At 49.8% G+C, this 69,898-nt stretch overlaps 3 protein-coding genes across 6 annotated transcripts; 2 read left to right on the top strand and 1 right to left on the bottom strand.

Annotated features, from left to right (window-relative positions):
• Positions 1 to 3,904: 3,904 nt before the first annotated feature.
• On the bottom strand, positions 3,905 to 6,862 carry MRPL11 (mitochondrial ribosomal protein L11). 2 transcript variants are annotated; one of them, XM_079707648.1, is made up of 5 exons: positions 6,695 to 6,862; positions 6,224 to 6,319; positions 5,621 to 5,714; positions 5,377 to 5,536; positions 3,905 to 4,185 (listed from the first exon to the last, which is right to left on the bottom strand). In XM_079707648.1, the coding sequence occupies exons 1-5, from the start codon at positions 6,815 to 6,817 to the stop codon at positions 4,080 to 4,082; spliced, it is 579 nt and encodes a 192-aa protein (XP_079563774.1). In that variant the 5' UTR covers positions 6,818 to 6,862; the 3' UTR covers positions 3,905 to 4,079. The 2 variants fall into 2 exon arrangements, with proteins under 2 accessions (XP_079563774.1, XP_079563775.1); XM_079707649.1 differs by lacking the exon at positions 5,377 to 5,536.
• A 17,659-nt stretch (positions 6,863 to 24,521) lies between these two features.
• PELI3 (pellino E3 ubiquitin protein ligase family member 3) lies at positions 24,522 to 32,070 on the top strand (the record flags this gene model as incomplete). 3 transcript variants are annotated; one of them, XM_079707471.1, is made up of 7 exons in its annotated part: positions 24,522 to 24,673; positions 25,215 to 25,286; positions 27,363 to 27,492; positions 28,088 to 28,189; positions 28,987 to 29,181; positions 29,501 to 29,689; positions 31,076 to 32,070. In XM_079707471.1, 7 exons carry the CDS (start codon positions 24,522 to 24,524, stop codon positions 31,643 to 31,645), a joined length of 1,410 nt encoding a protein of 469 aa, XP_079563597.1. In that variant the 3' UTR covers positions 31,646 to 32,070. The 3 variants fall into 3 exon arrangements, with proteins under 3 accessions (XP_079563597.1, XP_079563598.1, XP_079563599.1); XM_079707472.1 differs by lacking the exon at positions 25,215 to 25,286; XM_079707473.1 differs by lacking the exons at positions 25,215 to 25,286; positions 28,088 to 28,189.
• A 3,753-nt stretch (positions 32,071 to 35,823) lies between these two features.
• Positions 35,824 to 69,667, top strand: DPP3 (dipeptidyl peptidase 3). The gene is made up of 18 exons (XM_079708596.1): positions 35,824 to 35,858; positions 37,042 to 37,316; positions 45,667 to 45,756; positions 46,367 to 46,504; positions 47,086 to 47,160; positions 47,782 to 47,875; positions 51,573 to 51,703; positions 51,813 to 51,943; positions 52,018 to 52,076; positions 55,022 to 55,216; positions 55,435 to 55,547; positions 55,912 to 56,004; positions 57,481 to 57,543; positions 57,643 to 57,767; positions 57,890 to 58,010; positions 59,757 to 59,936; positions 66,631 to 66,793; positions 69,443 to 69,667. The coding sequence occupies exons 2-18, from the start codon at positions 37,047 to 37,049 to the stop codon at positions 69,613 to 69,615; spliced, it is 2,214 nt and encodes a 737-aa protein (XP_079564722.1). The 5' UTR covers positions 35,824 to 35,858; positions 37,042 to 37,046; the 3' UTR covers positions 69,616 to 69,667.
• The last annotated feature ends 231 nt before the right edge of the window (positions 69,668 to 69,898 follow it).

The raw sequence follows: 69,898 nt of genomic DNA, 5'->3' as shown, positions 1-69,898 counted from the left end.
AAAGCATGATCCATAAAAGAAAATAATTGATAAATTGGACTTTATTGAGATTGAAAACTTTTGCTCTGTGAAAAAGATCTTGTTAAGAGGATGAAAAAACAAGCTACACAATGGGAGAAAATATTTGCAGACCACATACCTGACAAAGAGCTCCTATCTAAAACTCTCAAAACACAGCAGTTAAAGAAAAACACAACAATTCATTAGAAAATGGACAAAAGGGAATTCCCTGGCGGTCCAGTGGTTAGGACTTGGCACTTTCACTGGGCCCACTGCCAAGGGCCCAGGTTCAACTCCTGGTTGGGGAACTAAGATCCCACAAGCCACATAGTACAGCCAAAAAAAAAAAAAAAAAGAAAGAAAAGAAAATGGACCCCAAAATGGAGACAATTCACCAAAGAATATAGATATATAGCAAATAAGCACATGAAAAGATTTTCAACAACCCTAGACATTATGGAAACACAAATTAAGACCACAACAAGATATCACAACCCACCTATTAAAACAACTAAAATACAACAACAACATCAAGTTCTGATGAGGCTGCAGAGAAACTGGGTCATTCATATATCGCTGGTGCAGTGTAAGTAATGTACAGTTACTCTGGAAAATAATTTTGCAGTTTCTTAAACAACTGAAAACACACTTACTATATGACCCAGCAATTGCACTCCTGGGCATTTATCCCAGAGGAATGAAAATTACATCTTTCAAGAATAACACCTTTATTTGTAATAGCCAAAAAGTGGAAACAACTAAATGCCCTTCAATAGATAAATGACTAAACAAATTGTGGTACATCCATACCTTGGAATACTATTCAGCAATAAAAAAGGAACAGACTATTAATACACACAACAACTTGGATGGGGACTTCCCTGGTGGCGTAGTGGTTGCGAGTCCGCCTGCCAATGCAGGGGACACGGGTTCGAGCCCTGGTCCAGGAAGATCCCACATGCCGTGGAGCAACTAAGCCCGCGCGTCACAACTACTGAGCCTGTGCTCTAAAGCCCACGAGCCACAACTACTGAAGCCCACGTGCCACAACTACTGAGGCCCGCCCGCCTAGAGTCCGTGCTCTGCAACAGGAGAGGCCACCACAATGAGAGGCCCATGCACCACAAGGAAGAGTAGCCCCCGCTTGCCACAGCTGGGGAGAGCCCACACGCAGCAGCGAGGACCCAACGCAGCCAAATATAAATAAATAAAATAGATAAATTTATTAAAAAAAAAACACTTGGATGGATCTCAAAGGCATTATACTGGGTGAGAAAAGAAAACAACCTCAAAAGGACATATACTGTATGAGTTCACTCATATAACATTCTAGAAATGAGGACAAAGACCTCCCTATAATAGAGGTAGAGAACAGAAAAGTGGTTGCCAGGGATTAGGATAGTAGGAGACAGGTGGGTGGGTGCAACTATAAAGGAGAGAAGGTAACCAAGATGGGAGCTGTGGGGATTAGGATGACCTAATCTTGGAAGTGACATGCCAGCACTTCTGTCAGTCTTGGTGACATAGACTAACCCCAGCACAATGTGGGGGAGTGTTAATTACTAGGAGGTAGGGTTTGAGAGCCATTTTGGAAGGTGGCTAGCACACCAACTAATTCTGTTACAAGAACATCTAAAACATAATAGGAAAAGGTGGAAAGGATGTAAAAAAAAAGATACATTGTGCTGACTCTAAACAAAGGAGAGATTGGTGTAGGTATATTTAATAGACACAATAGACTTTGATACAAAAAACATTACAAGCAAAGAGTAAATGGGAGATTAAAAGTATAGACAGTCTGTTTAGACAATTCTTTTAACTGTTACAGTGAAAGAAAACAGAGAAATGGGGCAGTGGCTAAAGGGAGATGCAAAGCAAGAGAATTGCTTGTCCTTGAATGATACTAGAGTATATGTGTGTGTGTGATTGTTGTTTTTGTTTTTTTGTTTTTGGGTTTTTTTTTGTTTGTTTGTTTTTGCTATTGAGTTGTATGAGTTCTTTATATACTATGGATATTAACTCCTTATCAGATATATGATTTATAAATCTTTTTCTCCTATTCTGTACATTGCCTTTTCATTTTGTTGATGGTTTCCTTTGCTGTGCAGCTTTTTAGTTTGATGTAGTCCCATTGTTTACTTTTGCTTTGTTGCCTTTGCTTTGGGGGTCAAATAAAAAAACTCACTGCCAAGACCAATGTCAAGGAGTCTGTTTTCTTCTAGGAGTTTTATGTTTTCAGGTCTTATGCTCAAGTCTTTAACCTATTTTGAGTTAATTTTTTTTTTTTTTTCTGGTACGCGGGCCTCTCACTGTTGTGGCCTCTCCCGTTGCGGAGCACAGGCTCCGGACGCGCAGGCTCAGCGGCCATGGCTCACGGGCACAGCCGCTCCGAGGCATGTGGGATCCTCCCGGACCGGGGCACGAACCTGTGTCCCCTGCATCGGCAGGCAGACTCTCAACCACTGCGCCACCAGGGAAGCCCTTGAGTTAATTTTTAAAGTTTCATTCTCTTGCATGTGGTTGTCCACTTTTCTCAACACCATTTATTGAAGGGTCTGTCCTTTCCCCATTGTATATTCTTGGCTCCTTTGTCATAAATTAACTGGCCATATATGCAGTTATTTCTTCAACCTTTTGAGATAAGCACTATTTTCTCTATCTTATAGATGATGGATCTAAAGCACAGAGTAGTTAAGTAACTTGCCCAAGACAACACAGCTAGGGAGAATGGAAATGAGTGTGGCCTCTGACTGATAACCAGCAAGAAATTGAGGCCCTCATGCAACTGCTCAGAAAGAATTAAATGCTGCCAACAACCACGTGAGTTTGAAAGTGGATCCTTCCCCAGTCAAGCCTCAGATGAGACCACAGCCCCAGATGACACCTTGATTGAAATTTTGGGAGACCCTGAAGCAGAGGACCAAATGATGTTCATCACGGGGTTGTGTGTATTTTTTTTTTAATGCAAACAACAAACCTACCCAACAGTTGAGGACTTGGTTAAATAATGGTCTACCCATAAGACAGAATACTAAGTAGCCATTAAAAATTGTTTTAGGAAGATGACTAATAATGAAAAAATGTTCTAAATAATTGCCAAGTTACAAGTAAAAGTAGAATACAACAGTATCTAGAGTATGACCCAAATTTGTTTTATTCTTAAAGTATTATATATAAACACAAAGAAAAAAAAACAAGTAGAAAAGATATATACCACAATATTGCCAGGAATCTCATCTAGGTGAGGGGATTACTTGAGGCTTTTCTTTTCTTGTAGGGTTTTTCCTATGCTTTCCAAATCTTCTCAGTGTAAAACCAAGTACCTAGCACATAACAGGTGCTTAGTAAATGTGAATCCCATTTTTCCCCCAACTCCTCCTCTCTTCTCTGAGAGGACAATAGTCCTTGATATTATGACTAATGGGAAAACAAAAGGCCAGGGCTTCCCAAGGACTTCTCCCACCATGGGCAGGTACCTACTGATGCTTTGCTTCTTCCATGGGTCTGTAGCCATAAACCCCACAATAATTCACATTGAGATACCACCTGACTCAGAGCCAGGGTCAGCTTAATAGAGGGGCCTGAAATAGCCCTTGGGATCCAGGGCACTCCATGTAGCAACCCTGCTTGGGGCTGTGACCTGAAGTCCCCAAAGAGTTCTGTTTCTGTTGAAATGGCAAGTCCCCAAGAGATAGGAGGCATTTCTGATGGAAGCAGAAACAACATCTGCTGCCTCTGTACACCCAAGTCCAGCAGCCATGCCCCCACCTACCTTGCCCTTTCTCTCACCCCTGGAAAATGGGAAAACACAGGATTTTCTGCTACCCCTGCCAATTCAGATCCTGGGCAGTCGCTCTGCTTGGATGAGGTCCCTTTCTCTGGGGTCCCAAGGCAGAAACTGAGAGTGGGTGACAAGAGATGTTTATTCACACTTGATCCTTTGCTATAACCACACGTGCAAAAATACATAATTTAAAGTCAGAAAAATATAATCAGGTTGATGTGACCTCCCTTCCTCCCCTCTGGCCCAGCCTTCCCAACTGGCTCCCTTCAAAATCCTGGAGGGTGGGGGACAGGGGTCACTTCTTGGCAGCTTCTGCCTGGGCTGCCAAATCTGCCTCTTTCTGAGCAGCCAGGAACAGGGCTCGCTCCTTCTGGAAAGCTGCCAGCTCTTCTGAACTGAGGCTGCAGGTACAGAAAAACAGATGGTAAGTGAAGGGCCAGTCACTGGTGGGGAGCTCACAGCACCATGTCACTGTCTCAGAACCCCTCTCCCCTCCTGGACGTCCCAGCCCCCATACCTTTGCTCATCTGTTTCCTCTGCCAGAATTGCCACCCCACTATCACCTCTGCCTTTTACTCCTTTCTTAAAGCCCTACTCATCTTTTGAGGACGAGTACAGCTACACCCTGGTCCAAATTAACCTGCCCTTCCTCTGCGCCCGAAAACGTTTTGTAAAATGAAGTCATCAGGTGGTGCATGCATATCTCTTTCAGAGCAAGGATCAGATTCACTCACTTCTGTACTCCCAATACAAGTAAAGATCTGAGCAAAGTAAAGTCTATCCCTGTTCCACGCTTAACCCCACTCCTCTTGGGAAACAACCAACCGTCAGCCTTTGCATGGGGTGTGACACCAGCAGGAAGAGGCCAGCGAAGGGTTGAGTGTTGCCCCTGCTGTCGTCTGGCCAGAGGCTCTCCCACCCTACATCTCACTTCAAGGAAACATTTTCTGAGGCCATCCGAAGCCCCATGAGGGGGGCCTGCTGCTGGCCTCAGGATCAAGTCTGAATTTGAGAACCAACTAGTCCCTGTTTGGCTCACGTCCTACTATGTCCCATTCTGCCTCTAGTATTATATACCCAGATCACACTGAACTTCTTTGCTCCATTCCTTCACCCTACATCCTTCACAGGGACTTTTCTACTTCTCGGAATGCTTGCCCCAGTCCTTGACCTCACTTCCCAGGGCTCTACTTAGATGTCAACTGCTCTGCAAAGCCTTCATTGACACACCGGGCAATCTACTCCCTGTTCTACAGATACGTGTAGTTCCTTTTATCAACACTGACCATCTGGCAGTATACTGCTCCATTTATGGATCTGCCTCCATCTCTGGACTCTGAGTTCCTTAGAAAGCAAGGTCAAGCATGGCTACCTCCTTCCTAGCTGCATCCAGTGTCCAGAACAATGCCTAACACATGATAGGTACTTAACAAGTATATTCCAAATGAATGAATAAGGCTCCCCACTCCCAAGAATCTAAGATCCATTAACTCAGAAGCTGACTCTCCCACTCAGTGGGCCCTCAGCTTTGTCCCAGAGTCAAGAACTTTCCAGGCCCTCCCCTCACACTGAGCTTCCCCCAGGAAACTCACTCCTTCACCACACGAATGCCCAGGGAACGGGCAGAACCAATGATGGAGCGGACAACAGAGGACAGGGGCACATCCTGCAGGGCGAAGGCGTCATCCTGAGCTTTGACACAGGCGATCTCATACACGTGCTTCAGTGTCACTAGGCCTGCCACCTCTTTCCCTGGGAGCAAGGAACAAATAGCCCTTCAGGTGTCACTGCTTCCTTCCAGAGCCCAGAAGCCCGGATGCCCACCCTGCCCCTTACCTGTGTGCCGGGCCCCCTTCTCAATCCCAGCAGCTGCCTTCAGGAAGTAGGAAACAGTGGGTTGGCCAATTTTGATTTCAAATGTCCTGTCAGGCTGAACGGAAAAAAGACACATGAGAATCTTTCTTCCCACCTCCCCCAACCCCTGCTGCCCCAGCCCAGGGAACTTCTAACTTCCTGTTCCCCCTTCCCTCAGCTCACCTTCTTTCCCCCCCCTTTTTTTTTTGGTTAGTTTCTGCTTTATAACAAAATGAATCAGTTATACATACACATGTGTTCCCATATCCCCCTTTCCCTTTAACTGACAACATAAACCACAAAAGAAACAAATCTGCAACAAACGTCCCTGTCACTTCTATTCCAGGTCCAACTCTGCTCTGGAAGCCCCAGCAAGTTGGAGGAACAAAGGAAAGATCTGCAATACGGCAGCGTGGGTTCAGGAAAGATATGGCCTGGTCTGCACTGTATAAATGGGGAAAGTGGGGCCGGGTAACAGGAAAACACTTGCCCCAAGTTATGAGCAGAGTAGCAACCCCAGGTGACCAGCTCCAGGGCCTGGGGAGAATGAGAAGAAAACTGGGGATCAGAGTCCCGACTTCTCACCTTCACAAAAATCTTCGTAGGCAGAGGAATGCCTTCTTTGATGTCCTTGGTCTTCTCGTTGAACTCCTTACAGAACTGGTTGATGGAAACGCCTCGCTGTGAGGGAGGCATAGGGGTCAGCGTGCGGAGGAAGGGACGGCTTCCTTTCCCCCGGAGGCTCCATCCATTCTCTCCTCCGTCTTCACTTCCCTAAGCTCCCATTCTCTTTCCTCTACCCAGATCCAACTACCATTTTATGTGCCAGATGATTCGTATGTTTCATGCCTCTCTATCTTTACAACAGCTCGTGGACGAAGAACAGAGAAAGCTGAACCTCGAAGAGGCTGTGTAACTAACCCAAGGACATACAACGTGTGGGCAGCAGAGCCGCGTTTTAAACCGAGACCGCCCTGGCCCAACCCGCACCCGCCACCCGCGTACTAGCCCCCACCCTCCGACGCCTCCCACGCCAGGTTCCTGCCGCGGCTGCACCTGACCCAGGACGGGGCCTAGTGGGGGCCCGGGCATGGCCTGGCCTGCCCGCACGATGGCCCGGATCACCCCGCCGGCCTCGGGCTTCCGGAGGGCCCGAGTGGCCCTGCTTAGCTTCGACATGAGGCGGAGTCCCCAGCCTTAGATCATCTCAGGTCCACAGCAAGAACTAAGGCTTCCGGCGCCGCCACCTTGGGTTAAAGGTCAACGGTCCTCACGTTAGGGTAAGGCAGATGAAGCCAACAAATAGCAGCGTTGATTCATCCTTCCGCTCTCCAATTAGTAAGGCAAGGAGGACGAGATGAAGCGGAAAAAACCTTTAACTTGCTACCTTAAGATTGAGGAAGGACCCGAATGTCTCAGATACACACGTTCCTCCTGGAGAGCACACAGGCAGTGCCTCAGACAGCTAAACTGGCAGGTAGCCCTTAATATCCGCACTGCATTGTGGGTATGGTAGTTTTGACCGCGTATGCGAATCCTACAGCTTGCTATGTCCTGGGGCGCCATCTGCTGGACATAGTGATAATCCCTGGGTTGGCAAATAGTTTAGCGCTCCTTTTCTGGAGTGGGGATCTCTTCACTTTCTGAGCCTGTATTCTTCACCTGTTGTTGAAAGGGAAGATGGTTGAGAGTACGGACCTTGGAAGTAAACTGCCGGGTTGCTTCTCTTGCTGGCTATGAACTTGATCAACTTATTTAATTTATGCTCAGTTTCCCCCTCTGTACAAAGAGGATTATAATAGGTAGTATCTACCCCTGGGATTGTTATGAGGCTTGAGTAAGCAAAGTGCTTTAGAACAATACCTGACACCTAGTCAGCACGTGCTCTTCACTGTACAATAAGGACAAAACATTGCAGGACTCTTGTGAGGCTTAAGAGGCCCAGAACGTAGTTGATACATCACCTGTGTCCAATAAAATCAGCCAGCATCTTATTATTATTGTTGTTATTATTATTATTTTTAGCATTTGCTACTTGCCAGGCACTGTGCTAAGGACATTATTATCTCATTTAATCCTCACAATGGCATGACGTATATTGTTTTATTATACCCCCTTTACAAATGAGAAATTGAGGCACAAAAAGAGGCCCTAAAACACCTACCCTGTATGTGACAGGGCTGGGAAAGAAATATGAGATTATCTGATTCTAGACCTTGTTCTGTTTACCACACATCTGTACTGCTGTAATCCCTGGTTAAATGATATAATCCATGTAAAATGATATGATCCATGTAAAACCACACTGTAAACTGTGAGACACATAAACTTTTTATTCTGCATTCGCATTGGACTCCCACTAAGTAAATGTGATCACTCTTGTCTCTGAAGTCTATCAAGTTCTTATAACGCTCAGCCTCATTAATTTTCTCAAGACTCTGGAACCAAGAAGGCTCTTTGGGGCTTCCCTGGTGGTGCAGTGGTTGAGAGGCTGCCTGCCGATGCAGGGGACGCGGGTTTGTGCCCCGGTCCTGGAGGATCCCACATGCCACGGAGCACCTGGGCCCGTGAGCCATGGCCACTGAGCCTGCGCGTCCGGAGGCTGTGTTCTGCAACGGGAGAGGCCACAACAGTGAGGGGCCAGCGTACCACAAAAAAAAAAAAAAAAAAAAAAAAAAGAAGGCTCTTTGATTTACTAGCTGTAAAACCTGGGGTACAGTAGTTAACTTCCCTGTGCTTCCGTTTCCTCACTAGTAAGATGGGGCTGAATATATACCTACCTCACAGGCAATTAGTTAATTCAGGTAAAGCACATAGAAGAGGGCCTGGCCCAGAGCAAGCCAAGCTGGGTAGTATTTATCTCTGGGTACCCCACATCACCCAACCTATATTTACAAATTTATTTACAAATAAAGAAATAAATCCTTCTTGAATGAAGGAATCAGGAAGCAAATGGGCATGACAGGTGCTCAGGGAGCAAAGAATGTGGCCCGGCACAAACTGGGCTCCATTGGGTGCAATTTCCACTTCCTGTCAATGAAAGGACAGTTTTGATTATTCCAGCTCTTACAGATTATAAGGAAGCAACTCCCTAGTCTGCGTGTGGATATGTGGGAGGCCAGACTGTTCAGTGGCGAAGATGAGCCCGGATGGGCGAGTGAGGACCCGATCTCACAGGCCTTGCCAGCCTGCTAAGGAGTGCGGGCTATACAGTAGGAAGCCACTGAAGAGTGTTAAGTACTTGCATCATATTTGCATTTTGAAAAGATGACCCTGGCTTGGATGTGTAGAGGGATTGGAGGAGAGCAGGGATTGGATGCAGAGAGACCAATTAGGTCAGGGCAGTAAGACGGTGCAGATATAATGGTAGCTTGGGACCAATCCAAGAGATACTTAGAATATAGAGTTTATTTTAGTCAACAAATGCCTGTGTAGTATGAAGTGTGTACATCTTTATGAAGAGTAGCTCATTTAAAAAAAAATAAATTTATTTATTTATTTTTGGCCGCGTTGGGTCTTCGTTGCTGCACGCGGTCTTTCTCTAGTTGCGGTGAACGGGGGCTGCTCTTCATTGCAGTGCGCGGGCTTCTCATTGCGGTGGCTTCTCTTGTTGTGGAACATGGGCTCTAGGTGCATGGGCTTCAGTAGTTGTGGCACACGGGCTCAGTAGTTGTGGCTCACGGGCTTAGTTGCTCTGCAGCATGTGGGATCTTCCCGGACCAGGGCTCGAACCTGTGTCCCCTGCATTGGCAGGCGGACTCAACCACCGTGCCACCAGCGAAGCCCCTCCCCTTTTCTTCTTGGCTCCCTCTGCCTGCCCCCACCTCAGGAAGGTGACTGTTATGGGATGAATTATCTCCCCCTGAAAGTAATATGTTGAAAGCCTAACCCCCACTACCTCAAAATGTGGCTGTATATGGAAATAGGGCCTTTAAAGGGGTGATTAAGTCAAAATGAGGCCTTAATCCAATCTGACTGATGTCCCTTAAGAAGAGGGAATTTGGACATGTAGAGAGACAGCAGGGATGCCTGTGCGGAGAAAAGACCATGTGAAGATGCAGGGAGAAGGGGGCCACCTGTAAGTCAAGGGGGGAGGCCTCAGGAGAAACCAGACCTGCTGACCCCTTGATCTTAAGCAGGGCTTATTTCAAACTAGGGTTGTGACCTATAAGTGGGTTATGAAATTGATTTAGTGAGTTCAACCAGCATTTTTAACAAAAAAGAACAAAACAGAAAATAGCAGAGTACATCACATGGAGTAAAGGTACGTATCATCTCATGGAACCTGTGTTTCCCTTGTGTGTGTGTTGGGCCACAATGAAAATGTATTTCTTTTTTTTTCTTTAATTTATTTATTTTAATTTATTTGTTTTTGGCTGCGCTGGGTCTTCGTAGCTGCACGGTCTTTCTCTAGCTGCAGTGAACGGGGGCTACTCTTCATTGCGGTGCGCAGTCTTCTCATTGCAGTGGCTTCTCTTGTTGCAGAGCATGTGCTCTAGGCACGCAGGCTTCAGTAGTTGTGGCACACAGGTTCAGCAGATGTGGCTCACAGGCTCTAGAGTGCAGGCTCGGTAGTTGTGGTACACAGGCTTAATTGCTCCGCGGCATGTGGGATCTTCCCGGACCAAGGCTCAAACCCGTGTCGCCTGCACTGGCGGGCAGATTCTTAACCACTGTGCCACCAGGGAAGCCCTTTTTTTTTTTTTTTTTAAAGTTAGTTGTAACACATTTTCTTTTTCTTGGCCTCGCTGTTCCCCTACCAGGGATCACACCCAGGCCCCGGCCAGTGGAAGCACAGAGTCCTAACCACTGGACCGTTAGAGAATTCCTGAAAATGTATTTCTTACATGCTCATGGCCAAAATATATAGAAAGTCATTGCAGTGGCCTGGGTGACCCTCAAAAATAATGTCGCACCTTGTTCGTGTTTCTGTTGCAAAATAAACTAAGGCATATTAAAATTTTTAAGAGTTTATTTGAGTATAATATCATTCAAATTGGGCAGCATCCAATCTAGCAGATAGAAGGGAGCTCAGAGGAGCAGTACAAAAGGAAGGACTTTATAGGCAGAAGGGAGCAGGAACAAGGAGGTTATAAGAGGCAAAAAAGTGGGTTGGTTATTGCAAGGTCACCTTCCTTTAGGGGATGGCAGGGATCTATCAGGGGTCTCACTAGTGCTGGTCAGGTGATTTCTGTTGACTGGTTTAAGATTCTGGGAGAGTGGATATTGTAATTAAGTCCGGTGATGTGAGACTTAGCATAAGTGACTCCACTTTGGGCCTGTTGTCTTGTTTTTCAAACAAGTCCAACGCCCAACCTAGCACCTGGCAGGTCTATGTGGTTAGGTCTTTGGGAAATACATGTGGGGCAAATGCAATGATCCTTGCATATATTACCTCCTCTACTTTGGTTCCAAGAAAGTAGGTTCTTGTCTCGTCACAGAAAGAATTCAGAGATGAGACACGGAGGCCAACAAAGCAAAGCGAGGATTTATTAAGCAATAGTACACTCTCAGGAGGGCGAGCAGGAGGCTCAGGTGAGCAGCTGCCCTGAGTTTCTTTGGCAAGCTGGTTATACGGGGTGTGAAAATCACTGGGCAGAATATTCATTGAGGGGGGAGGGGTTTTGGTTCATATTGCCTGAATTTCATCCCAGTTCCACCTTCCCAAGGGGAGGAGGGATTTTTACCCTTATTTGGTCTTGATTGGAAGTGTCATGGAGTCTTCATAGGTACTTCTTGGTGCAACACAGGTGTCATGGTGCGTGATGGGTACTTCTTATTTGCAAGGCTAATTTTATTGTAATGAGAGGATAGTGAGCAAAAGGTTACATTCAGATGCCGGAGATTCCTGCCTTTTACCACCTTTCTTTGTTGGCCTCTAGGACCCCTGGCATTCACAAGATGTATGGTTTCCTGGACCTGGCCTTTGCGCCCCTTTCTCTGTTCATATCTAGCTAACTGCCTGCTCGAATACTTCCATCTCTGTGACCCTAGTCTCAGCACCAAAATCTTTCACCTGGATGAGAACAGCCTCCAACAGGTGTCTGCTTCCACTTTGGCTCCTCTGCAGGGCCTCCTTCAGCAGCCAAAAGGGGTCTTTCTAAAGCTTGTCAGGTTTTGTCACCCCAAAGTCACCATGCCACTCACCTACTCCAGTGACTTCCCACTGGAACCCAATTGAAATCCTAATTCCTTATCTGCCCTATAAGGCCCTTCTCCTCCCTCCGTCCCTCATTCCACTCCAGCCACACCGGACCTCCCTGTTCTTTGTGATACTGTGATTTATGATGGGGAATATATACAATCGCCCCTCAGCATCCGCGGGGATTGGTTTCAGGCCCCCTCCACGCTACCTCACCCTCCGCTCCGCAGATACCAAAATCCAAGGATGTTCAAGTCTCTTATACAAAATGGCATAGTATGTGCATATAACGTACACACATCCTCCCATATACTTTAACTTATTTATAATACCTAATACAATGTAAATGCTATGTAAGTAGTTGTAAATACAATGTAAATGTTATGTAAATAGTTGCTGGTGCAAGGCTAATTTAAGTTTCGCTTTTTGGAACTTTTTGGAATTTCTAAAAAAAAATATTTTCAGTTCCAGATTCGATGAATCCGTAGATGTGGAATCCAGGTTAGTCTTTGTCCCTGTTCCTGGCACAGAGCTCCTAAAACCCTTGGAATTTCCTAAGTGATAAGAGCCATAAAGGTGAAAGGAGAGTCTTTTGTTATTCATAATAATCCCCTTTCAACAACTGGTGACTTTATGTTAATGAGGTGATTTTCTGAAAACCTCTAGGTAACCATAGGATGGAGACCGTTTGCCAGGTTTGGATTGGAACTTCAGACCCATCCCCCAACCTCTGACCTCTGGAGAGGGGAAAAGGGATAAAGAGTTGACTTAATCACTGATAGCCAATGATTTAATCAATCATGCCTACTTAATGAAGCCTCCATAAAAACCCAAAAAGACAGGGTTCTGAGTACTTCCTGTTGGCGAACGTGTGAAGCTGCTGGGAGGGTCTTGTCTCTGGAAACTCCATGGCCCATCCCCATACCTTGCCCTGTGCAATCTCTTCCTTCTGGCTGTTCATTTGTACCCTTTGAAATATTCTTTGTAATAAACTACAATCGTATAAGTAAATTGTTTTCCTGAGTTCTGTGAGCAGTTTTAGCAAATGATGGAACCCAAGGAGTAGGTTGTGGAAACTTTTTATTTTTATTTTTTAAAGGGTTTTTTTTTGAATTTTATTTTTTTATACAGCAGGTTCTTATTAGTCATCTATTTTATACATATTAGTGTATACACGTCAATCCCAATCTCCCAATTCATCACACCACCCCCCACCCCCCGCTGCTTTCCCGCCTTGGTGTCCATATGTTTATTCTCTACATCTGTGTCTCAATTTCTGCCCTGCGCACCAGTTCATCTGTACCATATTTCTAGGTTCCACATATATGCGTTAATATAAGATATCTGTTTTTCTCCTTCTGACTTACTTCACTCTGTATGACAGTCTCTAGATCCATCCACGTCTCTACAAATGACCCAATTTCATTCCTTTTTACGGCTGAGTAATATTCCATTGTGTATATGTACCACATCTTCTTTATCCATTCATCTGTCAATGGGCATTTAGGTTGCTTCCATGACCTGGCTATTGTAAATAGTGCTGCAATGAACATTGGGGTGCATGTATCTTTTTGAATTATGGTTTTCTCTGGGTATATGCCCAGCAGTGGGATTGCTGGGTCATATGGTAATTCTATGTTTAGTTTTTTTTTTTTTTTTTTTTTTGCGGTACAGGAGCCTCTCACTGTTGTGACCTCTCCCGTTGCGGAGCACAGGCTCTGGATGCGCAGGCTCAGCGGCCATGGCTCACGGGCCCAGCCGCTCCGCGGCATGTGGGATCTTCCTGGACCGGGGCACGAACCCGCATCCCCTGCAGGCGGACTCTCAACCACTGCACCACCAGGGAAGCCCTATGTTTAGTTTTTTAAGGAACCTCCATACTGTTCTCCATAGTGGCTGTATCAATTTCCATTCCCACCAACAGTGCAAGAGGGTTCCCTTTTCTCCACACCCTCTCCAGCATTTGTTGTTTGTGGATTTTCTGATGATGCCCATTCTAACTGGTGTGAGGTGATACCCCATTGTAGTTTTGATTTGCATTTCTCTAATGATTAGTGATGTTGAGCAGCTTTTCATGTGCTTCTTGGCCATCTGTATGTCTTCTTTGGAGAAATGTCTGCTTAGGTCTTCTGCCCATTTTTGGATTGCGTTGTTTATTTTTTTGTTTTTTAAAGTGAGGGTAGGACTTCCATGGTGGCACAGTGGTGAAGAATCTGCCTGCCAATGCAGGGGACATGGGTTTGATCCCTGGTCTGGGAAGATCTCACATGCCGCGGAGCAACTAAGCCACAACTACTGAGCCCATGTGCTGCAACTACTGAAGCCGGCATGCCTAGAGCCTGTGCTCCAGGAACAAGAGAAGCCACTGTAATGAGAAGCCCACGCACCACAACGAAGAGTACCCCCACTCACCCCAACTAGAGAAAGGCTGCACACAGCAACGAAGACCCAACGCAGCCAAAAATAAAAATAAATTTAAAAAAAATAATAAATAAATAATAAAGTGGGGAGCTTCCCTGGTGGTGCAGTGGTTGAGAGTCCGCCTGCCGATGCAGGGGACGCGGGTTCGTGCCCTGGTCCGGGAAGATCCCACATGCCGCGGAGCGGCTGGGCCCGTGAGCCATGGCCACTGAGCCTGCGTGTCCGGAGCCTGTACTCCGCAACGGGAGAGGCCACAACAGTGAGAGGCCCGCGTGCCGCAAAAAAAAAATAAAATAAAATAAAGTGGGGGCAGTCTTCCCTGGTGGCGCAATGGTTAAGAATCCTCCTGCCAATACAGGGGACATGGTTTGAGCCCTGGTCCGGGAAGATCCCACATGCCACGGAGCAACTAAGCCCATGTGCCACAACTACTGAGCCTGTGTTCTGGAGCCTGTGAGCCACAACTACTGAGCCCACGTGCCACAGCTGAAGCCTGCATGCCCATGCTCCACAACAAAGAGAAGCCACCGCAGTGAGAAGCCCGAGCACCACAATGAAGAGCAGCCCCCGCTTGCCACAACTAGAGAAAGCCCGCGCAGCAACAAAGGCCCAATGCAGCCAAAAATAAATAAATTTATTTTTAAAAAAGATAGATTAAATGTAGTCAAGTTAAAATGAAAAAAAATTAAAAAAAAAAAAACACTCTGCGCTCCCAGTGCAGGGGGCACGGGTTCGATCCCTGGTCAGGGAACTAAGACCCTGCATACTGCGTGGTGTGGCCAAAAAAAAACAAAACAGTGGGGGCACTCTTTTTGCCCTGGGGTCCTTAACTTGTGGGGTCTGACACTATCTTAAGATAGATAGAATGGAGTTAAATTGTAAGACACCCAGTATGTTTCTGCCAGGGGTTAGAATGGATTGAGTGTCAGTAAAGAAGAAACACAGGAGGAATTTTCCTTATACTCATCCTCAAACCCAGCAAGCCCATTCTGCCTCAGGGCTTCACACACACTATTACTTCTGCTTTGAAGGCTCCTCCCTAGACTGGGTCTTTATCCTTCTGACCTCAAGTCTAATGCTACCTCCTCAAAGAGGCCATCCCTAGCTGTCCTAGCCATTAAAATACTATTGAGGAGGAATATTTAGTAACATAGAAACACACATGATATTATGTTAAGTACTCAAAGCAAATACATATTGTGTATATAGGGTGTAATTACAATTGTGTGTGTTTGTGTGTGTGTGTACACACTTATAAGAAAGATTGGGGCTTCCCTGGTGGCAGGGTGGTTGAGAGTCCACCTGCCGATGCAGGGGACGCGGGTTCGTGCCCCAGTCCAGGAAGATCCCACATGCCGCGGAGCGGCTGGGCCCGTGAGCCATGACTGCTGAACCTGCGCGTCCGGAGCCTGTGCTCCGCAACGGGAGAGGCCACAACAGTGAGAGGCCCGCGTACCGCAAAAAAAAAAAAAAAAAAAAAAGAAAGAAAGACTGGAAGGGATATACACCCAAATGGTAACAGTGGTTATGGGTAATACATTTGAGAATGATTTTTTTCTTATTTCAATTTTTCTGTACATTAAAAATGCCCTACCTCAAATATGTAACACTTCTATCATCAGAAGCTCCCCATCACCCAGAAGGTAAAATTCTAGTTTTTTAGCTTGCCTCCTAAGGATTGCTAGACCTTAGGTTGAACCCACCTTCCTTTGCCCCTCCCCTTTGCACTTCACCACACCTAACTGCTTTTGGTAGTGGACACATTTAGGTACAATCCATGACCTGGATGTTCCCCCATTCTCTGAAAATGCACCTCCAATCCATGGGGTTGGACCCAGCAACTTTTTTTTTTTTCAGATCTTTTATAAATTTATTTATTTATTTATTTTTGGCTGTGTTGGGTCTTCGTTTCTGCGCGAGGGCTTTCTCCAGTTGTGGCAAGAGGGGGCCACTCTTCATCGTGGTGCGCGGGCCTCTCACTGTCACAGCCTCTCCCGTTGCAGAGCACAGGCTCCAGACGCGCAGGCTCAGTAGTTGTGGCTCACGGGCTCAGTTGCTCTGCGGCATGTGGGATCCTCCCAGACCAGGGCTCAAACCCGTGTCCCCTGCATTGGCAGGCAGATTCCTAACCACTGTGCCACCAGGGAAGCCCCCCAGCAACTATTTTTATATGACGTGATCCTGCCTATCTGTATTTGACTGGCCAGGAGTGAGCATCTCCCCCAAGCTGGGCCAGAGTTCCTCCCCTTGTAATTTTTCATCAAAAATTAGAAATTCTATTCTCAATGTGGACTAGCTTCTTGAAAGGAGAAGATATCAAAACTTGGGAGATGTGGAGCAGCCACTTCCTACCTCAGAACAAGTATGTTGGTCTGCAGGGAGGGAGGAGTGATGCCAACATACAGAGAGATAAAGAGACAAAAAGTGGGGAGAGACGATTCCTTTCAGGTTCCCGCTGTCTGTTGCCACTCCTCAGGAAGAAATGCATTCAGGTTTCTAAGGGTGTCTGTCAAGGTTCTTAATTTCAAGTACAGAAGCCAATTCTGGACAACCTAAGCAGGAAGAAAATTTATGAAGGAAACTCAGTAACTCACAGGATCTCCAGGCTGTTCAGGGAACTAGGCACAGTAGCTAGGCAAGTGGGAACACACCCAAAATCGTGACACAGAACTGGTCCTAAGAATACACCACTGCCCACGCTGGGCATAGCATCTTCACCACTGGCACCGCTGGCAGAGGGCTGCAGACTCTGCCGTTGGAACTACTTTTACTGCTACTTCTGAAATTGGACATAGCCACTGTCTCCTCCACATCTGCTTCTTTAGGAAATAGCCTCTGATTCAGTCTGAAGCAGATGCCTCTGCCTGGAAGAATCTAAGACATGTGTCTGCGCCCTAGATGCAAGGGATGCTGAGAAAGGGAATACCTGGCATTTTCAACCTTTATAGTTGGAACTAGTCTCTGTTTCATCAAGTTGGGTTCACACAGACACACACACACACGGGAAAAGGTTTCAGATTATGGACAGCCAAAAATATATCAAATGTCTATCACACTAGGATTCTGTAATATCTTGCTGCATCTAATTATGGAATCTCTCCTCTTTTTTTTCCTCCATATACAACCCATAAATAATACAGAAATTGGTGCCAGGAGTGGGGTTTGAAAGTAACAGTCATAAAAACTATGGAACTGGGCTTCCCTGGTGGTGCAGTTGTTGACAGTCCGCCTGCCGATGCATGGGACACGGGTTCGTGCCCCGGTCCGGGAAGATCCCATGTGACGCCAAGCGGCTGGGCCCGTGAGCCGTGGCCGCTGAGCCTGCACGTCCAGAGCCTGTGCTCCGCAATGGGAGAGGCCACAACAGTGAGAGGCCCACGTACCGCAAAAAAAAAAAACCCAAAAAAACCCCCAAAAAAACAACTATGAAACTGTCCAAATACAGTAGAGGCCGAGTTGTAAGTAGGGATAATTTTCATGACCTAGGATGGACGTGGCAGTTCTTGTATCCAGTGGCAAGGCAGTTAGTTCAATTATCCCCCAGTGTCTCTTGAGACTTAGGTCAGGTGCCCACCAAGGGTGAAGCTTTGGCATAGCAAAACCAGTTTTCCATGATTCTCCAACCCTACAGCAGAAAAAGGCTATCTCCGAGTCTCCATTCCAAATTCCCAAGAGACATAATGTGATTGGCCCAGCCTGGGTCACGTTGGCACCCCTACTCCCTTTAGCTGTGGCCAGGGAATGATATCACAAAGATAAACATGATTGCTGGGGATGCACCACTGGGGATTAGGGAGAAGTAGGTTCATTGGTGTGACCCAAAGCAAGTACTTAATAACACTGTTGATCAGTGGGTAAATAAATGAATAAATCAAGCTATGAACATTTGAAGCTCTAGGGGCCCTTCTTATCCCCTCCCATAGTTTTCCGTCTGTCTGTGCACCTGCTCTCACTGGCTTCCTCAGCTCCTCTTCACTCACTCTGGCCATGGCTATCACAGCCTCACCAGCCTCCTCTACATCTCGACTTTTCAGCTGGAACAACTCCCTACCCATTCAAATTGCAGAATGTGAGGGTTTGATTGAACCAACTCTTCTTTTTTCTTTCTTTTTTAAAATAAATTTATTTATTTTATTTTATTCATTTTTGGCTGTGTTGGGTCTTATTTGCTGTGCGCAGGTTTTTCTCTAGTTGCAGCGAGCGGGGGCTACTGTTCGTTATGGTGCGTGGGCCTCTCACTGTGGTGGCTTCTCTCGTTGTGGAGCACAGGCTCTGGGTGTGTGGGCTTCAGTAGTTGTGGCTCACGGGCTCTAGAGCGCAGGCTCAGTAGTTGTGGCGCATCGGCTCAGTTGCTCCGCGGCATGTGGAATCTTCCTGGATCAGGGCTCAAACCCGTGTTCCCTACAATGGCAGGCGGATTCTTAACCACTGCGCCACCAGGGACGCCCCCGAACCAACTCATCTTATTTTTAACATTTTTATTATAAAATACAATAAACAAACCAAAAGCTCATACAACATAAATGTACAGCTTAACAAACATTAAACGAGCACTCAGGTGAGTGCCACTCTGTCAAGACACCAAACAGCAACCTGGACAAGCACCCCAGACAGCACCCTGGAGCGCCCGCTGTTCTCCTTCCAGCCTGATTTTCATGGTGTTAACTTCCTTGCCTTTCTAATTAGTTTTACCACCAAAGTAAGCATCTTGAACTGACATAGCTTAGCTTGGACTATTTTTGAGATTTACATCAATATAATTATAGAGTATTACTGTATAATTAATATAACCAATATAATTATATAATTATAGAGTATGAATTCTGCTGTTTAGCTTCTTTTGCTCAATGTTATTATTATTTTTTTGCTTGTTTTGTTTTGTTCTATTTTGTTCTTTTTTAGTAAAAGCTATATTGAGATATAATTCACATATCATACAATTCACCAATTTAAAGTGTACAGCTTAGTGGTTTTGGGTATGTTCACGGATACATGTAACCATCACCACAGTCAATTTTGGAACATTTTCATTACCTCAAAGAGAGACTCATACACTTTAGCTATCAGCCCTCATTCCACCATCCCTCCCTGGCTAAATAAGCACGAATCCACTTTCTGTCTATAGATTTTCCTATTCTGATATTTCTTATAAATGAAATCATACAATATGCAGTGTTTTATGACTGACTTCTTTCACTTAGCATAATGTTTTCAAGGTTGTAGCATATATCAGTACTTTGTTCCTTTTTATGGCTGAATAATATTCCATTGTATAGATGTACTACATTTTGTTTATCCATTCAACAATTGATGAACACTTGGGTTGTCCACGTTTTTGCTATTATGAATAATGCTCCCATAAATATGTGTGTAAAAATTTTTGTGTGGGCATATGTTTTCATTTCTCTTGGGCCTATCCCTAGGAGTGGAATTGCTGGGTCACATGGTAACTATGTTTAACTGTCGGAAGCAATGCTGGACTATTCTCCCAAGTGGCTGCAGCATTTTACAATCCCACGATCAGTGTGTGAGGGTGCCGATTTCCCCACATCCTGACACCTGCTTGTTTTTTTTCCTAGTCTATGTGTCATCCTTTCCTGTTGGAAACTGAAGATTTTAGATAATATATTGTGGCACCTTGGAATTTGCCACCCCCAAGGGCTTACTATTGTTATTTGCTTGTTTAGTGACTGGGTAGATTATTTTAGTAAAGTCCATCCCCCTTTCCCACAGCCTGAGTTTGAAGCCTCTGTCCCTTGGTCCTCAGTCTGCATGCCCGCCCACAGTCACCTGGGATGACAGTGATTTGGGCAGAGCTCTCCTTGACTGACTCTTTCCCTGACCACACCCAGCTGTTAAACTCCACTCATTGCCAGCTGAGTTCTCTATTGTTTTCAACAATGTCCTAGAACATAAATTTTTCCACAAGCTGATCCAATCAAGTTTGGACTCTGAAGGAATAGGGTTTGGATCCCTAAATCTATCTGAGGGGTCTGTCTTTTCCCAGCCCCATGCTTCTATCTACAACAAGGCCTCAAAGGCACAGCTCAGCATCTTAGCTCTTCCTCATCCATTCCTCTGCAAATCTCTTAGCCCAGAAAGCGTTTGTTGTTGGTTGGTTTGTTTCTTTGTTTTCAACATCCTTTCTCAACTAGATGCACAAATACTCTTCCAATCTGTTTATGCCAGCCCCTATCTCTGGGCACTTGAACCCAAGAATTGAAGAAATACAGGCTGTATCTTGTTCCTTTCTTTGTCCCCTTTCTAAAAAGCAATAGGGTTGGGACTTCCCTGGTGGAGCAGTGGTTAAGAATCCGCCTGCCAATGCAGAGGACACGGGTTTGAGCCCTGGTTCGGGAAGATCCCACATGCCACGGAGCAACTAAGCTGGTGCGCCACAACTACTGAGCCTGTGCTCTAGAGCCCACGTACCACAACTACTGAGCCCGCATGCTGCAACTACTGAAGCCCGCACACCTAGAGCCCGTGCTTTGCAACAAGAGAAGCCACCACAATGAGAAGCCCGCACACCGCAGCAAAGAGTAGCCCCCGCTCGCCTAAGACCCAACGCAGCCAAAAAAAAGAAGCAATAGGGTCAAGATCTAGATTGAAGAGAGAAGGGAGGGGCTGAACAAAAAGGTTTTCAAAACAATACTGCACATTTTTATCCCAGTTCAGGAAGGTACTATTATTATTCCATTTTATAAATACAGGAAGTGACGCCTAGAGAGATTACGAAGCTGGAGTTCTTTTTTTTTTTTTTTTTTAACATTTATTTATTTATTTGGCTGCACCGGGTCTTAGTTGTGGCACGCAGGATCTTTTAGTTGCGGCATGTGGGATCTGGTTCCCTGACCAGGGATCAAACCCAGGCTCCCCTGCATTGGGAGTGCGGAGCCTTCACCACTGGACCACCAGGGAAGTCCCAAAGCTGGAGTTCTTAGGACAGAGCATGGGCCTTAGAGCCAGAAGCCAAGGCTGGGACTTGAGAATCTGTGTCTGTTGGTGGTGTTCCAACTCACCCTTCCTCTCCCTGACCTGGACAATGCTTCAATCAGGCTCATCACATGCTCCCAGAGGTCCCTCCTGGTCTGGCTGTACCCACTATGCAGCTCCAAGCCCAGTCCTCTACCACAGGCGAAATCTCTGCCTCCTGGGACAAAGCCTTGGAACCTCTTGTAGCCCTTCCTGCAGTCTGGTGTCAGGTCGTAGCACGGGGGCTCTGGTCAAACGTCAGTTCCATACTTTCCTGGCTGTGTGACCTGGCTGCCCACCCCCACCCCAGCCTCACTTTTCTCATCTGTAAACTGGGAATTCTAATAGTAATTCAGTACATGTTCACAGAGGGCCTGCTCTGGCAGAAAATGTGCTGGAAGCTGGGAGTGCAAAGGGGAGTAAGACTGTCACAGTGTCCCTGTGTCCTATTATGGCTGTGCATACCTGGCATGCAGGTGGGCATACTGTAGGCAGTCAGGTATGGAAGCTACCCTGTGGTACAGGATTTGTATGACCTGCTGCCGGCAGCTCAGCAGTCTAGCCTGCCCTGTGGTGGCCTCTCAGGGAGTTTCTCTTTGATTAATGACTGCTTTTGTCCTCAAAGGGTGTGCTGTCAGCTGCTTTCTTGTTTCATCTGGCTGCTGGGGCCCCAGAACAGTTGGCAAAGCAGTTGGTATCTTGGACTATTTTTAGGTGGCAGAGTTAGTGGGGTGTGTGGATGTGGTGAGGCCCAGGAGGAGTCTTGGAGACTGGCAGCTTCATAAGCAACAAGCTGGGGAGACAGAGGGGAAGTGTGCCCCCTCTCAGGAATGTGTGGGCAAAGTTTCACTTATCCTTCTTGATTGGGGCCAAAGGTGCCCTCCTCTGTGCAGCCTTCCTTGATTTCCTCAATAAAGCATGCACTCCAAAGATGCAAATTAAAGGTCCACCTTCTGGGCTTCCCCCAGCTCTTGGTTATAGTTCCAAACAGACCAAGAGATAATGAGCTCTAGGGATCTTATCTGATGCATCTCTGGGTCTCTCTGGCTCTGCACCTCTGAGTGCTGTCCAGCCTTCCCAAGTCGTAACAACAAGGTATAGAAGTTAGGAGTCCAGACTTTGGAGTCACATAGCTGAGTTCCACTCTTGGGCCCTTTCTAGGAAAGTAACCACGACCAAGTCAGGTTCCTAAATCTCTGTTTTCTCATCTGTAAAATGGGTGATTATAGTCTCCCAAGAATTAAAGGGCTTACTTTGTTCAAAGCACAGCACATAGCACCTGGCACAGACTGACAGACGAGATCTCTTGCAAGCCCAGGACCGGAGGGGACTGCAAACCCCCAAAGGTCTCCATCCCCTTTGCGGCATCTCAGGTAGTGTGTGCAAGCTGGCGGGAGAGAGGGAGGTGTTCCTAGACACCTGGGGGGCCCAGAGTCAGCCGGAGGTTGCACAGCGAGAAAGCAGCCGAGCTTGGTGGGGGAAGACAGGTCTGCTACTGGAGTCAAACGCGGCGGCTTTCCTCTCCTTCCTGCTGACGCACACCCCCTCCTCCGCCTCCTCTAGTATTTTCCTTCTCTCTCTCTCCTTCCCGCCCCTGCCTCTCTCCTCTAATTCCGCGGCTTCCCCATCTGGGAGGCGAGTTCTCGGGCAGGAGGTGGAGAGTCCCTGGCCTAAGGTGGGGAAAGGGGCCTCCAGCCCAGTGGGAAGGTCCTAGACCGCGGTGGGGGAGGGGGCGCCAGGGTCTCAAGGAGAACCCGGGAGTCCCCAGAAATGAGGGCGGGGTCAGGGGAGCCCGAACTGGGGGAGGGATCTCGTAGACTACCTGAGAGTCCCAGAGCTGGCGAAGTTGGGCGGGGGCGTTCCTAAAATAGAGTGGTGGGCGGGGCTTCCAAGGGCCCGAAGGCGGGGCCCTATAAGGGGCGTGGTCTCCTGAGAAAGGGCGGGGCTCCGCCGACTGGGGAAGAGCTTCGCCGCAAGGGGCGGAGTCTTGAGTGGGGCGGGGCTTCCACGGGGCGGGGCATAAGGACAGGGGGCGGAGCGTGGCTGTTGGCGCCCGTACCCCTCCCCCGGCTCCGGGTGTCTCCGTGACGAGGCAGCGCGGAGCCGCCGCGGACCGGGCCCATCCCGCCGCAGCAGCCCCAGGGCCGAGCAGGAGCGAGGCGCGGAGGGAGAGGCGCCGAGCGGGGGCCGGAGCGCGGCCAGGTGAGGCCGCCGGGGCGGAGGGGGCGGGGGCTTCGCCAGGCGGGCCCCAGCGGACGCTGGGGGCGTGTTTGAGTGTCTGGATGGCAGGGGTACTTGGTCTGAGGGCGGGCGCCTGTGGCTCTTTGCGCGATCGCGCCTGCTGTGGCGGGTCGAGGGTGGACTCTGCGCCCGTCCGGGCACTGCCCGCGGGGCGCAGGTTGTGCTGGACTGTGTGTGTGAGCGCGCGTGTTTGTGTGGAGGGGCCGCCGGGTGTGTATCTGCGTATGCGCTGGGCTGTCATTGTGCCTGCCCCGGGCGCGGGGCGCCGGCCTGCCCCGGCGCAGTCCCTCCTGCGCTGGGATATTTTCCAAACAGGCTTCCTGCGGGGACCGGCTCTGCTGCAGCCCGAGCGGGAGGGGGGAGCGCCGCCCCCACAGGCCTCCAGAGACCCGGGCGGCCCGGGGACTGCAGACTGACACCTGAGGGAGGGAGGGGGGTGCACCGGGGAGGGGTCCAGAGGCCTGGCCGCAGGGCGAGGACAAGATGGGGAGACTGGGGCAGATGGATGGGGAGGTAGAGGTGGCCAGACAGGCGGAGATAGGGAGGAGCGTGGGTAGAGAGATGGCGAAAAGGACAGCGGCGGGGACAGAGAGTCACTGAGAAAACAGACAGACAGACAGAGGCCTAGACCGGCAAAGGGGCAGAAAGATTAAGATGGACAGGTAGATTCCAAAAACCTGACAGAAGTGTTACTCAGGGGTCCCGGGGCTGAGAGCCAAACCTAGGAACGGAGTGAAGGATGAGCAGTAAGGGCCCCCAACTCCTGGGGTGACTTTCTTCCAAGCACGTCCCAGACTGAGGTCCTGGCCAAAAAGAAGCTTCTGGCCACCCCAGGTTGGTCCATCCCTCTGCCCCTGCCAAATATTCTGACCCTCTGTGCAGCCCCACCCTCTTGGTTCCATCCCATCCATCTACCTTCCCTGGTATCCCAGCAACCCTGTCAGTTTAGGGGAGGCAGAAGTGAAGTGGTTGCCATAGCAACAGAGTGGGTGAAAGGTCACTCTGTTGTTAGCCTAGGTGGCCTGCAGCAGGCTGGAGCTGGCATTGAGGGGGCTGGGATGGGAGGCTGCAAAGCTCTTTTTCTCCTCTCCCACTCTGCCCAGAATGGTGTTGGAAGGAAACCCTGAAGTGGGCTCCCCCCGAACCTCAGACCTCCAGCACCCGGAGAACCAGGGCTCTTGTGTCCTCTCTTCTCCCAGTGAAGATGCACAGCCAGGGGAGGAGCCCATCAAGTATGGTGAACTCATCGTTCTGGGGTGAGCCTCCCTGGTCCAGGTGGGGCGGGGCACCAGGCACCCCACAGAACAGCCAGACCAAGGGCCCCGGCTCTCCCCACTTAGGGCCTCCTGCTGTTTGTCCCTCCTCACCTTCCCAGCTGAGAGACAAAGTTGACCAAGCCCACCTCAATTCATAATTGTTATTTTATCTTTCCATTTCTCATAAATTACTGAGACAACTCTAACTGCCCACCCACATTTCTGAGCAGAAGAAAGTAACACCAGCTGCCTTTCATAAAGCACCTAGTGTGTGTAGTCTGAGGTGAAGAACTCTGGTTCTCCAGCAAAACTGCTTGGTTCAAATCCTGCCTCTGCAAGTTGCTTAACTTCCCTGTGCCTCTGTTTTCCCATTTTCCAATAGGGATGCTAATAATAATACCTCAGAGGGTTGTCGGAAGGAATGAATGAGGTGATTTCTGTAAAGCACGTAGGACAGTGCCTGGCACGCACCAAGTGTTCTGGGAGGCAGGCCTGTGCCGAGCCCTTTCATGGACATTATTTCATTTCAATCTTCACAAAGATGCTGTGAGGAAGGAGGTGAGGAAACCGAGGCTCAGAGAGGGGAAGTGACTGGCCCAAGGGCACACAGCTGGTAAGTGGCAGGGCTGGGATTTGGACCCAGGGCTTTTTACTCTAGGTCTAGTGAACTTTTGCTAAGCTACAGCTGACCCTCACGCTACAGATGAGGAAACTGAGGCCAGGAGAGAGGAAGAGACATGAGTTGGTGGCTGAGTAGAGCTCATCCCTTCCTGGTCTTCACCTAACCAGGATCTCTGCACCACCCACCTAGCTCTTGCCCCAGGCACAGATTCCTCTCCTTCCTCCCCCACCCCCCATCTGTACCTCCTTTTGGCCTCTCTCTCTACCCCAAAGAAAGTATATGATAAGCTATGTTATCATTGTGATGATTATTTAGAAATAATAATGGCTACTGTTTGTTGACATGTACATGCCATGTACTTTTTTTTTCAGTAATAATAATAATAATAGCTAACACTTACCACGGGCTTGCTATATATATGCCAAACTCTGTGCCAAGCATTTTTAAATGCTTTATCTCCTTTAGTTCTCGCAATGAACCTGTGAGGCAGGTCCTCATAAATTAGCCCCATTTTACAGAGGTCATATGATAAGCGGAAAAGCCAGGATTTAAGCCAGGCCAGTCTGAGCCCCCAGCCTGTGTCCTGAACTGTCCCACCCCCCATATGTGGGAAGAGCTTACAAGGGCAAAAGTGATGCCCCTCTCAGGGGTGCTTGCATTAGAAAAGCAGCTGCTTCGGAATTCCCTGGTGGTCTAGTGGTTAGGACTCCACACGTTCCAAAAAAAAAAAAGCAGCTGCTCGATGTCCCAAAGGAAGAGCTGGCATTGCAGCTGAGGGTGAGGCCACTGATGAGGGAGAGCTCAGACCTAAGGGGACAGGCCCTCTTGACTGCCATTTGTTCTCTGCAGGGCAGTGAAGCCCCACACTGGCTGGACATCAGAGCCACCTGGCGAGCACATTGGAAAATACCCATTGACAGGCCCATCCCAAACCTACAGAATCAGAATCTCCATGTGTGAGGCCGGGGAAGATTCTGATTCAAGTGGTCCTCAGCTGTATTTGCCAGCTATTCGTCCTTTTCACTTCCCGCCGCCAAACCTTCCATGGCTCCCCACTGCTTATGGAATAAAGTCCAGAATCCTCAGCCTGGTGTTCAGGGCCCTCCCACTAAGTTCATTTTCCCCTGCTGCACTTTAGCACCCAAATCACCACTCTCTGATCTCACCAAACCCTTCCAGCCTCAGGGCCTTTGCTCAGGGTGAGCCCTCCTACAGAAAGTCTTCTGCAGAAGAGGCTGGAGTCAGACAGACCCGAGTTCACATCTAGACTTTTCCCACTGACTAGCCTGGGACCTCAGGCAAGTCATTTTATCTCCCTGAGCCTCAATTTTCCTCATTCGTAAAATGAGAAGAAAGATACTTGCCTGGCAGGACGTTGTACACGTTCCATTAGGTAATTAATAATGTGAAGCACCAAGAACACGGGAGGCTCCGGTACATGGCAGCGATCAAGGTTATGACTCACTCCATCTTTGCCCTCCACAATCATTCCCTCCGGACAAGAGCTGGAAAGGAAGGTAGAAATTTAATGTGTGTGGCGATATGGAGGTAGTGGCATTGTGGGTCTGTTTTTTTCTTTCATTCTGGTTTCCGGTAGTACTTGTGATATAATTAATGACAGTTTGCTAAAGGTGAATCCTTTCTAGTTCTTCAAGGCCCAGTATGGGTGTCCCCTCTCTTAGAAACCTGATCCTGGGGCCAGAATTCCCTTCTCCTGTCTCTGGGCCTGGGGCGTACTTGGCTTCTGCCTGGATCATGGCAGGTGGCACACAGAACTGTGGTGTGTCACTATACCATGCCAGCACCTGGCACCTGGCCAGCCATGGTTCAGGAGTCCAGAAAACACTGGTTAATTGGATGCAAGGCCTTATGAGGATATTCTGACCCCCACCCCACTCCCCAAAGGCACCAATTTGATATAGTAGGGTCTTCTAGTTGTGGGTGGTTCTAGGGCTTGTTTATTAAGGTAGGATCTGCCCAGAAGCTGGCAGTTCCTCCTAGTCTCTCAGGGGCTCACTTTCTCTCTCTCTCCCTGCAACCCTTTCTTCTTAACCCTCACATCCACAGCTACAATGGGTGTCTGGCAAGTGGGGACAAGGGCCGCCGCCGAAGCCGCCTGGCACTGAGCCGCCGGCCACACGCCAACGGAGTGAAGCCGGACGTCATGCACCACATCTCCACACCGCTTGTGTCCAAGGCAAGCAGCTTGTTCAGCGGTCCTGGTTGCTGGTCTTCCCAGTCCTACCTGCCCACAGCCCCGCTGGAGCAGGGGAGCCCACTGTGTCTTCACTCACTGCCCCAGAGACATGGTGCTGGTGGGAGATCCCTTGCCATGTGTTACAGTCTGCAAAGTGTTTCCTTGACCACCAGACCCCATCCATTGGATGGAAGTGGTCAGCATCATTTTTAGAGGCGGCCAAGGCTCGGAGAGGGGATGTGACAGTCACACAGCAATGACGAAGGAAAGGCCTTTGGCTGCAGAGGGTTTGGGTTAGAATTCGGGCTCTTCTGTTTCCAGCTGTTAGACCTTAGGCCAGTTTCTCCTCCTCTTGGAGCTGCAGTTCCCTCAACTGTAAAACGGGAATGATAACCATGCCTCCTTCGGGTGGCTTTAGGGATCCAATAAGGTAACCTGTGTAAAGTGCCAGCTGCACAATACACCCTCTGCAAAGGGTGGAACCGCCCCTTCCCTAGGAGTGGCCACTGGACCTTGGGCTCCAGCTTCTGGCTTAGAGGCTCATCCTTCTCCTGGCCACATGCCCGGGAAAATGACTTCCCCTTTCTGTCACCAGGCACTGAGCAACCGTGGCCAGCACAGCATCTCGTACACACTGTCCCGGAGCCACTCGGTCATAGTCGAGTACACACATGACAGTGACACAGACATGTTCCAGGTATGCTCGGGCGCCTCCACAAGCCTTGGCCACTGGACCACCAGGCCTGGACGCTCAGCTCTGCAGGTGTTCCAGGGGGTGGCTCGTGGCCACGGGGCAGGTACTTTGAGTCCTCAGTGCAGTGGACCACTCTTCAGATGAGGAAGCGGGACACCCCAGTGAGGGTTGTTGACTTCCCAGTCACACAGGAAGTCAGTGGCTGGATCAAGATTCAGACCCAAGCCTGGACTCCCACCTGCGGGAGGCATACAGTTTAGGAGTTCAGAGTGTGTTGTGAGAGTCGCACTGCCTGGCTTCTGCTCCCAGCTCTGTCAGTTAGTAGCTGGATGACTTTGGGCAAGAGTCGCTTAACCTCTCTGGGCCTTGGTTTCCTCATCTGTAAAGTGGGGCCCATTATAGTCCCACCCCAGGGCATCGTTGGGAAGATTAACTGAGATATTGCACGCGAAATGCTTAACATGATATATAGTAAATATTTACCCAAAATTCACTATTTTCTACTAACATTTGAACATTCCCAGACTATGGGTGTCAGTTACCCTTTCACTGTTCTATCCGCAAATCAGCTAGTTTTTAATTGAGTGGGGTGCTTCCAGGAACTGGGGGAGAGACAGAGAAGGAGAAACACAGACACCAGTGATTGGATGTGGAGACCCCCAGGGAGCTGGGATGGTGCTGTCCCCTCCTTGTTTGGTGACCCTGCACACAGAGCAGCTGCTGGGGACCCTGGGATGGGAAGCCCGCAGGATTGACCTGTGCACACAGCATTCCTGTGCCTGCCCTCCCCTCCCTCACAGATTGGCCGCTCCACGGAGAACATGATCGACTTTGTGGTAACAGACACGTCCCCTGGAGGAGGGGCTGCCGAGGGCCCCTCTGCCCAGAGCACCATCTCCCGCTATGCCTGCCGCATCCTCTGTGACCGCCGGCCGCCCTATACCGCCCGCATCTATGCCGCTGGCTTCGATGCCTCCAGCAACATCTTCCTGGGAGTGAGTGAGCCCCCCCGGGGCAGGGACCAGCACTACATCTGAGAGTGAGCCGAGGGGTAGGCTGGGGAGGGGCAGCATCCTGGGGTGATGGACCAGCCTGCAGTGACCATAACCATGACCTATGCAGGGATTAGCAAGCCCACTTAACAAATGAGCGCAGCGAGGCTCAGAGAGGTCAGGTGACGCCCAAGGTCATGCAGCGCCAATTCTAGTCCTCTCCGGGCCACCTCTGAGCTCGAGGGTAGAGGGGCAGCACTCCTGGCTCGCAGCCTGCTGGGGGCCACTCGGGGATGTGATCTGATCCCACGTGTGGTCCCAGGAGCGGGCAGCCAAATGGCGGACCCCTGACGGCCTGATGGACGGCTTAACCACCAACGGGGTCCTGGTGATGCACCCAGCAGGCGGCTTCTCTGAGGACTCGGCCCCGGGTGTCTGGCGGGAGATCTCGGTCTGTGGGAATGTATATACTCTGAGGGACAGCCGCTCGGCACAGCAGCGGGGGAAGCTGGTAGGTGGCCTGTCCACCCTCCTCCCCATCCCCGCATCCTTCCTGGGTCCTCCCAATCTCCCCTTCCCCCTTCCCAAGCCAGGACAGATGATCTCCAGTCCTGCTGCACAAGGGATCCCCAACAGGGTCCATCTTGGGGCATGTGCCACTTGCACCACAGAGGGGAACAGACCAGCATCTCCAAGTGGAGCCCACATACTGCCAGAGGTCCCTGGGGTGATGTGAAGTGGCACCCACACACACACACCGTGCAGTACCAAGTGGCTTTGAGGATGCCGGCAGCTGAGAAATTCACACCCTCCTATGAGGGTGACACTTGGCCTGTGTGTGAGCAGTTTGTAGCCTGAAGTGTTGGTAGTTTGTAACGTGTCTGTCACGTTCACACGCGTTTAGCTTTATTCTCTCCCAGCAGGAAAGGGCCTTGGAGTAGTTCTGACACAGGTGACAGTGAACGCTCCATGTGGTACAGACCAGAGAACTAATGTCGTAGAGAGACATAGGGGCTTGCCCAATGTCATGCGGCGAAGATCCTCAAATGGGCCACGCAGAGCTTTTCCTAGGTATGAGCACCTCGGGCAAGGAGATGCCAAACCTCGAGGAAAAGCATGGCTTATCTTTCCAGAGCATCAATTCTATTGGGAGATCTGGGGAAACATTCTTTTTTAAAATTATGCTTTTGAACGTTTCACTAGGACACACTTATTGAGCACCTACTATGTTCTGGGCACTGTTCCAAGTGTTTACATTGATTCATGAGAACCACTTGCTATACAGGGAAGTAAAATCTATCTTGAGGATAAGGAAATTAAGACACAGAAAGGGTAAGTTACTTGACCAGGGACACAGAGTTAGTCAATGCTGAGGCCAGCATTCACACCCAGACGATCTAGTGCTAGAGTCCTTGCTTTTAACCTCAGCCCTTAGGACGCCTGCTTTGGGCTAAGTGCCCAGTGTTTTGGACAGAGGAGTTTCTGGCCTCTGCCATTAGGGGAGAGCCTGGGAAAATGTTTTAGAAAACTCCCATTTTGGTCCAGGCCTTCTGATTTGACAGATGAGGCGACCAAGGCCCACGTTCCACTGAGTGTAAGGAATGGTGCCTGCCTGGGTGTTTTTTGTTGCTGTTTTTTCGGACAGTGCCTGCCTGGGGCCACTTGCCTCCCCTCCCACGCGGCTTCTCAGTCTTTTCTGCTCCTCTGCCCCCACCCTCCCCCCTCCTCTGCCCCAGTCCAACACCCTCCTCTGCCCCAGCCAGCCCCACGGGTCCAGAGTGCTCTCTCTAGGGAGGTTCAGTGGGATGGATGGGTGGCTTGACTGGGGTCACGGCGGCCCAGTGGCAGGGGGTTCAGGAGCCTCCTGGGCAATAAGGCTCTTCTGCTGCCCTTGCAGGTGGAAAACGAGTCCAACGTGCTGCAGGACGGCTCCCTCATTGACCTGTGTGGAGCTACGCTGCTGTGGCGCACGCCAGCGGGGCTGCTGCGGGCGCCCACGCTGAAGCAGCTGGAGGCCCAGAGGCAGGAGGCGAATGCAGCGCGGCCCCAGTGTCCCGTGGGCCTCAGCACCCTCGCCTTCCCCAGCCCAGCCCGTGGCCGCACGGCACCCGACAAGCAGCAGCCCTGGGTCTACGTCCGCTGTGGCCACGTCCACGGCTACCACGGCTGGGGCTGCCGGCGCGAGCGGGGCCCCCAGGAGCGCGAGTGTCCTCTCTGCCGCCTCGTGGGGCCCTACGTGCCCCTGTGGCTCGGCCAGGAGGCCGGCCTCTGCCTGGACCCCGGGCCGCCCAGCCACGCCTTCGCACCCTGTGGCCACGTCTGCTCTGAGAAGACTGCCCGCTACTGGGCTCAGACGCCACTGCCCCATGGCACCCACGCTTTCCACGCTGCTTGTCCCTTTTGCGGGGCCTGGCTCACCGGCGAGCATGGCTGTGTCCGCCTCATTTTCCAGGGGCCGCTGGACTAGGCTCCCTGGGGGCCCCCTGCTGCTGCGCCCGCCTGCCCACCCAGGTCCCCCACCTCCTGCAGCCCAGAGGGAGCTCTGCATGTGGGACTCTACCTGCTGGCACATCGCCACACCAGATGGACACGTTGGATGGGTGGTGCCCTTCCCCTCTTAACTCTGGCTCCAAAGGGGGGTCTCTTGGTCAGAATGATGGGGCCCTCAGCACCAGCTGTGTCCCGGGCTGATGGAGGGAGGCTCAGTCCTACGCCCTGGCCCTTCCTGGGGCATCCCACATCATGCCGCCTACACTGTGCCCCTGGGGGAATGAAGGGGCCATGGGCCCCTGACCCCCAGCTTAGGCTGGCTGTGCCCTGAGCCTGCCAACCCAGTTCCAGATAATCACCCTGCTGCTGCCCTGGGCTCCTCTATAAACCTTGCTGCTCAGCTGCCCTCACAAACCCCTCGTGTCCTGCATGCGTGCAACGCCTCCAGCCCCTAAGGGAGTGCCGGGTGGGCGGCAGGCTGGGACCGACATCTGTGGATACCCACTGTGGGCTGGACTCCTTGCTAAGTGGGATCTGGGGACACAGAGACAGTCAGACCTGGTTCCCTGCCTGGTAGAGTTCACAGTCTAGTGGGTGACAGACCAATTACTGAAGGACAGCATGGCTTCCTGTGTGCTGGGATCAGAGAATCACCAGGAGCTGTGAAGCTGGTCTCACCGGAGGGTAGAAAAGTGAGGAGTGAGAGAGGCTTCACTGAGGAGGCGCCTAAGGGCTCCGCCTCATAGGACTGCTGGGAATCCCCACAGGAAGTCGGGGCGCGGTGGGGGGGTACTTAAGGCAGAAGGGAGGCCGAGCACAGGCTCAGGTGTAAGTATGCAGGCAACTGAGTGAGAGGTTCTGAGTGGCTGGAGCGTGGGCTTCAGGGGGCAGAAGGGTGGCTGGAACGAGGTGCTGGCACCATGCTGACAGGGAGGATGCTGGGAGAAAGTTCTGACCCTCACTTCTGGACAGTCAGGAGTTGAGCAGGGGCGGGCGGGGGGAGAGAGCTCGTGGTTCCAGAGTGTTGGCTGTGACACAAGGGCTACCATCACCGAATGCCCACTGTGCACCCCGCACTGTGCTAATGGTAATAATAACTGTGTTCACTGAGCACTCACCAGGCACCAGGCTCTGCTGCTCAGAGGTTTTGTTATTTAATCCTCCCAGTAACCCAGGGAGGGAGGTGTGACCATTTCTGTTTACAGGGAGATTAAAACACACGCTCCAAGTCACACAGCTGGAAAGTGGCCAAGTCAGATTCGAATCCACAGCTGACTGCCTAGCCTCAGAGCCTGCCCTCTCCTCCATCGCACTGGGCTGCTTTCCTTGGACAGGGATGGGAGGGGTCTGGAGGGCAACCCAGGTAAGGGGAACAGCATGGGCAAAGGTGTGGCAGAGAAAATGCTTGACGACCAATGAGGTGGGTGTGGAGGAGGCAGAAAAGAGGAATGAGGGGTGGGAATGTTGGGCTGGGGTCTGGTGGGCCTTGGTTGCCATAGAGGCCAAGTCTGAACTGGATCCCTATTCATCTTGGCTAAGTGTCGCCTCTTCCTGAGAGCCAAGGCAAGCTCGGGGTGCTGATGGGATTGCCCCAGAGCTTTCCTGGGGCAAACAAGTTGGAAAGACAGGTAGATGGAGGTTCTGGAAATACAAAAATCTGAAGAAGAGGCTCTGAGTACCGGCCTGACATGGGCATCATCCCCAATGGAAGACAGAGCCTTAGAGAGTACAGATTCCAAGGGGAGGGACCTGCCCTAATCCACACGGCGGGCTGGAGCCACAGAGACCAAACCTGGGACTGTTGAGAGGAGAGAGGGCACTTGCTGGTAGTGAGAGGAGGAGGTGATCAGACTCTTGCTTCTAGAGCATCACACTGTCACAGAGGCGGAGCCCAGATGGGGTGGACTTGGGAGCATTGCAACTCCTACACACACACACACACACACACACACACACACACAGCCAGAGCAGTAAGAATCCAACTCACACACACACACACACACACACACACACACACACAGCCAGAGCAGTAAGAATGCAACTCTTTCCAGTTCTCTCTTCCCCCAAATGGGGGAACACTCCCATGCCATTTCTATCAGGGAACCTCAGACTGTCTAGGAGAAGAGGCAAGCAAAAGGCACAGGTGCCACACGAGGGAGAACTCAGAGGTGTTGGTGGAGGGGGTCAGACAGCCCTGGTCTTGGTTCAGCTCTACCCCTTTCCAACTCTTGGAGCCTCAGTCTCCTTAGCTGTTAAATGGAATAACAGTCCCTATGTTGCCAGGTGGTTGTGAATGTATGGAGGACACCTGTAACATAGGATGTACTTAATATTACTTCCTCACTTACTCCTTCTTCATTCCCATAGGCAAGAGCCAAGGCTGGGGATGGTCATGACTCCAGGGAGTGGACTGCTGCATGTGATACTCTGTGTGTGTGTGTGTGTGTGTGTGTGTGTGTTGGGACAGATGGAGGGGACACTGCAGTGGAAGGCTAGACCCCAGTTCAGGAACACCTGAGGACTTCCTGGGTGGCCTTAGGGAAGTCAATGAATCCATCAGCCTCCATTTCCCCATATGTGCAACAGGTAAAATGATATCCTATCTCAGGGTTTTTGCAAGAATTAAATGGGATCCTCCATGTCAAGCTGCTAGCACGGACCTTCAGAAAGTGCTCATATTAGCTGTGAAAATAAAAATGCAGCTTGGTTGGGGGTTTCCCAGGAGTACTGGGATGTTTCCTTGGCCTGAGCTGCCCACTGGTGTCCATGGGAGGCACTTCCTTTTTTATCTGTGTACATTTCAACCTCTCCCAAGTCAAGGAAGACTTTACACGCATGTGAAAGACAATGAAAATCAAGGCACAGGGAAGAAGAGTGATTTTCTAAGGACACAGACCAATTTATTGAGTTCCTCACCATCAGAGTCAACAGTTCGCACCGCTGTGCCAAGCAGGGCCTTGGGCACTTTTTGTGAATGAGAAACTGGTGCCAGTGGTGGGCAGCTGCTGCTCTGGGCCTAGACACAGGTGTGGCCAAGGCTGGCAAGGAGGATATCACTTCTCCTCCACCCCTCTCTGCCCAACACTAGGGGGCAGCACTACCCTGTCAACACTTCACTCAAGCCTACAACATCCCTCCGAGTAAAGACAATTTTTAGCCTGGTTCTCTGGCTGAGGAAGCCAAGACTCAGAGAGGTAGTGTCCCACTCAAGGACACACAGCCAGTAGGCAGGGGAGGCCTCACTGGACCGTAGATGGCCTGGCTCTGCCCCACCTCTGACTTGGGACCCTCACCGTGTTCCCCACTTCGCCCAGACTGGGCGCTTGGCCCTTCCACATGCCATTCCCCGCCCAGGCCATCCTCCTGTGAGTCTCTCAGACATCCAAGGCTCGGCTCTGCCCTGGACAGCTTTTTGGGGTCGCAAGCGGCTTTCTCATCCGTCAGGCACCCGGCGAGCACCGGGGAACTGCCAGGCCCCTCGTCCCTTTGTGCTGAGGAAACTGAGGCTCGAAGATACTCAGCTGCAGCCCCCATCAGGCCCACGGTGAGTCGGTAGCGGTGCAGGGAAGCAATTGGGGGCGTTTCTCCGCGCCCCCCACACGGTAGGACCATGTCAGCCCTGGCAGGAGCCCGCTCACCTGTAGCCTCGATTCCCTGCGCGAAGGGTTTTGCAGTCTCGGAAGAGTCTCCGCCCCCTGGCCCTCGACTCCACCGAGGAAGGACCACATCACTCCCACGGTGCAGGTTTCCCCATACAAAACTGAGGTCGGGGGACCGGGAAAAACCCCAAAGGAGAGCGGAGGTCAGGACTGTGGGGGGGGAATCCCTGGTGCTCTGTCCGTGACAGCCACGCCGCCCCGCCTGGACTCGGGGTCCCTTGTCAGCCCCGTCTGCCGGGACTAGGACGCCACCGGCCAGGCCACTGCGGTTCCTGACCCCCGCGCGGGCGCCACCTGCCGACAGAAGGCCAAGGCCACAGGGGCCGTTCTGCGTACGACGCCGTGGTGCCTGGGGCGGGGAGCCGGTATGCCGGCGAAGCTCGCCTTGGCGCGCCTATTGGCTGGAGGCGATGCCCGTCCGGGCCCCGAGGCCCGGCAATTGGCTGGTGGGGGCGGAGTTCGCGGAGCCCCAATGAATGGGGGGGGAGCCGGAAGCAGGAAGTGAGTTTGCGATCGGAGCAGCTGCTGCAGGTGAGGTGAGGCGCGGCGCCCGGGTTTCGGGGTCACAATGTGTCATCCTCGGGGGACAGGGCGAGTCTGGGCCGAGCGCAAGATCATCCTCTTTCTGCCCCCCATCCGGTACCCCTGCCAAATTCATCGCGGCCCCGAGGCCAAGGAACGCTCCAGGCAGCAAAGGGTTAACACTCCTTTCAGAACCCAGGGGATTGTGCTATTGGGGAGCAGCATCGGGAGGGGCGGGGGAGGTTGGAAACTCATTCCTAGTAAGAGAGGGCTTTGTGGAGTACACTCTGGGTTGGGAGACACCCGGATCCCAACCGGGCAGTGAGACCTTCGGTAAGTTGCTTGGCCTCAATCTCCCTAACTGTAAAATGAGTTTTCTCCCAACTCTGAATTTCTGTAGCTAGGATAGCTCCCCTGGCCCAGTACAGGGAGAGGACAGGAGGACGGAGGACCGAAGAAAAGGCAGAGAGATGAGGGTGGGACAGATCCTGGGATCAGTGAGAGAGGAAGAGTTCAGAGAAAATCATTTACTGCCGTAGGTACATTCCATTCGATTGGGGTGACCTTGTGACCTCATCTAATTTGCATACCCACCTGGTGAGGCTGGGGTTACTATCAATCTCATCTTACAGAGGCCGTAATGGAGGGGCAGAAGAGTAAAACAATTGACTTGATGATTAGGAGTCTGGGGCTGAGCCAGGATTGGAACCTGGGTCTTCCAACTGGGACTTTGTCCTTATGAGCACAGTGGTGGGCAGAATTGAAGAACCTGCAGGATGATTCTGAAGGAGGAGGCTAGGAGGTCAGAGAAGGAGGAGGGGAGGAGTGAGGCCTGGGGCTGGGAGTCCAGAGATGCAGATCTCTGCTTCTGACCTCTCCCTTGTGTTATTAGGCAAAGCTCTAGCCTCTCTGGACCTGTTTCCCCAACAGTAATACTAGGTAGTTGGATTCAGTCTTTAAGTTTGAGAGGCCACGGGCCAAACATTGCCTACCAGAATATTTTGTAATCTCCTTGGGTGAGTCACCTAACCGTCTCTGAGCCTCAGCTAGCATATCTGGTGCATGGGTACAGTGGTATTCCCTTCCTCATGGACTTTGGAGAGGATTAAATCAGACTGTGAGAGTGCAGAGTCAGGTGTGCAGTTGGCATGCAATAAATGATGGCTGTGATCATGGTGATGGTTCTCAGCAGGGCCCATGGCGGACACCCAGTACATCCTCCCCAATGACATCGGTGTATCTAGCCTGGACTGCCGCGAGGCCTTCCGCTTGCTGTTACCCACAGAGCGCCTCTATGCCCACCACCTGTCACGGGCTGCCTGGTATGGAGGCCTGGCCGTGCTGCTGCAGACCTCCCCTGAGGCCCCCTACATCTATGCCTTGCTCAGCCGCCTCTTCCGTGCGCAGGACCCCGACCAGCTGCGCCAGCATGCCCTGGCTGAGGGCCTTACCGAGGAGGAATATCAGGTCAGTTCTCTCAGGCCAACCTGCATTTCCTGAGTGGCTTCTGGGTGTGAGGGACCAGGAAGCAGGGGTACAAAGGACTTTCTGTCTCTTTGCATTAGACGAAAGGTTTCAAACACAGGGACATCCCCTCCTGGAGCTTCAGTCTTCTCGTCTGCAAGATATGCGTGAGGGTAGTCTATACCTCTTAGGGTTGTAGCGACCTGACGCCAAGATAAGTGGCGGCTGCTGTGATTATAACAAGGGCTGTGGAGTAAAGGAAACAGCTGTGGAGATTCAGAGGCGGTAGAGGAATGAGTCCAGTGTAGGAATCAGGAGGTCTGCGTTCTGGACCATATCTTCCTCTACCGTGTTGTGTGTCCCTGGGCAGAACGTTCTGCCTGTCCCCTTGTTTTTGTCTGTCTGTGGGTCTGTTGGCCAAGGAATACATTAATGCATTCTTAATGCATTACAGAAATGCAGAAAGACACAAAACAAAACAAAAAGATCATTTGTTCTCAGTGCCCTCCCCAGAGGTAACCACTGAAGATGGTGGGATATATAACCTTTTCAGTCCTCTGTCTGTATTGCATACCTGTACACATACATATGCACATGTATTAGTTCCTTATTTTCTCTTTTACATATGAGATCACATTCTACATATTCTTATGAGTTCTGCTTTTTTCACTGAACACCATGTCTTGGAGAACTTACATTGGGTACATATAAATCCACCTCATTCTTTTTTATTGGCTGTGAGGTATTCCACAGCAATGTACACTATAATCAATTTAATCTTTATTGATGGACATTTAGGTTTTTCTCTACTCTTCTTACAAACAATACCATGATGAGCATACTTATGCACATGTGTGAGTAGGATCTATTTTGTAGAAGTAGAATTGCTGGGTCAAAGGCTCTGTACATTGGCAATTGATTGGTGCTGTTAAATCATCGTCTGAAAAAGCTTCACCAAGAATGTATGAGGACATGGTCTGTCTTTCTATATGTAAAATAAAGGGATTGGATTGCTTATCTCTGCGCTGAGGCCCAGGCTGTTTCTTCTACGTTTTTTGGACTTTGAGTAATTGCATCCCATCTCTAGGCCTTGATTTACTCATTAAAAGAGCTAATAGCTGGGGAAGTGCTTATTAACGGAAAAGTGCTACCCAAGTATTCATTATTTTCAGTGGGATTCTTTTGTTTGTAAGTAACAGAAACCCACCTCAAATTGGCTTAAATGAAGAAAAAAGAAAAAAACACCTTGACTCCCAGTCTGGTCTGGCATGTAAGGAACTTAGATGTTGCCCATCTCTTCTAACAACAAATAAAAAGCTGAAGAAATTGAAAAATCAACAACTCTTCTTAGATCCTTAAGAGAAGTGAGGTCACAGGGCAAACTGCTGCCCCCAAAATTGGAGAGACAGACAGGCAGGTACAGAGAATCACAACTTACCAGAGCAAAAATTCATGAGCAGAAACCTCCACAGAACCAGTGCTGGGGTAGGAAAACCTGAACTGTAACTGATGAATTGCTGGAGGCTCAATGTGGACAATTCTAAGAGTTAAAAACTCCAAGGGGACCCAGTCATAAGGGGGGACCACAGTTTGGGGGATTTTACCTCCAGGAGCTTGACCTGGTTCTCATAATGAATTTCAGAGAAAAAGTCCCTCATGCTCCTCACAGGAGGAGAGGAAAAGGAACCATTTTTGAAATATGCTAGAACATTCTGTTCTTCCTAACATGGTCTGCCCTCAGGAAAAACTGTTTAACCAGAACCAAACCTGCTAGGGTTTTATCAGAGCCTAACTGATCTGGAAGAAGGGAAATACCCAACTCCATAGCTCTGACCATCTGTCCCACCTAAGAGGAGTGGTGGGAACATGGGACTGAGAAGCACATGTGAAGTTCATAGTCCAGCAGCAAAGGCTCACTAAAGGACTGAGACTTAATCATGGGATTCTAGAATGCTTCCCCTGCCCCCACACCTTACCATCACCTTAATAAAGGCCTGTTTATGACAGTTCCTTTTACCTAGCACATCATGTCTGGCTATCAAGAAAAAAAATCCAAAACATTCTTAAAGGCAAAAAACACAGCTTGAAGAGACAGAGCAAGTATCAGAACCAGACTCAGATATGGCAGGGATGTTGGACTTATCAGACCAGGAATTAAAACAACTATGACTAATATTCTAAGGGTGCTAATGGATAAAGTAAACAGCATGAAAGAACAGATGGGCAGTTTGGGATTAACATATATACACTACTAAATATAAAATAGGTAAACAACAAGGACCTATTGTATAGCACAGGGAACTATACTCAGTATCTTGTAATAACCTATAATAGAAAAGAATCTGAACAAGAATACATATATAGATATATACATATATATATCTGAATCACTTTGCTCTATACTTGAAACTAACACAATATTGTAAATTATACTTCAATTAAAAAAAAAAAAAGAACAGATGGGCAATGTAGGCAGAGAGATAGAAATTCCAACAAAGATCCAAAAAGTGCTAGCGATCAAAAAAACACTAATAGAAGTGAAGGACACATTTGATGGGCTTATTAGTAGACTTGACATAGCAGAGGAAAGAATCTCTGAGCTTGAGGGTATCTCAATAAAAACCTCCAAAACTGAAAAGCAAAGAGAAAGAAGACTGAAGAAAACAGAATAAGATATCTAAGAACTGGGACAACCATAAGCAGTGTAACATATATATAGCGGTAAAACCAGAAGAAGAAAGAAAGAAACAGAAGAGATATCTGAAATAATAATGACTGAGAATTTCCCCAAATTGATGTCAGATACCAAACCACAGATCCAGGAAGTTCAGAGAACACCAAGTAGGATAGTAAGTGCAAAACAAAAAAGAAAAACAAACAAAACCTACATGTAGGCATATCATGTTTAAACTACAGAAAATCAAAGAGAAAGAAAAAGTCCTGAAAGAACCCAGAAGGAAAAATTATCTACAGAGGAACAAAGATAAGAATTACATCTGACCTTTCAGAAATCACGCAAGCAAGAAGAGTGGACTGAAATATTTACAGTGTTGAGATAAAAAGCCACCAACCTAGAATTCTGTACCCTGTAAAATTATCCTTCAAAAGTGAAGTGGAGGGCTTCCCTGGTAGCGCAGTGGTTGAGAGTCTGCCTGCCGATGCAGAGGACACGGGTTCGTGCCCCAGTCCGGGAAGATCCCACATGCCACGGAGTGGCTAGGCCTGTGAGCCATGGCCACTGAGCCTGCGCGTCCAGAGCCAGTGCTCCTCAATGGGAGAGGCCGCAACAGTGAGAGGCCCGTGTACCACAAAAAAAAAAAAGTGAAGTGGAAATAAAGACTTTCTCAGACAAACAAAAATTGAGGGAATGTGTTGCCAATAGACCTGCTTTGCAGGAAATGTTAAAAGAAGTTCTTTAGAGAGAAGGAAAATGATATAGGTCAGAAACTCAGATGTACAGTAAAAAGAGGAAAAGCATTGGAGACGGAATAAGTGAAGGTAAAATAAAAACTTTTATTTTTCTTATTCTTAATTGATCTCAGAGATAACAGTTTGTCCAAAATAATAACAGCAGCAACATATCCAACTATGTGTGCTTATGTGTACATGTATGTATATGCTTATGTATGCTTATGTAGAAGTGAAATGAATGACAGAAGTGATATGAGGGAGGGGAGGCAAGAATTAGGATTATTTTGTTATTATAAGGTACTCAAACTGCCCATGAAGTGGACTTGAATTAGTTGTAAATGTATATTACAAACTCAACCACTGAAAAAACTAGAAAAAGAAGTACAACTGATATGCTAAGAAAGGAGAGAAAATGGAATCATATAAAATGCTCAGTTAAAACCACAGAAGGCAGAAAAAGAATGGAAGACAGGTGCCAGCATGGTCGGGTTCTGGTGAAAGCCCTCTTCTGGGTTGCAGACTGCTGACTTCTCACTGTGTTTTCACATGATGGATCATCTGAGCTGGCTTTCTGGGATCTCTTTTGTAGGGGCACTAATCTCAATGAGGAGGGCTATGCCCTCATGATCTCATCTCCTCCCAAAGGCCCCATCTCCTAATACCATGGCCTTGGAGGTTAGGTTTCAACATACTGATTTTGGAGGGACACAAACATGCAGATCATAGCAATCGATAAACCTCTAACCAGGCTGACTAAGAAAAAAAAGTGAGAGGTCACAAACTGCTAATATCAGAAATGAAAGAAGGGACATCACTACAGATCCATGGGCATTCAAATGATAATCAAGGAATACTATGAAAAATGTTATGCCCACAAATTTGATAACCTATATGAAATGGACCAATTCCTTGAAAGACATAATCTGCCAAAACTCACACAAGAAGAAATAGATAATCTACATAGGCCTATATCTATTAAAGAAATAGAAACAATAATTAATAAACAACCTTCTAAAACAGAAAACATCAAGCCAATATAGGTTCACTACTAAACATTTAAGTTAGTAGTACTAACTTAATTGGTACTAAACATACCAATTCTCTACAATCTCTTTCAGAAGAGAAAAGCAGAGGGAATAATTTCTAACTCATTCTGTGAGGCCAGTATTACCCTAAAACCAAAATCAGACAAAAATTACAATGAAAGAAAAGAAAACTACAGACCAATATGTCTCATGAGCATAGATGCAAAAATCCTCAATAAAATGTTAGTAAATTGAATCCAACAACATATAAAAAGAATTGTGTACCACGACCAAGTAGGATTTATCCTGCCAATCTGGTTCAACATTCAGAAATCAATAAATGTAAATCACCACATCAACAGGCTAGAGAAGAAAAACCACACGATCATATCAATAGATGCAGAAGAAGCATTTGGCAAAATCCAACACCCATTCATGATAAAAACTGTCAGAAAACCAGAAATCTTACAGCGAACATCATATTTAGTGGTGAAAAACTTTCCCACTAACATCAGGAATAAGGCAAGGATGTCCCCTCTCACCACTACTTTTCAACATTGTACTGGAAGTCCTAGCTAATGCAATAAGACAAGAAAAAAAATAACAGGTATACAGATTGTGAAGGAAGACATAATACTGTCTTTGTTCACAGATGACATGATTGTCTATGTAGAAAATCTGAAAGAATCAACCAAAAACTCTTAGAAGTCATAAGTGATTATAGCAAGTTTGCAGGATGCAAAGTTAATACACAAAAGCCAATTGCTTTCCTGTATTCCAGCAATGAACAAGTATAATTTGAAATTTAAAACAGAATTCCATTTACAATAGCACTCAAAAAAGTCGAAATACTTAGTTGTAAATCCAACAAAATGTGTGCAAGACTTATATGAGGAAAACTACAAAACTCTGATGAAAAATATCAAAGAAGAACTAAATAAATGGAGAGAAATTCCATGTTTGTGCATAGAAAGATTCAATATTGTCAAGATGTCACTCCTTCCCAAATTGATCTACAAATTCAATGCAATCCCAGTCAAAATCCCAGCAAGTTGTTTTGTGGATACCGGCAAACTGATTCTGAAGTTAATATGGTGAGGCAAAAGACTCAGAATAGCCAACACAATAATGAAACAGAAGAACAAAGTTGGAGGACTGATAGTACTCTAGTTCAAGACTTACTATAAAGCTACAGTAATCAAGACAGTGTTCTGGGGCTTCCCTGGTGGCGCAGTGGTTAAGAATCTGCCTGCCGATGCAGGGGACACAGGTTCAAGCCCTGGTCCCAGAAGATCCCACATGCCGCAGAACAACTAAGCCCATGCGCCACAACTTCTGAGCCTGTGCTCTAGAGCCTGTGGGCCACAACTACTGAGCCCGCATGCCACAACTACTGAAGCCCATGTGCCTAGAGCCCGTGCTTCACAACAAGAGAAGCCACTGCAGTGAGAAGCCCACGCACCGCAATGAAAAGTAGCCCCCGTTCGCCGCAACTAGAGGAAGCCCATGTGCAGCAACAAAGACCCAATGCAGCCAAAAATAAAAATTAATTAATTAATTAATTTTAAAAAAGAGACAGTGTTCTATTGGCAAAATAATAGACTAATAGATAAGTGCAATAGAATAGAGAGCCCAGAAATAGACCCCCATAAATATAGTCAACAAATCTTTGACAAAGAGCAAAGGCAATACAATGAAACAAAAATAGTCTTTTCAATAGATGGTGCTAGAACAACTGGACATCCATATGTTAAATAAAAAAAAAAAAGAAGAATCTAGACACAGACCTTACATCCTTCACAAAAATTAACTCAAAATGAATCACAGCCTTAAATTTAAATACAAAACTATAAAACTCCCAGAAGATAACATAGGAGAAAATCTAGATGACCTTGGGTATGCAGATGACTTTTTAGATACAGCACCAAGTATGATCCATGAAATAAATAACTGATAAGCTGAACTTATTAAAATTAAAGTTTTTGCTCTGTGTAAGACACCGTCAAGAGAATGAAAAGGTAAGTCACAGACTGGGAGAAAATATTTGCAAATATATGTCTAATAAAGGACTGTTATCCAAGGTGTACAAAGAACTCTTAAAACTCAACAGTAAGAAAACGAACAACCCAATTTAAAAATGGACCAAAGACCTTAACAGATATTTCACCAAAGAAGATATGCAGATGGAAAATAATCATATGGAAAAATGCTCCACATTGTATGTCATTAGGGAATTGCAAACTTAAAAAACAAGATGCCATTATATACTTATTAGATCGGCCAAAATCTAAAACACCGACAACACCAAATATTGGCAAGGATGTGCAACAATAGGAACTTCTGTTCATTGCTGGTGGGATTGCAAAATGGTACAACCACTTTGGAAGAGAGTTTGGCACTTCCTTATAAAATTAAACGTACTCTTGCCATACGATTCAGCAGTCATGCTCCTTGGTATTTACCAAGGTGAAAACTTGAAGTGAAACTTATGTCCACAAAAAAACCTGCACATGATTTTTATAGCGGCTGTATTCATAACTGCCAAAACTTGGAAGTAACTGAGATGTTCTTCAGTAGCTGAATCAATAAACAAACTGTGGTACATCAGACAATGGAACATTATCTAGTGCTAAAAAGAAATGAGCTATCAAGCCATGAAAAGACATGGAGAAAGTTAAATGCCTATTACTGGGTGAAAGAAGCCAATCTGAAAAGGGTAGATACTGTATGATTCCAACTATATGATATTTTGGAAAAGGCAAAACTATGGAGATAGTAAAAAGATCAGAGTTGCCAGGCATTGGGAGGGAGGACGGGCACAGAGGATTTTTAGGACACTGAAACTACTCTGTATAATACAGAGTAATGTATCATACATAATGGTAGATATATGTCATTATACATCTGTCTAAACCCATAGAATGTACAACACCAAGAGTGAACCCTAATGTAAACTATGACCTTTGGGTGATGAGGTGTCAATGTAGGTTCATCAGTTGTAAGAAATGCACCAGTCTAGTGTGGACTATTAAAATGGGGGAAGCTGTGCCTGTGTGGGGATAGGAGACTTTGGAGTAATCTCTGTACCTGCTGCTCAGTTTTGCTGGGAACCTAAACCAACTCTATAGAATAAAGTCTATTTAAAAAAAGAGAGAATTACTGGCTCACATAATTGAAAAGTCCAGGGCTAGGGAGGCTTCAGGCACGACTAGATTCAGGGACTCGGTGATACCATGGTGATGCAGTCTTCATCTCTCAGCTTTGCTTTCTTCCGTCACCCCAGTAGGGGAGCTCCAGGGGCTTCAGGCTTGATGATTCTTGGTATAAAACAGAGGCTCATTGCCACTGGGAAATTTCCTGGTTGGGCTCTTATTGGCCAGCTTGGGCCTGTGCCCACCCCTGGAGTTGGGGAAGGGAGATTTCGCCCTATCCCAAAAGGAAGATGTGAGGCCTTATTGCCAGAGGAAGGGAGACTAGATTTGGGGCCAGCAAAAGCCTTAAAGTAGTTGACCAAGGCCCCTCCAGCCCTAACGTTTGATGCTTCCGGTGCTGGCTGCCTGCCAGGTGAGGGCTGTGGACAGGTTTCCTGCAGAAGGAGGTGGTGTTTGCACTGGGCCTCAGGGGTCACATGAGAGGGCCGCAGGTGGCTGAGAGGGTGTGATGTAAAGGGAACAAGGTGCATGAGGGCTTGGATGTATTTGGTAGCTGTTGAGAAGACCAGTTTGGCTGGACGATGGGTGTGTGAAGACTGGGCTGTGAAAGCATGTTGTGGCCAGACTGGGGCCTCCCAGGATGTGGGTCCTGCCCCGCCAGTCTCCCAGCCTTACCCATACTGCTTCATCTGGGGTGTTAACATCCCAGGAGGGAACCTCCGTGGGGTAGGGAGGCTGTGCTTCCTCTGACCCCCTTTCCCCCAGGCGTTCCTGGTCTACACTGCAGGTGTCTACTCCAACATGGGCAACTACAAGTCCTTTGGTGACACCAAGTTTGTTCCGAACCTGCCCAAGGTGAGCTGAAGAGGGCTGGGGAAGGTGGGCAGTTTGGGGCCGGTGGGATGGGGGGGCGGGGCATGCAGCAGATGGAGCCCCAGTGGGAGTTGGGCCCTGAGAGGAGCTTTGACCTTGTCACTACCACACTGCACGGCCTTGGGTGCTGCAGCCACCTCCCGACCCTGCTGACCCGAGGGATGAATGAGCGGAGGCTGTGAAAGGGCTCTGTGCGCTGTTAGGTGCTGCAGAGATGGAGCCTGCTGGTCACCACTGAGGACAGCGGAGGAGCCTGGGCATGAGGAGTCCCTCTCTGGGACCACGGGGCTCGGGCCCATCTGGGGCAGAGGCAGCTCTTACACCAGGGCGCTCAGCCCCTACTGAGTGCACGAATTGCCTGGCGAGCTTGTTGAAATGCAGCTTCTGACCCAGCAGGCCTGAGCAGGTGGGGCGTGAGGGTCTGCATTTCTCGGGCAATGTCAATGCTGCCAGTCTGTCAACTGCACCCTGAGCCAGAAGGTCTTAGACTGTGGGAGAAGAGCTTGGGGGTCGATGGGGGCGGGGAGGGGGGGTGCTCCAGGAGGCAGGTTCGGGTGGTGTGGCCAGGCCACGGGCCTCCCTTCCCCTGCAGGAGAAGCTGGAACGTGTGATCCTGGGTAGTAAGGCCGCGGAGCAGCACCCGGAGGAAGTCGGGGGCCTCTGGCAGACCTGCGGGGAGCTCATGTTCTCTCTGGAATCGAGGCTTCGACACCTCGGGCTGGGGAAGGAGGTGAGGCCCCCCCAGCCACACTGGGGAGTGGAGGGCATCCTTGGGGGCCACCTGGTATGGACGGAGGGGCACCCGATGGGGAGGCAGCGGTCTGTCCGTCACGCCTGAGGCCAAGCTGCCCTCCACCGCAGGCCTCAGCATCATCATTTGTAAGCAGGTTGGATGGAACGCTTTCTGAATGCCCTCCCAGTTCTGACATCCTGGGATGCCATGTGCAGGAGGAAGGAAGGAGAGAAGCTGAGAGCTGGAGGGAGCTGAGGAGGGGGCATGGGAAAGGAGGGGGCCAAAGCTTCGCACCCCTGGAGGCTGCTTGGGAGCTGCGTGGGGTGAGGGACGCAGCAAACCTTAGGGGCGGGCCCGCGAGAGGCTGGCACAGAGCTGCAGGAAGGCTGGACTTGGGCCTCTGTTTGTTGTTTGTGTTGTAATTTTTTCCCCCTGGAAAGAGTTGGAGAGGGACAGTGGAGGCTGCTGAGAGGAAGTGGAGGAAGCCAGAGGCTGGAGAGGGTGGCTGGGAAGGAATTCACCAGCTTCCCCAACCCAGCTCAGCAACTCCTATTTCCCATCCGCCCCTTCCCCGACAGGGAATCACCACCTATTTCTCTGGGAACTGTACCATGGAAGATGCCAAACTAGCCCAAGATTTTCTGGACTCACAGGTTTGGGGGTTGGGGAACTTGGGGTGGTGGTTTGTTGGGGTCCCCTTGGCACTGGCGCCCACTCCTGGGTCTCAGCTTGGGCCCAGAGGCATGGGCATCTTGGGTCCTTGAGGTGGAGAAGCCTTGGGAATCCTCGTCTAAGGGTCAGCCTGGCTTGAATGAAGATGTCCCCCTGTGTGCCCTGATGGAGCCGCCCCTGCCCCACCCTGGGCTGAAGGGCCTTGTGACAGCCTCAGGGCAGGAGGACACAGAACATCAGAGCTGCTTGGATTGGGCTCTGGCATCCATGTGTCACTTTCACCTCCCAGCTCAGCCACACAGCGACATTTCCTTACCTGTGGAATGGGACCTGCCTCCTGTACCCCAGGTTAGCTGAGGTCACGAAGTGTCTTGCACAGCGCTTAGTAAAAGTTAGCGCTCAGTGTACTGAGCAGAGCGGGAGTCTGCCCTGGCCTGACCCTGCTCTCTCCCCTCACAGACAACTCAGGCAGGTCCACTGGAGGCCCTGGACTGCTTTACCTGTGTATCTTCTCTCCCTGGTGTGACCCACTTTACCTCCCCCCACCCCACAGCCCACTCTGGACTTACTCTCCCCCAAACCCCTGCCCTGGTCTTTTCCAGAACCTCAGTGCCTACAACACACGGCTCTTCAAGGAGGTCGGCCAGGATGGGAAGCCCTGCTACGAGGTGCGGTTGGCTTCTGTGCTGAGCACAGGTGAGCTCACGCCCCTTCTCCTCCTTCCTGTGTTCCTGGACGAGCGTGGAGGGGACCAGAACCCAGGACGGGGGTTAGCCGACTACGGTAGCTGCAGGCAGTAACCACAGTTGTAATCGTTATGGCAGATATTGATCGAAGGCTTGCTAGGTGCAAGCCCTAGTGCTCAGCAAGTGGTGTTCCTGTGAGGTGAGCACCCCCAGCCCCGGTGCTGGTGGTGATGTAAAGCTAAACGGAGGCACGAGGGCAGGGGAAGGGCCTTTGTTCCACTTGGCGAACATCACAGCTGCAAGCCTCCGACAGGGGCCACGTGTTGGCCATGGTCCCCGTCCTCCAGGCAGTGGCGCAGAAGATAACAATCCATGTAAACAGTGGAAGTGGAGGCTGGACCATACGTCCCATGACAGCCTCGAGGAGAAATCCAAACTGCACATCAGTGAAGGCTTAATGGAAAATGTGACCACGTGTATCTTGGAGGTTGGGGAGAATACAGAAAGGTGGGGGTGATGAACTTACTAAAATCCACTTTCTAAATATCTCCCAAAGTACCTTCAAGGCAAAGCCCAGATGTACTTCTAAGGGCTCCATCATTTGGAATTTCTTGGTTATAAGTGATGAAATCTATTTCAAATTTGCCTACAGCAAAGGGGACTTCGTAGGCTTGAGTAATTAAGAAGCCCAGGATACAGTAGCTTCAGGCACAGCTGGATCCAGCTGCTCAGGCAGTATTCTCAGAAATTTCTCTCTCTGTCTCTTGGCTCAGCTCTCTTTGACTTCACCCACAGCAGGCTGCTCCCATCTACATGTCCAGTGGTAGATGTTAGCTGTTGGCTGGGACCTCAGCTGGGGCTGTCAACCAAAACACACAGCCTGATAGCCACCAGCTGGGCCATTCCAGCAAAGAGCGCCCTTTTCTCCCCGAAGTAGTGTCTTAACGTCTGGGAGTGGCTCAAGCTTCTCTGTTTCGGGTTCCCTGTTTACCTGTGAACCAGTCCTTGTGGTTAAGGGACCCTGGTCCCAAGCCTACCTCACAGCCAGGTGGACTCACAGCCAGGTGGACCCACCACCTGGACTCGGGGTGGTTGTGAGGGGGTGGTTCTCAAAAGAAAACTGGAGTCTGTTACCAGGTGAGGGGGATACAGATGCAGCATTAAGAGAAGCAGCCAGGCCCCTGTGAGGACCTTTGTAACCCCACCCTCCCTTCCCCACCCACCTCCCACCTCCCAGCCCCAGCCTCCCACTTAGACTCGGCTGCAGCCACGCTCAGCAGCTTCCAGTTCCCTGAAAACCCCATGTTCTCACCTACCCCCTCCAGGCCTTTGCACGGCCTGTTCCCCATTCCCACTTGGAATGTCCTCCCTCCCCTCTAGGTGTTCCACTGATGAACCCTAATCGTCCTGTAGGCCAGGCTTGGACCTCACCTTCCCAGGACCTTTCCCTGTCTTCCCACAGCCTCTTTTTTTTTTTTTTTTTTTTGGCTGTGTTGGGTCTTCGTTTCTGTGCGAGGGCTTTCTCTGGTTGCAGCAAGCGGGGGCCACTCCTCATCGTGGCCTCTCCTGTGGCGGAGCACAGGCTCCAGACGCACAGGCTAAGTAGTTGTGGCTCACGGGCCCAGTTACTCCGCGGCATGTGGGATCTTCCCATACCAGGGCTCGAACCCGTGTCCCCTACATTGGCAGGCAGATTCTCAACCACTGCGCCACCGGGGAAGCCCCCCACAGCCTCTTTGCTCATCAGCACGCCCAGTGATTTCCCAGTTATTTTTCTGTTGACTTCAAGCTCCTTGAGAGGAGGAACTCTGTGTTTCATTCACCGGTGCCTTCCCAGCAGCTGGGCCTTGGTTGATCCTCAGATACCAAGCAAAGGAGGACAGGTCGGGAACAGCCCTCCTAGTGGAGGGAACAGCATGAGCCAGAGCAAGGTGGTGGGAAAGTTTAGGGATCAGCACGTACGTAGTTCGATTTGACTAGGGAAGAGGCTAAGGGTTCAGGGAATAGGAGGGGATGACACGGGAATACGAGCTGGGCCTCTAGGATGCAGCAGACAGTGGTTAAGAGTGTGGCTCTGGAGCCAGGCTGCCTGACGTAACAAACACCCCCACTTGTTTAGTGATATAAAGCCACCTCTTCATGCTCCTGGGCTCTGTGGGTCAGGAATTTGGATGAGGCACGCTAGGAACAGCATGTCTCTGGCTGACAATGTCTGAGGCCTCAGCTGGGAAGACTTAGAGGTGGGGGATGACTCAACAGCTAGGGACTGCGTCCTCTGCCTGCTCACCAACTCACACGTCCAGTGGTAGATGTTAGCTGTTGGCTGGGACCTCAGCTGGGGCTGTCCACCAAAACACCTCACACAGCATCTTCATACTGCTCATGGTGGCTGGGCTCCAGAGCGAACACCCCAAGAGAGCCAGGCAGACGCTGTGTCGCCGTTTATGACCTAGCCTCGGCAGTCACATGGCGTCACTTCTGCTGTAGCCATAAGCCTGCCTGCCCCGCTTCAAGAGGAGAAGTCCTGATAGGAGAAGTCACTTTGGGAGATGGGAGATACTGTGGCCATCTTTTTTTTTTCTTAAATATAAGCTAGAAGTATGTTGTATGGATCAGAGACAACAGGCAAAATACAACAGTGTTAATATCCCATTGCGGACTTCCTGGTGGCGCAGTGGTTAAGAATCTGCCTGCCAATGCAGGGGACACGGGTTCGAGCCCTGGTCTGGGAAGATCCCACATGCCGTGGAACAACTAAGCCCGTGCGCCACAGCTACTGAGCCTGCGCTCTAGAGCCTGCGAGCCACAGCTATTGCAGCCTGCATTCCTAGAGCCCACACTCTGCAACAAGAGAAGCCACCGCGATGAGAAGCCCGTGCACTGCAACGAAGGCTCGCCACAACTAGAGAAAGCCCAAGTGCAGCAACAAAGACCCAACACAGCGAAAAAAATAAAATCCTTTTAAAAAAATATCCCATTGCTTCTTTAACAAATCATCACAAATTTAATGGCATAAAACAACACAAATTTATTCTGTTACAGTTCTGGAGGTCCAAAGTCTAAAAGAAGACTCCAGTTCCTTCTGGAGCCTTCAGGGGAAATCTGTTTCCTTGCCTCTTTCTGTTTCTGGAAGCTGCCTGCATTCCTCGGCTTGTGGCCCCTTCCTCACATCTCTCCCCCTTTTTTCTTCTCTCATCACATCTCCTACCTCCCTTCACCCTCCTGTCTCCTCCTTATAAGGACTCTTGTGATTACATCTAGGGTATGGCTAGCTTTTTAAATACAATCTGCCACACTGGGTTTGAATCCAGCTCTGCTACTTGCTGCTGTGTGACCTTCAAAAACTGACTTAACCTGTCGGTGCCTTAGCTTCCCCATCTGTAGAATAGAGATAATAATTTCCCTCTCCCCACAGAGCTGATGCAAGGCTCAAATGAGTTAACATGTGAATCACTTAGAACATTTCATGTAACATAACATTGGGTTGGCCAAACAGTTCATTTGGGTTTTTCTGTAAGGTGGTACGGAAAAAGCCGAACGACCTTTTGGCCAACCCAATATCTATATTTTTGAAGATGAAAGTTTATACTAATTTCTGTGGGCAGTGGGGAGTCATTGAAGATCTTAGAGTAAAGGAGTGTCACAGCGAGAAGCCTGCTGGGGTGTCTTATATTAGCCTTTTCCCTGAGCCATCCTTTTTCCCTCAGAGCCTGTTCTGGACTCCGAAATGAATTCCAAGCTGAAGAGCTATGAATTCCAGGGAAGCAATTTCCGGGTGACCCGGGGAGACTATGCACCCATCCTCCAGAAGGTGGTGGAGCACCTGGAGAAAGCCAAGGTAGGGCTGGCTAGGGGCTGAGGTGCTTCTCCAGGCCCCTCTGGGCAGCAAAGGCAGGTATGGGGGTGGGTGGGTGGCCTGAGGCTGACCAACCCTTGCTCACCCCCAGGCCTATGCAGCCACCAGCCACCAGGAGCAGATGCTGGCCCAGTACATAGAAAGCTTCACCCACGGTTCTATCGAGGCCCACAAGAAGGGCTCTCGCTTCTGGATCCAGGACAAAGGCCCCATCGTGGAGAGGTGAGGCGCCAGCTTTCACCCCGCCCTGCCCCCTGCCCCCGCCCCGCCTCCATCTCAGCCCTTCTCTCCCCCAGTTACATCGGGTTCATCGAGAGCTACCGAGACCCCTTTGGCTCCCGCGGAGAGTTTGAAGGTAACTTCTGGGAGGTGGGTGGTCAGATGGAAACCCTTACCCTTGTCCCCTGAGGACTCTCCCCTCCCCCCTCCTCCCTCAGCAGTAATAATAACGGACAACAGCCATTGATGATTTGCCATGTACTGGACACCTAGCTCATTTTGACACCATCATCCTATGAGAATGTCTCTCCTCACTTCACAGATGTGGGAACTGAGGCGCAGGTGGCGGGTGGCCTAGCCTAGGCACCTTGGCTCTGGGCCACTTTGCTGTGCTGCCTCTAGTGTCTTGTCCAGGCATAGGCTCCAGCTTTGTCACTTAATGGCTGTGTGACCTTGAGCCACTTAACCCCACCTCTGCGCATCCGTCACTGCTTTTTGGGTGTCGTGGGAAGTGAGGTATTACATGCAGACGGCTCAGCACAATGCCAGGCACGGAAACGGTGCCGGGTTGACGGGAGCAGAATTAACACTGGGACTGTGAACTTGACTCGGCTGCTGTCATCTCAGGGCAGGTGGCAGGCTGCCTCGGCCCTTGTGCCCAAGCCCCTATGGGACCCACTAGTGCAGGGCAGGGCATCCAGCCTGAGGATTTAGACTTGTTTCTGCCAAGCTTTATCCTCCCCAGCCCCTGGATGTAGAGTCTGGAGCATCCAGCTGCCAAAAGCCCACGAGATTAGCCTTGGAGGAGAGAGGAAAGCCCCGACAGCCCATGAGGGCTTGGATCTGAGCCCAGAGATCCAGGCCCAGGGACAAGGCATAAGGGACAGGCAGTCAGTCCAGGGGCCGGAAGGTGAGACAGGTGTGCACACTCACAGCTTTCCTGCCTGGGTCCTGATTTGCCAGGCCTGCTCTGAGGGCCAAGATCCCAGGGCCTCCTCAGCAGCCTCAGTCTCAGAGGTCCCCCCCTTTTTACATAACTCATTGTGGTTATTAGAAAAGTAGTCTCGGGCTTCCCTGGTGGCGCAGTGGTTGAGAGTCCGCCTGCCGATGCAGGGGACACGGGTTCGTGCCCCGGTCCGGGAAGATCCCACATGCTGCAGAGCGGCTGGGCCCGTGAGCCATGGCCGCTGAGCCTGCGTGTCCAGAGCCTGTGCTCCGCAACGGGAGAGGCCACAAAGTGAGAGGCCCGCGTACCGCAAAAAAAGAAAGAAAGAAAGAAAGAAAAGTAGTCTCTGTTCATGGTCAAAAATTATGAAAATACAGACCAAAAAAAATCAACTGTGATTGTACCCACCCCAAGGTTAAAATTTGGAATGTACTTTTTGTCTTGTTTTTATATAGTGCTATGCTTAAAAACGTGTGTGTGTGATTTAAAATCTGCGTTTGTTGCAAGTAATTGGAACAGTACAGACGTATGTAGGATAAAATGTGAAGTCCCTCCTTTACTACCCTCTCCTATGTCACACCCCTCCTGAGATCACCACAGTTCGCAGTTGAGTACAGGTCCTTCCAGGCCTTTGTCGAAGCATTCACACACACACACACACACACACACACACACACACACACTCCTTTTTTTTCCTTTTTATAAATTTATTTATTTTTGGCTGCGTTGGGTCTTCGTTGTGGCACGCAGGCTTTTCATTGTGGTGGCTTCTCTTGTTGCGGAACACGGGCTCTAGGCGCGCGGGCTTCAGTAATTGTGGCATGTGGGCTCAGTAGTTGTGGCTCGCGGGCTCTAGAGCGTAGGCTCAGTAGTTGTGGCACACGGGCTTAGTTGCTCCGTGGCATGTGGGATATTCCCAGACCAGGGCTCGAACCTGTGTCCCCTGCATTGGCAAGTGGATTCTTAACCACTGCGCCACCAGGGAAGTCCCCACGCATTCCTTTTAACTCATCCAGGTAAATGAGATTATATTCTGTGTATTGTTCTGTCACTTGCTTTTTTCACTTAATCATGTATCGTGGATATTTTTCCTATCAGTATATATAGACCTACCACATTCTTTTTAATAGGTGTATAGTATTCGCAATATATCATAAATAATTTCCCACAGCATTTGATATTGTACTACATATCTAACAGCTGCATGGCATGCCATCTCATAGCTGCCCCCTGATTTATTTAATAATCCCCAATCATTGGACATTTATTTAGGTCGCTTTTCCTTCTTTGCTATTTTAATCATCCTCTCTTCCTGCCCTGGTGTGATGATTTCATCAGACAGAGTGAATCCAGATGGAGAGGCATTGCCAAGCCCATCCCTCGGCCAGGTTAAAGTTGACCCCTTCCTCAGTCTAGGTCAGGCCTTTCCAGGGCGTAGTCCCTGCAGGGTTAGCAGGAATTACATCAAGAAGGATTTGTTGCTGAGCAGCAGGGAGTCTCTGCTTGCAGGACTCTTCAGTACCTTTAACGTGCAAATGTGCTTTGTGAGCCTTTAAGAAGATGGAGGTAGAGTGTATAGTTTTGCCCAAACTTATCTGACCAGGGAGCTCTTTCTTTATGAAGGCTCTCATAGAAAATGTGTTCTATGGAGTACAATTTTGGAAACACTGCTTTGAGCCAGGAACTCTAACTGCACTGAATCTGAAAGGATCAGTCCCAGCCGCCTGTGCAGCAGCCTCACTCACCACCGCATAAGCCAGGTGCACTAGCCATGCAGGACAGTTCACAGTTCCCCCAAAAAGGAGAGCATCTTTTTTTGTTCACATTGTCCCTTCCACTGGGCATCTGATCCTTTCCCCATCATCCCCTATGTACTCCCCACAATCTCCTTTAAGATCCACCTCAGGTGTTACTCAGCAAAGCCTTCTCTCTGTACCCCACCCATCCCAAAACAGTGACCTCGTGGAGGCAGGGCCCAGGCCTGGGTCACTGTTCTCCCGAGTGGCCAGCACAGGGTCACTGTGCACAGCAGGCGTTCAATACCTGCATGACAGCTGGAGGGTTGGAGGGGTTGAGGAGGGCGTGGGATCCCTTCCAAACCCTGCCAACCCACAGCCCACTCTGTCCCCCCACAGGCTTCGTGGCCATGGTGAACAAGGCCATGAGTGCCAAGTTTGAGTGGCTAGTGGCAAGTGCAGAGCAGCTGTTGAAGGAGCTTCCCTGGCCCCCAGCCTTCGAGAAGGACAAGTTCCTCACCCCCGACTTCACCTCCCTGGATGTTCTCACCTTCGCCGGCTCCGGCATCCCTGCCGGCATCAACATCCCCAACTGTGAGCTTCCACGGGCCCTGCCCCTCGAACACGACAGGATGGCCCAAACCCCCAGGAGACCCCACTGAGAGTCGCACCCTCCGCCTCCACACACTCACCCTGGCCACACATCACCCTGCTCCGCTCACCATCCCGGCCTGTCCCTCTTGTCCAGACTCCTCGTCTGTGACCCTTGACCTTTGCCCCTTCTCCCTGGTCCCCGCCCTCGCCTTCTCCAGATGACGACCTAAGGCAGACGGAAGGCTTTAAGAACGTGTCGCTGGGGAACGTGCTGGCCGTGGCCTACGCCACGCAGCGGGAGAAGCTCACCTTCCTGGAGGAGGAGGACAAGGTGGGCACCGGCAGCCCGAGGGCCGGCGCTGGGCCTGGCCTGACCTCAGCTGATGCAGGAAGGCGGACAGGCCAGTGCAGAGGAGAGGAAAGAACACGGCTTCGGGCCTGGCTCTGCTGCTGCCCCGCTTCTGACCTTTGACCTTGTGTCTTTGGAGCCTGTTTCCCCAGCTGGCAAACAGTGGAGGCAGTCCCTTCTCCGCAGGTTGCTGCAAGGATGGAATGGGCTTTGCGGTGCCCAGTGTAGTAGGCCTTTAGCAAATGTGTGCATCACGATGGGCCCTCGGCCTGGCACGGGGGGTGTGGGCAGGCCATGTGGCCGTGGTGGGACAGTGGGCAGCGTGGGTCTCCGCTTGTCTCGGCAGGACCTGTACATCCGCTGGAAGGGACCCTCCTTTGACGTGCAGGTGGGGCTGCACGAGCTGTTGGGCCACGGCAGTGGCAAGCTATTTGTACAGGTAAGAACACGGGGCTGGCCCTGGTACCCGCAGGGGCCTCCGCAGAGCCAGGCCTACGGCTCCCCTCCTCCACAGTCAGCCCCTCAGGGGTGAAGCTGCTCCAGTCTGGGCCCTCAGTGTCTCAGCCTCCCCCAAGATGTCCCAGGATTGAGTGGGACCTGCAGGACCGTTCAGCTAAGGTCCCCCCACAGGAAGAATTGCTTGGCTCAGGCCAGGGAAGCCTGCCCTGAGCGTGTGACCCAGGCAGCCCCAGGGCTAGAGAGGCCAGAAGGGGGCAGTGTCTGGAGCCCCTAGTCCTGAGGCTGCAACACTGTCTGTCTTTGCACTGCTGTTCCCTGGAGCCTGTACCTTTCCAGGTATTGTAGGGGGCCCCTCCCCAGAGCTGCCCCTTCCTCCTGGCCAGCCAGAGTGGCTGGAGCGCCCTCAACACCCACTCAGGGAATATGAGAAGGCAGACAGCCTTTCTGGCAGGCTGGGAAGAGCCCATTGTGGACCCCCAGCCCGGAGCTGCATGGATGACGTGACTGGGGGTGGGTGGGGCAGGGCTGTCAGAGAGTGCAGGGTTGGGCCTGCTCCTTGTGGGGTGGGGCTGCCTCCCCGAATGGGGACGGGCTGGGCCTGGAAGTCAGGAGGATCCAGAGAGCAGCTGATGGGGAAGCAGCTTGGCATTGGGCTTTGTCCAGGCTTTGAAGTCCCAGGGAAGCAGGGACACATGTGGCCCCTCGGTGGCCTTGCACAAGACAGTTCCCCTCCCTGAGCCTCAGTTGGCCCATCTGTAAAATAGGATTCCTGACTCCTACGGTATGGCTTTTGTGAAGAATAAAGGCAAAGCCCTGGGATTTGCTTGGCACTCGATAGGCCCTCTGAAAATGGGAGTTATTGTTAAGAGACAGTGTGCACAGAAATTATGTGCTCTGATTCCACTTTGGGGTTCTTAGTCTCTGAGCCTTAGTTTCCTCCTCTGTGAAGTGGGGTAGTAATAGAATGTTCCTTGGAGGGTGGTTGCAAGGGTGAAATGGATGGTGCACGAAAGACACTTGGCACATGGAGAGGACGGTAAGGGTGATGCTTCTGAGGCAAAGTCACATCCTGTGACCTCCTCTGCCAGCAGAGAGGCCAGGAAGGTGGGGAGCAGCCAGGCCTTCTGGTCCACCCACTGGGAAATCTCCAGCTGGGCTCTGGAGATGCTGAGTCCAAGTCTTCCTGTGACTTTGGGCATGTCCCTCCCCATCTGGCCTGCAGAGTCACTCTCTGTGCAGGGGTAGGCGCCTCACGGTCTTCTACCTCCAGGGCTTCTGAGATGTGTCACAGGACAGGTTTGGAGGCAGCAGTGTGTCGGTGGACCTGCTGCTCCTGCCATCCACTCACTGCTCCCGGTCACCTTTCTGAGCCACTTGGATCCAGGGCTGAAGGCCTGGCCCAGGGCAGGGGCACCTTGCCCTCACCTGCCCCACATTCATGACCGTTCTCCTGCAGGATGAGAAAGGAGCATTCAACTTTGACCAGGAGACAGTGATCAACCCAGAGACAGGGGAGCAGGTGAGGGTGGCCTCGGCGGAGCCTTGGGGTGCTGGGAGTGGGGCGGCCCAGGGGGGTGGCAGGCACCCCTAAGCTTGCTTCCTGGGCCTTCCCTCCCAGATACAGAGCTGGTACCGGAGCGGGGAGACCTGGGACAGCAAGTTCAGCACTATTGCCTCCAGCTATGAAGAGTGCCGGGCAGAGAGCGTGGGCCTCTACCTCTGCCTCAACCCCCAAGTGCTGGAGTACGAGCAGCAGGCCTGGGGGGTGGGCCTCCTCTGTGGATGGAGGGGGTTCTGGCAGGGAGGGCAGGGCCCGGGTAGCCTCTGACCCCCCTCCCCCCTGCCACTTCCCCTGCCTCCCCCAGGATCTTTGGCTTTGAGGGGGCTGATGCAGAAGATGTGGTCTACGTGAACTGGCTCAACATGGTTCGGGCCGGGCTGCTTGCTCTGGAGTTCTACACCCCTGAGGCCTCCAGCTGGAGACAGGTGGGGGCCAGGGGACCCCTCAGGAGGGAAGAGCCTGAGGTGGGGACCAAGATCAGGATTCTGGGTGTAGGGAAGGGACAACCGTACCTATGAGGCACATAAACTGGGTTGATCCCAGAGTCCACTGCATATGAGGGCAAGTCACGTCACTGTTGTGAGTCTCGGTGTCCCTGTCTGTGAAATGGGAGTAATAATCTCCTTGCCCACCTCTGAGGGTGAATCAGATGAGATGATTTTACTATGACCACTAACAGATGACTTGCATAGGACTTACTCTGTGCCACTTTGTTCTAAGCGCTTTATGTGAATTAACCCATTTGTCCCCAGTGTCAACCCAGGAGGTAGGTACTTTTATTACCCTCATTTTAGAGATGAGGAAATTGAAGCACAAAGCGATTAAGTAACTTGCTGGTAAGTAACAGAACCAGAATTCAAATCCAAGCAGCCTGCCTCCAGAGCCATTAGGCTACACTGTTCAGTGACGAGATGTACTTTAGAGATAGGGTAAGCAATTGAAATCTTTTAAGAAGTCAAGTAAGTCTGTTTTGAGGAGGCAATATTGTGTCATCAAAAGAACACACGGGGACTTCCCTGGTGGCGCAGTGGTTAAGAATCCGCCTGCCAATGCAGGAGACACAGGTTCGAGCCCTGGTCCAGAAAGATCCCACATGCCGTGGAGCAACTAAGCCCGTGTGCCACAACTACCAAGCCTGCTCTCTAGAGCCTGCGAGCCACAACTACTGAGCCCATGTGCCGCAACTCCTGAAGCCCACACGCCTAGAGCCCATGCTCTGCAACTCCTGAAGCCCACACGCCTAGAGCCCATGCTCTGCAACAAGAGAAGCCACCGCAATGAGAAGCCCGCGCACCGCAATGAAGCGTAGCCCCCCGCTCACTGCAGCTAAAGAAAGCCTGTGCGCAGCAATGAAGACCCAACACAGCCAAAAATAAATTTTAAATAAATAAATTTATTTAAAAAAAAAAAGAACGCACTTTTTTTTCTTTTTTTTTTTTTTTTTTTTTTTGCGGTACGCAGGCCTCTCACTGTTGCGGCCTCTCCTGTTGCGGAGCACAGGCTCCGGATGCACAGGCTCAGCGGCCATGGCTCACGGGCCCAGCTGCTCCGCGGCATGTGGGATCTTACCGGACCGGGGCACGAACCCCTGTCCCCTGCATCAGCAGGTGGACTCTCAACCACTGTGCCACCAGGAAAGCCCTGAACACATGTTTTACAGTCAGAAAATTTGAGTTAGTCCTTGCTCTCTCCTACGAGCTGTGTGACCCTGAGCAAGTCACTTCACCTCTCTGGGCCTCTGTTTTGTCATCTGTAAACTGGGGATAACGGTGCCCTCTTGATCCCACTGTTGAATGCAAACAGGATTGTGGAGAAGAAAGTGCTTGGGGTCCTGGTGGCGAGGGGCCCTCTGGGGGTAACTGTTGTCATGAGGGTGGGCTGTGGAGCAACAGAGAGGATGGTAGGTGACAAGGGGGAACATGGGGCTCTGGGTCCTGCCTGGAAATGGCCTTCATGTCTACCAGGGCAGCCTGCCCTCCCTTGTGAGAGGAGAAGGGAAGCATTTGAGGGGAAAGCAATAGGCACAAAAGGACCCACAGGCTGGGGAAGGATAAAACGACAATAATAATTGACAATTAGTGTGCACATATGATATATCAGGCCTTGGAATGAGCTCTTGATACTTCTTGCCTCGGGGTTGCAAATGATTCCTTTCTCTTTGGCCCCGGCAGGCCCACATGCAGGCCCGGTTTGTGATCCTGAGGGTCTTGCTGGAGGCTGGCGAGGGACTTGTTACCGTCACTCCCACCACAGGCTCCGATGGGCGCCCAGATGCCCAGGTCCACCTTGACCGCAACAAGATCCGGACCGTGGGCAAGCCCGCCCTGGAGAGGTTCCTGCGGAGACTCCAGGTAAACAGGGGCCTCTCACCTTGGAGGCCCCCTCCAGCCTCACCCTGTCTCCCCACCCTGTAACAGGGAAGTCTTCTTGGAGGAGGTGGTATTTAAGCTGGAATTTGAGTGCCAAGGAGGAACCAGCTATTAGAAGATCTGATAGCAGAAGAAACAAAGAGTAAAGCCTGGTCTTGGGACTGGAAGGAGCTTAGTGGGTTGAGAGACAGAAGGAGGAAGCCTGGAGCTTGGTGAGTGAAGGAGGGAGGGACAGTGGTCACTGCAGCCCTGACATCCCTCCCATGTAGGGATGTGTAGAGTCAGGAGACCTTTTGGGGTTCTGGTGCCAGTACTAACCAGCTGTGTAATTGGGGTAACATACTTTACCTTGCTGGCCTCCACTTTTCTCATCTGTCAAATGAGGTACATCACCTGCCTCACCTGGTAGGAATTAAATGAAACAACATATATGTGGAACTGAGCAATAGAATGTCGTGTTATCCAAGCCAGTGTGACACAAAGTGTGGTCCAGGGACCAGCAGCAGCATCGCCCAGGACATGCAGATTCAAAGGCCCCACCCCAGACCTCCTGATTCAGAAATTCTGAGTGCGGGGCCCCGGAACCTGCATGTTTACTAGCCTGCCAGGTGATTCTGACACTCAACAAAGCCAGAGGACCACTGATGGTGACCCTCTCCTTACCGGGCAGTGCCGTCCATCAGAACAGGGTCCTGCTGGCTTTTTCAACCTGAAGAAGGCCCAGGCTTCAATTCAGCAAATATCGCTTTATGATTGTACTCCCACCTATTTCCAGAAGGGATGTAAGGCATTTTTCCTAAAAAGATATGTTTGGCCATTAAAGTAAAATAAAATTAGAAATTAAAAATCATTAGATGCAAAACACAGTGCAGTGTCTTGGGTTAGATTCTGGAATAGAAAAAGGACATTAGTGGGAAAACTAGTGAAATCTAAATAACATCTAGAGTTTAGTTAATACAAATGTACCAATTTTGTAAGATGTTAACAACAGGCAAAACTGGGCCAGGGGCACACGGGAACTCTCTGTACTATCTTTGCAACTTTTCTGTAAATCTAAAATTATTCCAAAACAGTCTATTAATAATAATAATAAGTCACTAGATAAAGGAGTCAAATCTGCCAAATCTTTGGCCAGTATTGAACTGTGACTTAGTAGTGAGTGAACACAGAGCATTCCGTTCTAGAGATTGAAGCAGGTGGGTCTCTGTATGAGAGGAATCATTCAGCAGAATGGACAGTGTCTGCAGCAGTAGTTTTACAGAAGATACGGAATATGGAAGCATTTTTGGTGTTGCTGTTTCTTTTATTAGCCCCCAGGAAAAGCCAAGAGCACAGCAAGGAGCCAGCCCCAGGGAAGGTGAAGGCTTTTCCATAGGGAAAGGCTTCAGCCATGGCTCACAGACACAGTCATAGCTTTGGCCCACCTGTATTGTAAAAGTTGGTGAGGTGAGATACAAATGTGTATTTCTGACTTCTTTGAAGGTCTGACATCAATAGACGTAATTCCCACGTGAATGATGGGCTGGAACTGAGCATCAGCCACTGCATTTGCACACTTGGACATTTGGACATGGTGTGACTCTCCAGTTTGCCGGGTCCACTACCTGCCTTACTCACTTGTTCATGATAACACCTGGGTCCCATCAGCACCCCCGTTGCCAACTCTTTGGTTTAAGCTCCTGGGGTCTAACCTGTCGACCTGATGAATGTGTGTTCACATTCTGGGTGTTAAATATCATGCAGAAGAGAGAAAGGTGAGGTATTCTCTCTAACCTTCCCCCAGGAGTTCCCAGTTGGTTTTAATGACTCCAAAGCAAGGGAAAATCATTCTAACCCTGGGTCTAAGAGGGGGAGGCTTACCTGGAGGGTGCCCTAGTAGGAATCCTACTTTGCCACCTGCAAATTGGCAAAAGAAGTAAGAATCAGAGCCACAAAATGTCAGATATTTGGAAGAGAGCCACATAGACCTCCTAGCAATAATGTTTATAATCACTGAAACTAAAAATAGGCAGCTGAAACAGATTTTAAATCCAGCTGAAGATAAGGGAAGTTATACAGCATGTAGCACAGAGACACAAAGCTAGGAAATTTAAAAGAGAGATTAAGAGACATGGAGGATAGTGTGAAAAGGTCTAATGTACATAAACTGAAGTTCTAAGAGGAAAGGAGAGAGAAAATGTAGGAGAGGGGATATTAGAAGAGATAATGGCTGAGAATTTTATAGGACTGATTAAAGACCCAATTCATAAATCCAGGAAGCTCTAGAAATACCAAGAATGACAAGGGGAACCCCTGTCTAGAAACATCATAGAATGGGAATTCCCTGGTGGTCCAGTGGTTAGGACTCCGCGCTTCTATTTCAGGGGGCCCGGGTTCAGTCCCTGGTCGGGGAACTAAGATCCCGCATACTGCATGGCCCCAAAAAAAAGTGAAGGCAAAATAACAGTAGAAATTTAAAGGGGGACATAACTGTAAATATAGCAGGAATTTATGGCAATAAATTTTTAACTTGGATAAATGGACAAATTCCTAGAAAAATAATAACATTAAAATTGACTCATGAATAGATAACTTGAATAATCCTATAGCCATTACAGAAATTAAATCGGTGGTCTAAAATCTTCATACAAAAATTGCTAAGCTGGGACTTGCCTGGTGGCGCAGTGGTTAAGTATCCACCTGCCAATGCAGGGGACACAGGTTCGAGCCCTGGTCTGGGAAGATCCTATATGCTGCGGAGCAACTAAGCCCATGCGCCACAACTACTGAGCCTGCGCTCTAGAGCCCACAAGCCACAACTAGTGAACCCCGTGCGCCTAGAGTCTATGCTCTGCAACAGGAGAAGCCACTGCAATGAGAAGCCTGCCGCACCACAACAAAGAATAGGCCCCGCTTGCCGCAACTAGAGAAAGCCCACGCGCAGCAATGAAGACCCAACGCAACCAAAAATAATTAATTAATTAATTAATTTTTTAAAAAATGCTAAGCTCACAGAGTTTTACAGATGAATCCTACAAAATATTCAAGTAACAGATGGTATCAATTTTATATAAACTCTTCCATACAATAGAAAAAGAGAGAATGTTCTCTACCTCATTGTAAGTTGCCAGTTTAATCTTGATACCAAAATTGAAGATAGTTCAGGAAAGGAAAATGTAAATGCCAAAATTCTAAAACAAAATCTTAGTAGATCAAATCCAGAAAATATCAATTTGGGTTTAATCCCGGAAATGAAAGGTTTATTTAACATTATATATTTATGAAAATCACCATGTTAAAGGAGAAAAACCATGATCATCTCAATAGATTTAGAAAAAGCTCTTGAAAGTCAATATCTATTTATGATAAAAAACGCTTAGGAAACTCAGAGTCAAAAAGAATTTCTTTAACCGGTAAGAGTTGTCAGTCGCTGTTAGACTGAGGAACAAGTCCTGAGAGCAGGTGAGGGGATTAAGCAGAGAGGGGGTCAGGAGGGTCGTGTACAAGCACACACACACTTTATTTCCCATCAAAACCCTTTTTATAGATTGCAGTAGGCAATACATGTTTTTGTTAAAATCACAAGACAGAATCATCAGACAGTATTTCCTTAGTGTTGAAGTTATAGTACAAAACATTCTGCGAACCAGAATATAAACATGCATGAGAACAGACTGTGATTACCAAAACATGCCAAGGACAAACTATAGTTAGTTAGAGAAACCGCAAGCAACCTCACGGGCCAAGACTCATCTTCTCTAATAATCTTTCGGGTCCTGTCAAGAATTAAGCAGGACTTTGCCATTCTTTAAGCTGCAAAAACTGTGTCAGCTTGCAGCTGGTTCCCGACAAAGAGTGTCTCAAAAAACAAAAGTACAGGGCTTCCCTGGTGGCGCAGTGGTTGAGAGTCCTCCTGCCGATGCAGGGGACGCGGGTTCGTGCCCCGATCCAGGAAGATCCCACATGCCACGGAGCGGCTGGGCCCGTGAGCCATGGCCACTGAGCCTGCGCGTCCAGAGCCTGTGCTCCGCAACGGGAGAAGCCACAACAGTGAGAGGCCCGCGTACTGCAAAAAAAAAAAATTAAAAAAAAAAACACCTCATCGTTTTGCAAATGATATGACTGTCTACATAGGCAAACCAAAAGAATCTATAAATTATTGAAAGTAATAAAAGAGTTCAGCAAGGTTGAATAAAGGCCCAAGAGTGTTTTTCATGGAACTCTACAAGCTGATGGTAAAATTTAGATGGAAGCATAAAGGACCATGAATCAGAGCCAAAACACTCTTGAAGCAAAACAGGTTGGGGACTTGTTCCACAAGATATCAAATTTTACTCTGAGACTTCTAAATTCAGTGTGGCACTGGGGCAGGAATAGACAAATTGACCAGTGGAACAGAACCAAGAGCTTTGATTGTTTGGTATATGACAGAAGTGGCGTTGCAGACCACTGGGGAAGGAGGGACCATTTAATAGTGGCCCTGGGACAATAGATTATCCTTATGGAGAGACACTTTGGGTTTCTACTTTATACCACACACAGAATTCAATCCCAGAGAGATTAAAGGCTTACACATGAATGGCAAAGTTTTAAACTGAGAAAAGAATATTTTTATGACCTCAGGGTGGAGGAGAATTTCTCCCCATACAAGAAGCACAGGCCATCAAGGAAGAGATCGATCCCTTTAACTACATTAAAAATGACTTTTAGGGACTTCTCTGGTGGTCCAGTGGTTACGACTTGGCGCTTCCACTGCTGTGGGCCTGGGTTTGATCCCTGGTCAGAGAACTAAGATCCCGCAAGCCATGCGGCACAGCCAAAATAATAGCAATAATAATAATAACTTTTATTCATCAAAACTTACCATAAAGAAGGTGAGAAGATGAGTCTTAAACTAGGATAGGGTATTTACCACATATGTGTTAACAAAAGGTTAGCCTCTAAACATATAAAGAACTTAAAAAAAAAAAAAGGGAGGAAAAGACAACCCAACAGAAAAATAGGCAAAACTCATGAACAGAAGAGGAAAATAAGTAGCCCACCAACTTGTGGGATATTATTCCATCTCGTTAGTCATCAGAAAAGCGCACCTTAAACAACATGAGATTTCCACCCACCATCTTGGCAAAATGAAAAACTGTCAACGCCACCCTGGTGTGCCGAGCAGGATGGACTGCCAGCCCCTGCTTCTGGGAATGTAAACAGGTGCAACAACTCTGGAAAACAATGTGGGCATCGTCCTTTAAGGATGAGCATTCACCTGACCTCCAGACCTTGATTCTCTGGGGAAACCTGCCTCTGAGCATCAGGAGATGTACAGGATGTCCACAGCAGCCTCAAAGGGCAAAAAGCACGGGTTACACAGCAGCAGTGGAAGAGATGAAACTGTGGCGTGTTTGTAAGTGGAATATGTACAGCCGTGAGAAGGGTGAACTATAACTACACGCACAAACACAGATGAATCTCAGATGTAACTCGAGCAGAAAAAGCAAATCACAGGATGTGGGCAAAAATTTATGGTTGAGAGTAAAACTCAGGGAAAACAAGGGACTAATGAGCACCAAGTCGAGTGCTGATTCCTCAGATGGGGGAGGCCACAGGGTGCAGTCAAGGAGGGGGCGATTGGACTGACTCTTAAGTTGGGTGGTGGTTGTACGGGTGTCTTATTCTTTATAACATACATACTATATATTTTGGGTGTGTGAAATGTTTTACTAAAAAAAGAGGGTGGGGACTTCCCTGGCGGTCCAGTGGTTAAGCCTCTGAGCTCCCACTGCAGGGTTAGTACCTGGTTGGGGAACTGAGATCCCGCATGCCATGCAGCCAAGGAAAAGTATTTGTTGAACACGAAGGATAATTGCCTGAACATTTGTCATGGTAAAAATAAAACTTTTTATTTTTTAATTTCATTATTATTTTTAAATATTTATTTATTTTAATAAATGTATTTATTTATTTTTTGGCTGTGTTGGGTCTTTGTTGCTGCGCACAGGCTTTTCTCTAGTTGTGGTGAGCAGGGGCTACTCTTCGTTGCGGTGCACGGGCTTCTCATTGTCGTGGCTTCTCTTGTTGCGGAGCATGGGCTCTAGGCACTCGGGCTTCAGTAGTGTGGCACGTGGGCTCAGTAGTTGTGGCTTGTGGGCTCTAGAGCGCAGGCTCAGTAGTTGTGGCGCACGGACTTAGTTGCTCCACGGCATGTGGGATCTTCCCGGACCAGGGCTCGAACCTATGTCCCTTGCATTGGCAGGCAGATTCTTAACCACTGTGCCACCAGGGAAGCCCAATATTTATTTATTTATTTGGCTTCACCAGGTCTTAGTTGCGGCACGTGGGATCTAGTTCCCTGACCAGGGATCAAACCCGGGCCCTCTGCATTGGGAGCACAGAGTCTTAGCCACTGGACCACCAGGGAAGTCCCTAAAAATGTTCAAAAGGAAAAAAAAAAGAGGGTGATGATAATACCTTCCTTGTCTACAGCTCAAGTGAGACACGCAGAGGAGGACCATTGGCTTCACTTTAGTATGGGCACTTACTCTGCGCTAGCATGTGACCCGCATTCCTCGGGTATTCAGCACAGGAAAGCTGCGAGAGAGCAGATGTAGTCCAGGGCTGGGCACCGTTGGCGGTAGCCCCTGGCAAAGCCCCGTGGATGCCGGGAGGGCGCCCATGATACGCACTAACGCCTGCCTTCCCACAGGTGCTGAAGTCCACAGGGGACGTGGCCGGCGGCCGGGCCCTATATGAGGGGTATGCGGCGGTCACCGACGAGCCCCCCGAGCGCTTCCTCTCCCTCAGGGACACGGTGCTGCTCCGCAAGGAAGCCCGCAAGCTCATCGTTCAGCCCAACACTCGCCTCAAAGGTAATGGGCCCCTGAGCCCTCCCTGATGGGGGCCGTGCAGGGCCCTCTGGGAGCGCAGAGAAGGCCTGGCACCAAGCCGGGGCTCAGGAAAGGCTCCCTGGCGTGGCCCTCCGCCCCGTGCCAAACCTCAGGCCCACACCTTGGCATCCAGCACCCCACACACACACGCACACGGGGTCATGCTGCTTCTCAGACGGCAACAGAAGGTTTGAGGCGGGCCAGCAGAGCAGGGGCTAGTAGAACAGGCAGACCCTAGGCCTGGGGGGAGGCCAGGCATCATACCGGAGAATCAGGCCTGTTGGGGGCCCAGGAGTGAGGTCAGCTCAGGCAGAGAGGTGGCACCCAGCAGGCTGAGTTGAGCCCAGGGTACAACAGGACTCGGCAGAGCCCGGAGAGAGATCAGCATCCCCGTGGTCCTTCTCCCTCCTCAAGCAATGATGCTGTTGCCAGAATCCCTGGCCCTGTCTGCCTTGCGCTTGTACCTCTTGTATTAAAGGCCCTTTTGTATTAAGAGTGTTTGTTCCTCACTGCCATAGTCATGGGCAGTTGTGAGGGTTAAATGAAATAATTACCTCCTCCTGGTGAGGAAAAAGCATTTAGAAGGTTTATTCTTTTTTGTTGTTGTTGCGGTACATGGGCCTCTCACTGTTGTGGCCTCTCCCGTCGCGGAGCACAGGCTCCGGACGCGCGGGCTCAGCGGCCATGGCTCATGGGCCTAGCCGCTCTGCAGCATGTGGGATCTTCCCGGACCGGGGCACGAACCCGTGTCCCCTGCATCGGCAGGCGGACTCTCAACCACTGCGCCACCAGGGAAGCCCTAAAAGGTTTATTCTAAACTCTAGGGAGTTCCCTGGTGGCCCAGTGGTTAAGACCCAGCGCTTTCACTGCCAGGGCCTGGGTTCAATCCCTAGTCAGGGAACTAAGATCCCTGCAAGACGCGTGGTGCAGCCAAAAGAAAAAATTAATAACAATGAATATACACCTCATTTAAAAAATAAAATACAGGAGTTTGGACCCCACCCCTTGGCAACCCTCTCCTCGGTTCCCCACCCTCCAGGCACACTCCCTGAGCTATCACCCAGCTTCTTCTTCTTCAAACGGCTGTCACTCTGCCATTTTCCTGTCTGCTTGTCTGCTCATCTCCATGGCAGCAGAAGCAGCACATCCCTGACATCTGGCACAGGGCCGGGCCCACAGGAGCCTCTCAATGCCTGTCAAATGAGTGAGGGAATGGATCATGCCGGGCACATAGTCAATGCTCATTACATGGACAATATCATCATTGCTTTGACTGTCCAGCCCTGGGCAGGCATTGGGGTTGGACTACTCACCTCAGGTAGTTCACAGCCCATTAGGAATAAGCCAGAGAGAGAAATGATCTTATAAGGGAAGTGTTCATGGGTGCCCAAGAGACACAAACAGTGGTCTGAACACTTAGAGAAGGGAAGATCACCTCTACTTTTGAGGGACTCAGGGAAGGGTCTGGGGAGGAAGTGGGGGTAAAACTTTAAGGCCTGAAGAACAGGTTGAATATTCAAAGGTAGTGGTGGTGATGAGGAGGAGGATGCTGATGATGATTGTAGCTAACTTTTGAGGACTGCCATGTGCCAGAGTCTGGGTAAAAACTTTCCATGGATCAACTCCCAGCAACTCAATGAGGAAGTCATTATCCCCATTTTTCAGCTGGAAACTAAGACACAGAAGAGAATGTATTTGCTTGAGGTCACACAGTTAGTGGGTGGCAGGACCAGGATTTGAACTTGGGCCATCTGAACTCAGAGCCTGTGCTCTTAGCTGCGTACATCTCGTGACGCCACAGAGCACAACAAGGTGCTGTGAGCAGGTGGAGCAGTGGAAGGATGTTACAGGGAAGTGCTTCCCGTGAGTATTCAGGAACACCCCATAAGTTAGATGGGTACCCTGGGAACAGCCTCATTTAACAGATGAGTAATAGGCTCAGAGGTCGTGATGCTCGTGGTAGCTAGCGCTTGGTGAGCATTCCCTTGATGCATTATTGTATTTAATCACCACAACTTCTTGAGAGAACAAGTACTGTGCTTGCGCACACTTTACAGATGAGGAAACTGAGGCTTAGAGAGGTTGAGAAACTTGCCCAGGGTCCAACAGTAGACAGAGATAAGGCAATTACTGGAGGCCAAGTACTGTGTCTGTTTTACCTAACATGGCACTGGTGTAAATCTTTATTAAGTGAATGAATGAATGCAGCAATTCACTGAATACTCCCCCTTTAATATTTCCTACCTCATAGGATTATTTTAAGGATTCAGTTAGATAAAGAAATATTGAGGGGCTTCCCTGGTGGCGCAGTGGTTGACAGTCCGCCTGCCGATGCAGGGGACATGGGTTCGTGCCCCAGTCCGGGAAGATCCCATGTGCCGCGGAGCAGCTGGGCCCGTGAGCCATGGCCGCTGAGCCTGCGCGTCCGGAGCCTGTGCTCCGCAATGGGAGAGGCCACAACAGTGAGAGGCCCGCGTACCGCAAAAAAAAAAAAAAGAAATATTGAGCACAATTTTTGGCACAGGGTAAGAGCTCAGGAAGAACTAGCTGCTGCTATGCTTATGATTATGATTCTGCTTCCCTATTAAGACCTTTTCCTGCTGCTTTTTTTTTTCTCCATCTCCTCCCCAGGCTCAGAAGTACAGCTTCTTGAGTATGAGGCCTCAGCTGCTGGCCTCATCCGATCCTTCTCTGAACGCTTCCCAGAGGATGGGCCCGAGTTGGAGGAGATCCTCACCCAGCTGGCCACAGCTGATGCCCGGTTCTGGAAGTGCCCCAGTGAAACCCCATCTGGCCAGGCTTGAGGCAGATTTGCATGGCCCTTCCCCCACTCCATTAAACCAAGGCTGCAAGTGGCCCCCTTTTTGTCGTGTCTTAGGGGCTAAGGGAGGGGCAGGAGCTCACACCTTGGTGCTACCTCAGCCGAGGGTGGTGACACTAAGCCCTTCCATTTGACAGCACTTTCCAGCTTACCAAGTGCTTCCCCTGTGTTATCTCATTTGATTTGCACTGCCCTCTGTGGGGTGGGCAAGGCAGGACACCTTATCCGGCTTCCCAGATGAGGCAATGCAGGTTCTGAGAAAGTGA

Source organism: Hyperoodon ampullatus, assembly GCF_949752795.1.
Source record: "Hyperoodon ampullatus genome assembly, chromosome: 7".
In the NCBI taxonomy this organism is placed as follows: Eukaryota; Metazoa; Chordata; class Mammalia; order Artiodactyla; family Ziphiidae; genus Hyperoodon; species Hyperoodon ampullatus.
This window is presented reverse-complemented; position numbering and strand designations above follow the sequence as displayed.

Coding starts and splice junctions, on each gene's coding strand:
- MRPL11 (XM_079707648.1), bottom strand. CDS start 6,817: ATGTCGAAGCTAAGCAGGGCCACTCGGGCCCTCCGGAAGCCCGAGGCC. Junction 5,715..6,223: donor CTACGAAGATTTTTGTGAAG/GTGAGAAGTCGG, acceptor TTTTCCGTTCAG/CCTGACAGGACATTTGAAAT. Junction 4,186..5,376: donor GGCATTCGTGTGGTGAAGGA/GTGAGTTTCCTG, acceptor CTGTACCTGCAG/CCTCAGTTCAGAAGAGCTGG.
- DPP3 (XM_079708596.1), top strand. CDS start 37,047: ATGGCGGACACCCAGTACATCCTCCCCAATGACATCGGTGTATCTAGC. Junction 59,937..66,630: donor GGTTCCTGCGGAGACTCCAG/GTAAACAGGGGC, acceptor GCCTTCCCACAG/GTGCTGAAGTCCACAGGGGA. Junction 66,794..69,442: donor GCCCAACACTCGCCTCAAAG/GTAATGGGCCCC, acceptor TCTCCTCCCCAG/GCTCAGAAGTACAGCTTCTT.